The sequence below is a fragment of the Sinohyriopsis cumingii genome, chromosome 15 (assembly GCF_028554795.1).
Source record: "Sinohyriopsis cumingii isolate HCF-2022 chromosome 15, ASM2855479v2, whole genome shotgun sequence".
Taxonomy (NCBI): domain Eukaryota; kingdom Metazoa; phylum Mollusca; class Bivalvia; order Unionida; family Unionidae; genus Sinohyriopsis; species Sinohyriopsis cumingii.
In genome coordinates, this window is record NC_142975.1 from 124,252,302 (window position 1) to 124,324,390 (window position 72,089).

At 35.4% G+C, this 72,089-nt stretch overlaps 1 protein-coding gene across 1 annotated transcript; it reads right to left on the reverse strand.

Annotated features, from left to right (window-relative positions):
- Positions 1-13,602: 13,602 nt before the first annotated feature.
- On the reverse strand, positions 13,603-44,312 carry LOC149782676 (uncharacterized). The gene is made up of 10 exons (XM_089934164.1): positions 44,138-44,312; positions 36,340-36,383; positions 35,663-35,722; positions 31,935-31,994; positions 30,674-30,730; positions 28,469-28,504; positions 26,565-26,603; positions 25,949-26,002; positions 25,460-25,495; positions 13,603-24,200 (listed from the first exon to the last, which is right to left on the reverse strand). The coding sequence occupies exons 2-10, from the start codon at positions 36,362-36,364 to the stop codon at positions 18,328-18,330; spliced, it is 6,240 nt and encodes a 2,079-aa protein (XP_089790290.1). The 5' UTR covers positions 36,365-36,383; positions 44,138-44,312; the 3' UTR covers positions 13,603-18,327.
- Positions 44,313-72,089: the final 27,777 nt, after the last annotated feature.

Genomic DNA, 72,089 nt, shown 5'->3' on the forward strand with positions numbered 1-72,089 from the left:
TGACTTATGTAGTAAAGTTTCTTGCTTTGCTGTTCTACACCATGGATCCAGACCTTTACCAATTAAGTATTGAAGAACGGATATGTTACCACTCTCAGCTGCATACCAGGATGCTGTTCAACCAATTACTTGGTAACTGACTGGCCATGCATGACCCGTGTATCAATGTTTCTTCTGTAGCTTTTCTACACCATGGATCCAAGCCTTGCTTTATGAGGTATTGTAAAACAAAGACGTTACCACTCTACGCTGCATAATGGGCTGGCGATGCTTTACAGTATTCATCTATATTGATCATAATAGGATATGTCTCAACCAAGTACTTCCTTATCTCTAATTGACCATTAAGGCATGACTGGTGCAGTAATATTTGTTGCTGATATGATGTACACCATGGATCCAGGCCTTGATCAATTAGATATTGTAAGGTGGAGACATTACCTCCGTAAGCAGCACACTGAGCTGGCGTTTCTGCAGAACTGTCAATTTCATTGATCATATCAAGGAATCTCTCTGCTAAGTATTTTCTCATGTCTAACTGACCAGCAATGCAAGACTGGTGAAGTAAGGTTTGCTGTTATATTGTTGTACACCATGGATCCAGGTCTTGATCGATTAGATATTGTAAGATGGACACGTATCTGCCATACGCAGCATCATGACATGCTGTTTCCTTACAAATATCAACCTTATTGATCATTTCAGGATATTTTGATACCAAGTACTTGCTCATTTCTAAATGACCGCTAATGGCTGCTACGTGGAGCAATATTTCCTGTGTACATGTCTGCACCATAGATCGAGGACTTGATCAGTTAGGTATTGTAATACAGAGACGTTACTGCCTTGACAAGCATAGTGACCTGGTGTTTCATTATGTTTGTCTACGTCATTAATCATTTCAGGATATTTTTCTACCAAGTAATGGGTCATTTCCAACTGACCACCAATACATGACATGTGTAGTAAAGTTTATTGTGTTAGCTGTTATACACCATTTATCCAGGAGGGGCCCCGAGTGGCCGAGTGATCTAAAGCGCTCTCCGTTACGGATCACTGCCATCTCACCTCTGTCTGCGTGGGTTCGAGTCTCGGATTCGGCCAATGTGGGTATGCAAGAAAGCTTGCCAGTAGCTTCTCAAGGGTCGGTGGTTCTTTCCGGGGATTTCCCGGGTTCTTCCTCCACCATTAATACTGGCCGCCATGTATAGCCTCTCGTGTGCTGAAAAATGGCGTTAAATTCTACAACAACAAGAACTATTTATCCAGGTCTTAATCAGTTAGATATTTTAAGGCAGAATTGTTACTGCTCTGAGCCGCATAATGAACTGGTGTTCTTTTACGATTGTCAACATCTTTGATCATATTAGGATATTTCTCAAGCAGGTACTGAGACATTTATTACTGTAGTAATGTTTCTTGAGTAGCAGTTCTACGCCATGGATCCAGGTCTTGATCAATAAGGTACTGTAAGACGAAGACGTTGCTACTCTGAGCCGCATAATGAGCTGCTGTTTCATCATAGCTATCAACCCAACTTATAATATCCAGATACTTCTTTGCCAAGCATTTAATAATTTATAATTGACTCTTTATTCATGACCTGTGTGGGAATGTTTGTTGCGTATATGTCTCACATAATAGATTCCGACTTTGCGTGCGTTGATTGACAGACGTTTCCGCCGTACGTAGCATAATGAGCTGGTGTCCTATTACAGTTATCAACCTTACTGATCCTATCAGGATATTTCTCTAACAAATACTAGGTTATTTCTTACCGACCGCTAATGCATGATAGATGATGTAAGGTTTGCTGTGTATCTGTTCTGCACCATGGATCCTGGCCTTGATCAATCAGGTATTGTAAGATAGAGATGTTACCGCCTCCAGCAGCAATATAATGAGCTAGAGGTACTTTATGTTTGTTAACCTCACTGATCACATCAGGATATTTATCTACCAAGTAATGTGTCATTTCTAGTTTATTACTCCAACATGCCATGTGTAATACCGTTTCTCCTGTTTCTGTTCGTGACTGCAGGTCAGCCTGTGTTTCACGACGTGGGTCTACTTCTGAATGATTGGTAGAATCTACTCGAGAGAAAACATTGATTAATTTACAAACCCTTTTGAAAATATCAATGTTTCCCCCATATGATACACAATGAGAAACGGTATATCCCCTCTCCTACATTGCATAATATGATTGAATAACTATCCATCAAATGAAATGCCATATCTTTGTTGCCCTCCAAGCATGCATACTGTAGGAGGTTCATTCCATCAACATCTTTACACAAAGGATCGGCATCCTGCTCAACGAGAAAGTTTAGAGCGTCTACACTTCCTCCTGCTGCCGCAGAATGGCAAACACTTCGACCTTTATAGTCAAACTAATGGACTAGTAACGGACAGTTTGCCTGTAACAATTTGACCATTTGAAGCCCTCCATGAAGGCATGCAGTATGAAGCAGACTTTCCCCATTTGTAGATCTACAGTTGATATCTACTTCGTCCATTACTATTGGTTGATTTTCTCTACCTGAAAAGAATATATATATATATATATATATATATATATATATATATATATATATATATATATATATATATATATATATATATATATATATATATATATATACACAACTGATTTATCACACTAATTAGTAGAGCATATGTCCTATCGAAACGCGTACTACTTCACTGTGAAAATTTTCTATATTCGAAACGTATCTTGCAATTTTAATGCTTATCGTCGCAACTTAATAATTATACAAAGAACAGAAACATGGAACAAGAAGATGTGTACTTTCTTACGTCATTGGAATCAATGCATGTTAAAATTTCTATGTGACATATTTTGAAAAGATGGTTAGCGCTTGAGGTAGGGACTGTATCATTACACAGTTTTCTTTACACAGTAATTTCTGATATTGCTGATGTAACGTAATCGAGCTATCATCCTTTGAAACTGAATGGCGTTTAAGAAATAACAAACACGTATGTGACAATGATAAAATGTATTCTCTCGCACTAATAATTGTAAAAAAGAAACAGGACACCGAAATAAATACAAAAGTACATCGTACCCAACTGAAAACAATGACGAACAAATAATTATTTGGAATATTCAGTAAGACTATGACATTGTGTTAGTCAAACACTATTGTGCCTCTTGTTTCTAGTCAACCACTATAGTGACATTACTCTTTATAGTCAAATACTATAAATGACATTCCCAAAATAGACAAACACTATAATGACATTTCTCCCTATAGTCAAACACTATAATGACATTTCTCCCTCTTATCAAATACTATAATGACATTTCTCATATAGTCAAACATAATGGCGTTTCTCGTATATATGACCAATGTTCACTTGATATTTCATATGTTGCTCTTGGCCCGCTTTCCCCGCTCGGTCACTTTAACCACCCAGGCCTTCCATGCACACACACGTTGGCACGTCTTCTGGAGGTCTTTCGTCTCTTCTTACTACAGCGGCCTCTAGATACATCTAGTTAGCCCGCACCCAATTATCTACACCTAGTTATCTGAATACGAGCAAACTTTCCAAATAATCTGTTTTCTGCTTATCGTCAGGTTAATAACATCTGAGCGTTTCAAACGAATCAATATCAACACACCTGAAATATTTCCTTATGGACGACTTTCTGCAATGTACGAATGACATACCATTTATTGTCTAAATAAAAAATATTATATACTAAAACTCTTAATATATATACAAGTATCTTCATTATTAGCGACAAAATGGCCAACGGACAGGAGTACCGCATATATGATCATATCCCTGTCAATAATCTGAACCATACCATCTCTCGCTACCAAATTACATAAGCCATACACTCTTAGTGAATTAAACTAAAAGTATGATAAAACAATGCAAGCCTATAATATAACATTAAACGTGTTTTGCGAAACTGAATATTAATTTGAACTAAAAAGAATATAACTCACCCAACTTGTTGGCTCAAACTAGGAAAAACATAATGGCATTTCCGCCGCGACAGCTAAACGTACAAAGAGCTTCCCTCTAATGACTATCCCAGTCAAGGTCCCTAAGTAATACATATAGTCGCGCACGGTAACATGCATTACGCACGTGACGCGCAAGCAATGTAGACGTCACGCGATGCAAGGAAAAAGTATTTACAAAAATACTATTGTGTGCCAAACACGTCACCTTAATAATACTGGAATATATGGTGGTCTAGCCAGGCCATATTATGTATTTCGTAACAGCCGCTAGCTTATACCAAACCTGCGCAAGAAAATCATTTCTGAAGTTCACGTGCGGAACAAGCAATGTGTCTGCAAGTCAGTGTATATTGCTAGTTCATCGGCTGCTACGGTTTAGTTAGCGCATGCGTCCATGAGCCTGAGAAACATTTCTTCAAGCTCATGTGTTTGTAAAAACCATGCAGAAACTGTGGAAGCGAATCAGCATGGATCTTGTGCGCATGAACAACAAAACCGGAACACGTGATTACAACACCGGAAGATCCAGAAAATCTTTGATGGTGATTTCATTGCCATCCGTAGCATAAAAAATTGAAGCTCACGTAACTAGTCTATGTTGACTCGTCCGTGGTGGAAGCATCTCAACTGCTCAAGTATGAATTTAACTATGACACCTATAACAAAATCAGGCCGAGGTCCCGATACAGCATAAAAATGGTGCACCAGGATACAGACTCATTGTTCATACATAATTGCCACTAATGATGTATACGCAGACTCAGGCGTGTTGTCGATGGTTAATGAGTTTGACACAAGCGAGTACCCGAAGGATCATCCACTGTTCAGTACCTCCAACAAGAAAGTTGTGAGGAAATTAAAAGATTAATGGGCCGGCAACCCATAGAGAAATACGCGTGACTGGGACCTAACATGTACTCGATAGTAGTTGTAACTGGTAAACATATTAAGTAGGCCAAAGAAGTTCCTCGGGTGGTGGTCGAGAAATATTTCAAGCACAACATGTACTTGGAATGTCAATGTGAGCGGCACAAATACGCAAACGCGGCCAATTTTATTCCTTCAATGAAACATCGCCGGGTTACATACCGTTGCACCAAGGTAAATTTGTGCAGCTGATTAGAAAACGACGGATGTACTCCGACAGTACAACTGTTATGTGTACGGTTATGTCTAGATCCTAAATACACTTTTTTCTTCGTGGTAGTTCCGTATTCACTGGAACGACTTGTTACTGCTCTCGCATGAATGTCCTAATTGGAGGTTCGCCTATCCTCCAACGGACGCAAAAAGGCAGCGTTTTCATTACATCGGAATGTCAATTGGGTCCGAGATCGTAAACATATCGACATAACATAATGTGTGAAAAGCACGAGATTGTCCGAATTCTATCTCCGAGGTCCACACAGCTACCGACCGATATTGATATCGAGTAGGTCTAACATGGGTGGTTGTGACAGTTTTGTAGCTCACGACAGTATGCTTCTGAATCGAGTCAACGGGTCTGTACCCAATCAATGCGTGGTTTCATTTTTCAACACTGCTATGGCCGACCGAAGCCTCGGCACTCATCAATACTTCTTGCATATATTGGTTCTGCAAGTTCACGGTTGAATCTCTACACAGTGGCTTAATCACGTCATGTGACGTCCACAATATGCTTTACCAACAACGCAGCACCGACTCCAAGAACTCCTTAGCCTTATCCACTTGCGGCCATGTTAGCAGCGAAGGTGCACATATACGTTAAATTTGTCTGCGTCACGTGTTGAATCTTTAGGCCTAAATGGCTGAGCTTACTTGTATCTGCTGACAAACATCTACAACGGTTAGCAAATACTTGTGTGGGTGACAAACAATGATCAGCCGCATGAACTCAGTATTTTCTTCTCACATCAACCCATCAAATTAAATTTTTACGTATAGCGACAATGTTTAGCAAGCTACTCTCGATTGAATGTGTGTGCGATTCTTTCCGTGCTCGCTAACTTTTCAATGGCTATTTCATCCTTCACATGCCCACGCGGACGGTAGTATATTAATTAGTTTATCATCCGTACTTGTTATATTTCGGTTTTATCTCCAACGAGCGGACTTTATCCACCTCCGAGTGGCTCGCTAGAGAACGCCGAGTACAATCTTGGCCTTCATCTCCCCTTTAATGATTCATCTCACAGTTATTTATCCTACTGGAGGATTGCTCGAATTCACGTCATGAATGAAATATTCATTTGCACGTTCATGTACATTGATATGGCTTGGTGTTTTATATGCGAGATCATGTCGGTAACATGCACAAATGAAGCGCTTTATAGATACCTTTTTGGGAACTTGTTATTTTAGTCTAATCATGTATCCAACCGTATCCCAGTAATTCTATCCAGGGATATGCTTTTCACCGACAAGTTTCTTTGTGCGTTTGCGGCCTGGCCATCACTTGATCGAACCCGAGTTGGATTCGAGGTACATGTTTTGTGGCATCGCACACAATACGAGAGCATTATTGTGTTATACAACAATTGGTATTCAACATCGCGTCACGAAAGAGAAAAGACATCTAATTTCAGTTCGCGCGCTGATCATTAGCCAGACTGGACAAGGAAAGAGTGTAAGAGTTGCTGAATTTGATCATATGATAGGATTCAAGGATTTTTCGCGTAAGCGCTTGCGCCGTTGATAACATCTTCGTTATCGACCACTGAATTCCTTTCCACGATCTATGAAGCCCCCGCTATTGACGATCTCCAATATGATGTTTGACCGACAAGACAACCTAGAAAGAATATTTTGTAGTGGCCGTCACAAACTACAGACGTAATTTATGTGACCCAATAATATGAAAACCATTCCTAAAGTGATCATGCACAGCTACAACATGTAGATAATATTTCGCGGGGGGGGGGGGGGACACGTATAGTTTTGCAAATATTCGCTGGACTTAGGGTGCTGACGCACTTTCCGTGTATGTGTTTTCGAATATGCTTGTGCGAGTCACCCGCAACCCATATTGTTTCCTCAAAAATAACTTTACTTGTAGAAAGGAATCGATTGCCTTGGAATAAGCAATTGAACAATCTTGATACAAAAATGACGAAATCTTCCAGCGATGTTACATTAGAGGCTGCTAATTGTTAATATTGATGCAGCTTGAAAAGTGTACTAGTTAATTTGGCAACAAAAACAAAACACCACAAAGTTAAGTAAATAATGTGCTATAGAATGAATGTGAGCCTGATATAAAAACCCAATGTTCCTAACGATTCAGTATTGTCCTAGTGGCGTTTACAGCAACAAGGAAAGAGGGGTCTTCCTTTGTCCTGTTCTTAAAATCCACAAAAGACAAGGCAGTGCCTTTACCTTCATTTGCTGAAGACTTAGTAACTCTGATTTTGGCTATGAATGATCCACCCTTTCGACAACTTACACTCTACCTATGAAAATAATTATTGATACACTGTCTTGAAAAATTCAAGTTTTTGTTGTACAGAGAAAAACTTGTATACCAGTCAAAGTTACCACAGTAGGAAGAAATTTCGTGCATTTTACAGGTCTTTTTAACCATGAGCAAGCAATGAATACACATTGTTATAAACCCAACAGAAAATTAACGTCAAGGAATATATTTGGCTCAAACATTATGTCATCTTGCAATGATTAAAATTTATAGGTGATTAACGTGGTTATCTCCCCTGCATTGAGACTTCCGTACCACAAAGGGGGCTATCATAATTGTGGTTGTTGTTGTTTGGGATTTAACGCCTTTTTTCAGCACAATGCACCTGAAATCAAAAGTCAATGGACTAATAGCAAAACATGAGCATGTACTCCAACCCCAACTTCATACATAATGTGTTGTTCACAGTGCTATGGCAATACCTTTTCTTGTATCATAAATTTTAGAAACACGTATACTAAACAGCTTCGTACAATTCAGATTAGTTGCCTTCAAGGATACTCAACTTGACTTGAACATACGTGTCTATGTTATCGGTGGCTAGTTCTTCTTCTTAACAGACTGTTCATTTTACACGGTCTAAATACCGTGAAGTAGCTTTATGAGATGCACCTGCCTCATTTTCGTTTGAAGAACAACTCAGGCCCGAAATACCTAATTGTTAAATAGCTATCGCTGGAAAAAGGCACGTGAATTAATAAATAAGGTCCAATTTACGAAACCCTATGCCTTCAACCCGCAAAGAAGTACGTTTGGTCAAAGATGAATTTGATTAGTTCAATAGTTCCATTAATATTATCTCAAATATAAAAGAAAATCGAAACAAATCCAGGAAACAACATTTATTAAAATAGAAAACACTGTCACCAGTACAACACTATGAAAACAATATGAAAACAGTGGCGTAGCAAGTAATTCTGCCTCCCTTCACATTTGCGAGGGTAGCTTGGGCGGTTGCTTGCTGGTGCTTGATAATTATTATTATTAGTAGTAGTAGTGGTAACTAGTAGTAATAGTTATGTAATTACAAATTAATAATTTCAATTCTTTAGGAGAATGACAGAAAATAAGTAGACAATATAGATATACCTGATGCAACAAATGGATATTAGGTATGACCAAGACATAGCAAATAATGGAATAAGTTCATAATGTTCATGTCTAAATATAACCATGAAAAACGGGGGAAAACGGGCTGTCATTATCTGAAGGTGATAGCGAGTCAACACTATGTTGGCCTAAAATGTCGAGTCTCAACTAAGCATCGATGCCGAAGTAATCATGATACGCGAAGTGTCGCCTGATACATCACTGACGATTCTGTAGTAGATCGCAGTGGAAATGGGAGAAGTGTCCTCCCTTTGGTGATTTTATAGAATACAGTAAACAACGATACGAATCCTTGAGATTGTGTTATATTTTTTTTTAATCTTACCTCATATAAAATGGTGTGCCTATGACGTGTACCAGTTTTCAGAAACAAATATCTCATAGCACTGAATTCTACATAGACTATATCAGATATCACTTTCATCTGAGAAATACTTTTTCGATATGAAGTCTTCAAATATTTTCGTAACTAATGTTATAAGGCATCGCCATGTTGGCAGAATCCCATTGACTACAGTGAACAAAATTGTTAAGAATCATATTTAAAACTTGCAGTGGAAATTGCACGTCTAGTAGTTTTAAAATCGAGATATCTAGTAATGAAGCCTAAAGCAGTAAACTTTATCTGTTTTAGTTTGTATTTAAAGTTTAGTAAAGAGAATTAACACCATATTTTAAAGGCAATGTAAACTGGGTACAACGAAGTGATTCTGCAATAAAAACAAATTAAGTTCCTGAAAGAAATAGGGGAAATTTTACTCATTAAGTTGAAAATATTTGTTGCAAACGAGCAATTTTAAATTATTAATTCTCTTTAAAAGTATCAATAGTATTAAGTACTGCTTTCTTGTTGTTGTAGTTTAAGTTTGTTTTTAGGTTTTTTCTCTCGCAAACCTGTTTATTTTGCCCTTACAACGAGCACATAGAGTATCATACCTGTAAAAGTCCATTTAACTAATATGTGTTAAACATCAAAACCGTCTTTTGAATACAACATACCAAGAATATCGTACCTAACTTATCATGTACAGTATGGTGCAGAGTTGACAGTGTAACTATGCTTCAAGAGATTTAATGTCTTGAAATGTCGTTATTGATTTACCTGTTTACAATGCGCTGTTATTGTATAACGTTCATTGTTGGTTAGAGGATAAAAGACAACGACGAGGCCCAGCGGAAGGTCTTGCCATTGTCCTTAATAGCGTTTTGTGGATATCTTTTGTTTCTTTCGAACGTCCATTCGCTGCCTTTTATTAACAAACTGGGAAACAGCAATGAACGGAAACGTTTTATTTTATATATAGATTGCCTCACAATGAATACATCAAAGTATAACAGTGTTTAATAGAGATATGGTACCAGAAGTAGGGAGGATGTATCATGCAAACAATTGAAGATATGACTTCTTTTACTTGACAGTGGCATGTTATTTGGGACCGGCACTTCTTTATCTTCTTTAATATGTTCATTTCAACTATTTGGTTTACAAAATGGCGTGCCATTTCTGGTGGTGGGGTGGGGGTGACGGGTCTAAATGAGCAACACAGAGGGCGAATCCTACAAAATTTAGAAGGTTCCAAATGTCGAAATAAGATTTCCACAAGGAGGGGTTTTCAACCAGAAATAACGTCGACTACGTTTCAAGAGGAACTCTCGGAGAAATGAGCCTCTTTGGAAGGCACTCCTGAGTTAGTACAAATACGGTTTCTGGTTGAAAAACCCATTAATGGCGCTTCGATTACAAAAAATGAACCAATTCGTTGTCGTCGCCCTCCCTGCTGCCATGAATTAAATTTTTTTATCAAGACCAACTCGATACCGTGTTCTAGGATCATGTAAATTTATTGTCATAAATCCGTGTGGGTTTGATTGAGCACGACTAAAGAAATTTTTAAATTTATTCATCTCCATATCACCGCTACACCAGGTCTGATGAATATTTCGTAACGTGTGAGTATCAAAGACAGTAAGAATATTACAGTTATCCCTGATCACTTTAGGAATTTGTATATATCGCTGGGTTACATAAATTACATCTGTGTTTTTGTGTCTACCTCTGGAAAATATCCTGGCAGGATTGGACTTCTTATCCAGCATTACATCATCGTAAACAACTAAATTATTAATAAATCCATCAATATCATCAATACTTGGCGCTTCATTAATGTCAGTTATAAATTCAACAACATCATATCCGCTCTCATTTAACGATTTTGCACTTTTATTAAAATCTTTTAACACTTCGTAGCATCGTTGATCATCAACTGAAGGTGCCACCAAATACAACTTGTCCCACTTCATCCACTTCATTATTAAATTAAGTAACAACTGCGTCTTACCACTCCCAGATGGACCAATAATAATCATACGAACAGAATTTGGTAGCGCTGCGTGATGCTTAACTGGTTCTCGTTTCCTTGTAGCAGAAAAGTCAGTGATTTACAGCAGAATAATATAAAATAAATATGGATTTATACTGTGTGAAATGCTGGGTGCGTACGCCAACAAGTGATCTAACAACCATTACAACAAACAATAACAGATCCGCGGTTACGGGCAAGTGTGAACGATGCGGTACAAAGAAATTTAAATTTATTCCCAAATAAGGTGAAAAACCAAAGCCAAAACCAAAACCAAAGCAAAAGCCAGAGCCAAAGTCAAAGCCAAAGTCAAGTAAAAAAAAAAGCAACACGCGGGTGTTATTGCAGCAAAATTAACAAAATTACCTGGAACTCCGTGGGCTAAATACCCAGGAGAAAAACGCCTCCCAGGATATAATTTATGTGGCCCTGGAACCAGACTGGATATCAGACTTGATGACCAAGATCAACCAAAACCAGGTGAGTATCTGATAAACGCTATTGAAAAGGCGTCTCATGCTCATGATGTAGCTTATAAAAGTAAAAATCTACAAGATAGGCATCTCGCGGATGTGAAATTATTTCACGCGCTAAATTCTATTACGAATAAATCTTTTAAAGAATCATTAGCTAATTGGTTGGTTAGATCCGCAATGAAAGGTAAATTAGCGTTAGGTGCTGGTAATTAATTATAAATGGAGTCGATTTATTATTCCCCAAGAGGTATTCTAAACAACTTTGAGCAGTTGCAATATAGAAGTTGCTTTTATATGTGCCAAATATACGTGATAGTGCGTATACGCCCGTGACCTTACTTGAATCACTTAATTGTTCATGCACATTTGAATTCGAATTAAACCTTTGCATATAAGAAAGTATTTTAGTTGACGCATATTATTTTTCCAACTGAAGCTAGACACGAACATAATCTTCACTAAGTTTCATTTGAAATTACCTTAAATAATTATATTTCTGTTTTTTTTTCTAGAAAAAATATTGTTCAATTGAGAACAATCGAATCAGTTCTGCTAAGAGAACAAGTCAATCATAGCTTACATCTGCCACAGGATTTGTGTACAAAGGAACATTTAAGGCAGCATCGTGTGTGTGTGTGTGTGTGTGTGTGAGAGAGAGAGAGAGAGAGAGAGAGAGGGAGAGATTGTGTCTCTCCAATTGAAGCAATTGGGATTTGATTTAAGCCCTCTGCTAATATACATCAATACATATTTGGTGCGTCGTATTGGAAATACATATTGCTGCATTCGCACAATTTTTGATATATTTATGCTGATATAACCTCTTTTCCTAGAGACAGAGGGAAACATATTCGTCTGTGGAGTTGGAAAAATACAAGTTATAGCACACGACGGTTTAATTAACTTGTTGCAAAAAGGAGTGATTTCATGCTCTATTCATTGCAGGTGTTCGTAGTTCCCATTTCAGTTGTGACGTTTTGATTGCCGAGGATACTTATAATGTGTGCTTAACATTTGTACATCAATGTAGATTGTACTTAAAGACATTTTTCATTTGTTTACATAGCTAACATTTGTCCATGATTGTAGGTTAGAAACAGGTTGTTTATGAGCATAAGAATTTTTGATAATCAATCGTGTTTACACTTTAATTCTAATTGTCCATTGAGAGTAATTACATCTAGGTCGGGTTAGATGTGAATATAAGGGAACTTGGTAAACAAATCATTCACTCATTCCTTTCATCCTTTCATTTATTCATTCATTCGTTCTTATTTTATATCATAATGTGGGAATCCAGGATCAGAGTTCGAAATTGTGTTCAGATAATTCGAGAGAAATTACTTATTTAAATTATACATTGGAATAACTAAGTGCTCATTGGCTTTGGATTAGTATATTATTTTGGAATTATTCAGAATACATTCAAAGACATTCTGGATTACATCATGGTGGTGCATCACGATATTCAAAACTATCGGAATACAATTGGAACATTCTGTACTTTTGGACCATTGACAGGACATTGAGGAATATTCGGGATTTTATTCACAATTCAGTATATGATTCAAACATTTCACTTTGCAGCTTAGAGTAATAAATTGTTAGTGGATTTTCCTACACTTGTTGGTTACGCTTCTTTCTCTTAAATATTGTAAAACCTCGACTCGTAACAGTACATATATTTTGTTACAAGTCTATACCCTTAAAATAATTAACACAAAACAGTGAAAGACAACAAGCTTTGCAAAATTTAACAGATAATATCTTTCCCTAGAATACAAAGTAAAAATGAGAAAAAGGAAATTACGGTACTGCGAATTAAATCCCAAAATAATCCAGGAATTACAAACACAAGTCCTAGTAATTTTAAGTCTTGAATAAAGTCAAGTACAAGTCCCAAAGAAATCCAAATCTGAAGGCGATGACGTGTCTGTTATAGCTTATACAGCGTTAATGTGTCAACAGTCGTTTGTTGAATCAGAGTAATATAATTCCAGGTTTGAATTCAATATAAATCCTAGTGAATGTCTCTTTCCAAGAATTTTATCAGAGCACTTTTGTATTTCTAGAGTAAATAATCAATTGAATTCAATAATTTGAAGAAGAAAAAAAATGATTCATCCCAACTTGACACAACATAATACAGCTTGAAAGGGCTAGATGTTAGAGCAAGAATGACCAAGTCCTTACAATTACCAGATTATATAGTTCTTTACTTGACCTCAGGTCACAATTAGCATTTTCTATAAAAAAAATTACCTAACAGAAAATGACCTTTAAGAATGACCTTTATGTTTACAAAACAAAAACAATAACCTGTAAAATTCAATGTGGAATTTGCAAAACCTTGATCCAAATAAACATATTTACTTCTATTAATAATGATACTGATATTAAGCATATACACTAAGGCAATACTTCAGCCATTTATTAGTTGTTTACACAAAATAAAGTATAAAAAGGTCAATCAGGACAAGCAGAAATGAACTCAACTTTGCACAAGGACATATCCAACATGCAATGTTACATTGCAATAGCATATAATGAAATAAAATAAAACAAAACTAACAAACAAACATATATATAGTACGTACGCGGCAATGTGGGTATGTGAGAAAGTTTTCCAGTAGTTTCTCGTTGGTTCGTGGGTCGGTGGTTCTTCCCGTGGTTTTCCCGGGTTCTTCCTCCACCTTTAATATTGGCCGTCATTCATAGCATATTGTGTGCTGAAACCCCACAACAACAACAACTACTTACGAGTTAGAGAAGAACAAAATATACGGGTGTATGACAAGTGGGATATCTAATTAATATAGACATTTCTATTTTTTATGCATTAGTAATCACTAACTCAAAATAAAATAAGTAAAATTGAAGAGCGTATTTGTTGAGTCACCTTTTGCATGTGTCAACTCAGATCTGATTTCTTCATACATTGTCACGGAACGTCCTGAGCAGATAAACGGCACTCGAATTTCACTTCCATTTTCAATAACTTCATCATAAATAAGGTAGGAATTTAGACATTTTTCAAAAACGCTTAATATAGTTTGCTTTAGGTATGAGTACCATTTTCACTCAGTCACGAAGACTGATTATTTACTGTTGAAATATCTAGTCACGGTTGTTTTTCTGCCCAGATAGTTTCGTTGTTTGTGGCTTTGTGTCGTTTGTGTGCATAACTTATGTGTTGTTGATGTTACTTGAATTTGCTATAACATGTAATGAAATTACTCCATATTCCGAAATGGTGTCGCAAATATATTTGTCATTTCGAGATTCCAAAAGAGCACCAAAGTGTAATCATTAAAACCCATCAACGGGCTGAAGTCATTATAAAATAACAATATCCATTCATCGCTTTTCACCGGAAGTGTGTAATTTTGAAAGAAATAAAAGACGTATTCGGAACAAAACTTTAGCATGTCAGTGTGCGTGTTTGTACATTTGTGTGTGAGTGTGTGTTGTTCAAGTATTTATGTTGATATGCCTTTAAACGACGTTAGGTATAGTGAGGATTCGGGTTAATTTTACAGTTGTAAGTTGCCTTATAAATATGTCTACAAGATACGAGATCGCAAATATTTTTTAATGATGGACAGAAAGATATAACACACTAAAAGATATAACAGTGCATTTCAGTTCTTATTACAAAGGTGTCTAATCTTCAGCATAATTTCATTGACATAAATTGCTTTCTTATTATAAAGAATACATGCAAAAATGGAATATAGAAACGAAAACATATTTAAATTTGGAAAATCTTATATACTAGTATACTAGTATGACAAAATATTTAATTACCAATAGATATGTACCTTAATAACGTTGAGCAGAATATGACATGGCGTATCTAATACACTTATTCCAAGACATGTAATGCATACATACATAGATACATACATACATACATACATACATACATACATACATACATACATACATACATACATACATACACACACATACATACATATTTGAAGAAACATAATTATTTTCTCTGTCTCTGATTCAATTAAATAATTCTTTGATATTGTTAAATTATATATATTTTAAATTTATGAAAAAGTTCCTAGGACGTGTACAAATTCCTAGGACGTGTAATGTGTATTGTGTTATATAAGTGGATATGTTATACTGTTAAAACAACCATCAGAAGATATTCACCTTGATCCAAAACATTAAATTATCTACCCAATTAACTATATATTACTACTGAAATAAATTAGTCAATGAATTCATGATTACAATCTCAACAAACATAATATATTTAAACATCATTTGTAAAATAGTTATGTACATTCACTATCGAGAGGAGATTGTCTTGAACCAGTGTACAACGGGTACATATCATCGAAGTGGGGGGAACCAGTAGGTTTTTCACTAACTTCACTAATCGCCTATATAAGTCAAAGTGTGTTGGCTAGCAAAAGTAAAATATACTAAAGTACCAGATTTCTTACTATATCCAGGCGATAGTCAGCCGTTTTCTGTTTATGTTCTGCTGCACATCGCAAATAAAATATCAGTAATAACATAATTCTTTAATAATTCAAGCAAATCCATATATTAAACAAAATTGAAGAGAAAGGTATATATCTATTATTGGGTTTGAATTAGGTTTGTCTGCATACTTGCCACGCAAGCGTCAAAAACATAACTCAGGTTTCTAGGTTATAATGCTATAGGCTCAGCAGTTAAATTATTGTATTTCACCCAAGTGAGTTATCACAAATATTTCACTTGAAAAATCCAGTAATTAATGGCCTATAATAAAATTAAAGCTATTATTTATATATAAATTGTAAGATAAATATGTACATTCGTGTACATAACAAACCATTCTTGATCATTGGTTTTATATGAACTATATCTGAACAAAACTTTGGATAAGCTAATAATGGTACTAGTAAGTTGTTAGTTACATAATGATCTCGCTAAGCACTATCAGGTAAACGAATTTCTCTCACCAACATATACAAAATACAAAATGATCTTTAAAAGTGCAGACTAAATGGGTATAATTCATTCACGTTCCAAAATAATATGTTTTCTGCCCTCCTTCTAAATATTTAATGTTACAATGTTAATATTAGTGCTAATCTATGCATTGCAAATCTTCGTTATCTTTGGCCTTTAGGCAAATTTCTCAAACACTATTTGCTACAAAGTAATATAACATTGTGTGTGTAGATACTGTGTTCTTAACACACACCACTACGCTGAATGTAGGTCATTATGACTCACGATTTACGCAACAGTAACTTTTGCTATGTTCATGTTAGTTTCAAGTTCAGCGGTGTGGTCACATTGTTTTATGTATGGATAAATCCTGATCATTACAACATGAACAGACCAAAAATTATTTCACGCTTCATTGATTACTGTAAACTTGTAAGCACCTATCGGAAGGACACGCAGAGTTAATCAACTTACGCAAGCATGGGTGGGTACCGAACCTGTGTCACAAGGATTACGAGTGCAACTCTCTACCAAATTAACTTCTTTTGTTGAATTTTGTGAACTGCATTTTTCAAGATTGGAATTTAAATACCAAAAAAAATGATTTTCTTTACGGTGCACTTGGTTGAAATTCATTTATTTTAAAATAAATAAATATATTTTGATAAGACTGTGTCAATAATCCGCATTTTCAAGATGGTGTATGTATAACATGATGACAGAGGACAAAGCAATGCTGGCAAACGAAGTAAGCGCAGCTAATCTAGTCAGAGAATATGTTTCTAAATTTGTCTTCCCTATGAAGATAGCATCAGTCAAAAGGCTTGCAAAGAGTGGATAATACTGAAATGTTCCGCATATATTCTGACTACCAATCCGAAGAGTTAGTTTTCATATAAATTGTATTGAAAAATAACAAATTGTTTATGTCTATTGAACGTGTGAATTCTGAAAATAGTATAATCATGCGCTTGGCTGTTAGTACGTTTAAGCTACTGACTGAGAAATGTTCTATATAAAATCAACTGATGATGACAATGGACAATGATAGTTTCCAGAATCCGGGTATGCGTGAGGAGATAATTCACACGAGCATATGAGTGTGAGCATAAATGTGCTACTTATGTATCATACAATTATAAATTTTACATTCAAATTATGTCTGAACTTTCAATATTAATATCTGTACAATTTGCTTCTTAATTACTTAGGATCATCGTTTGCAAAGGATGACAATGGAAGTTAATTAGCCATTTTAAGCACAAAGTAATGGTCATATGCCTCCTCGTTCGTTGCCAACCCTGCGTGGCAGGACTGCATTGACGCAATGTAAACCAGATCTGTTAATAATTACATGTATCAAAGCCAGTCAAATTTTCAGATATTCTGCCTGATTACAATGATGCTAAGTATACTTTATTATCAACAAGATAAAATAAATTTGAAAATGTGTTCAAGTGTTTGAGTTAGTGAGCTTAATTCGTTACCACCCTTCCCAGTTCCTACATCTTTTGCTCATCCATCGCGACATCGATCTGATATTATTTTATGTAAATCATGAAAGACCTTACAACATAGCCTTGCCTCTTGAGAAATGTATCTTTTAATCACTTGAAAAGTAGGCTGATGTTACCTGGAATGAACAATATTTAAACAAATTATATTAAACCGACAACTAATAATTTCTTGATGTTTCATTAAATATTTTAATTGTTTTCCTTGTTTCTGTTATTGTTTTCTTGCAACATTATATATGTTTTGTTTCCAAAACAGCTTCGAAGTAAAACTAAATTAGTAAAACCCTCTGTTATCATATCAGAATAGTTTTGACATGTATTTGCCGATTTATAACTCAGCAGCTATTCACGACTTTGGAAGCAGTTTCATGTATAGCCGTTCTGTACCATGGATGCAGACCTTGATTAATTAGCGTTTTTAAGACAAAACATTACTGTTCAAAAGTGCATATTGAACTGAACCTTACTGACCATCTCAGGATATTTATCTACCAAATATTTTACCATGTTTATCCGGGCGGCAATGAGTGCTAGGTGTAGTAATGTTTGTTGTGTGTCTGTTCTACACCATGGATCCAGACCTTCATCAATTAGGTATTGTAAGAGAGAGACATTACCACTCTGAGCAGCACAATGACCTGAAGTTCTTCTACAACTGTCGACCTCATTGATCATATCAGGATATTTGTCTGCCAAGTATTTACTTACTTCTAACTGACCAGCGCTACATGCCCTGTGTAGCAATGTTTCTTGTGTATCTGTTCTACACCAAGGATCCAAACCTTTATCAATTAGGTACTGTAAGATAGACACGTTACCCCTTTGAGCTGCATAATGAGCTGGGGTTTCTCTACAGTTATTAACCTCATTGATCATATCAGGGTATTTCATAAGCAGGTACTGAGTCATTTCCAACTGCCCAGAAATGCATGATATATGAAGCAATGTTTCTTGTGTATCTGTTCGACGCCATGGATCCAAACCTTGATCAATTAGGTATTGTAACACAGAGACCTTACCGCTCTGAGCAGCATAAAAAGCACAGGACTTTCCACAATCGCTAACCTTGTTGATCATACCAGGATATTTCTCAACCAAGTATTGGGTCATTTCTAGCTGGCCAGCAATGCATGACATGTGGAGTAATGTTTCTTGTGTAGCAGTTCTGCACCATGGATCCAAGCCGTGATCAATCAGGTATTGTAAAACGGACACGTTATTGCTCTGAGCAGCATAATGAGCTGGTGTTGCTTTACGCATGTCAGTCTTATTGATCATGGCAGGATATTTCTCAACTAAATATCTGCTCATTTCCAACTTACCAGCATTGCAGGATCTATGTAGTAATGTTTCTTGTGTAAATGTTCTACACCAAGGATCGACACCTTTGTCAATCAGGTATTGTAATACAGAGACGTTACCACTCTGAGCAGCATAATGAGCAGGTGATTTTCTACAATTATCAGTCATAATAAAATACATCATAAGAGGGTATTTTGTTACCAGGTAATGTGTCATTTCCAGCTGACCAGCAATGCATGACATGTGTAGTAATGTTTGATGTGTAGCAGTTCTGCACCAAGGATCCAGGCCTTGATCAATCAAGTACTGCAAGACGGAAACTTTATTGCTCTGAGCGGCATAATGAGCGGGTGTTCCTTTAAAACTGTCAACCTTATTGATCATGTCAGGATATTTTTCCACCAGGTATCTGCTCATTTCTAACTTACCAGCATTGCATGACCTATGGAGTAAAGTTTCTTGTGTAGTTGTTCTACACCATGGGTCTAAAGCTTGACGAATTAGGTATTGTAACAGAGAGACGTTACCGTTCTGAGCAGCATAATGACCTGGTGTTCTGTTACAATTGTCAACCTGATTGATCATATCAGGATATGTCTCTGCCAAGTAGATGGACATTTCTAACTCACCAGCAATGCATGATATGTGGAGCAATGTTTCTTGTGTAGCTGTTCTACACCACGGATCCAGGCCTTGATCTATCAAGTATTGTAAGACGGAAATATTTCCGCCCAGAGCAGCATCATGACCAGTTGTTCTTTTATGCATGTCAACCTCATTGATCATATCAGGATATTTTTCAACCAAGTATTGGGTCATTTCTAACTTACCGACAGTGCATGACATGTGCAGCAATGTTTCTTGTATAACTGTTCTACACCTTGGATCCAACCCTTGATCAATTAGGTACTGCAAGACAGAGATGTTACCTCCAATAGCAGCATAATGGCCTGGTGTATTTTTACTATTATTAACCTTATTTATCATGTCAGGGTATTTCTGAATCAAGAACTGGGCCATTTCTAACTGACCGACAATGCATGCCTTGTGGAGCAATGTATCTTGTTTAACTGTTCTACACCAAGGATCCAGACCTTGATCAATCAGGTATTTTAAAACGGAGACATTGCTGCTCTGAGAGGCATAATGACCAGGTGTTCCTTGAAAATTGTCAACCTCACTGATCATACCAGGGTATCTTTCAACCAAGAAGTGGGTCATTTCTAACTGGCCGCAAATGCATGCTTTGTGGAGCAATGTTTCATGTGTAGCTGATCTACTCCAAGGATCGAACCCTTGATCAAGTAGGTACTGTAAAACAGAGATGTTATTGCTTTGAGCAGCATAGTGACCTGGTGTTCTTTTACGCTTGTCAACTTTATTGATCATATCAGGATATTTTTCAATCAAGTATTGGGTCATTTCTAACTGACCGGCAATGCATGCCTTGTGGAGCAATGTTTCTTGTGTAGCTGTTCTACACCATGGATTCATGCCTTTATCAATCAGGTATTGTAGGACAGATACATTCCCGCTCTGAGCAGCATAATGACCTGATGTTGCGTTATAATTATTAACTTCACTTATCATATCAGGGTATGTCTCTACCAAGTAGTAGGTCATTTCTAACTGATATGCAAAGTACAACAAGGGCAGCAATGTTTCATGTGTAACTGTTTTACACCGTGCATCCAAACCTTGATCAATCAGGTTCTGCAAGACAGAGACATCACATCGCGCAACAGGGCCATTCGCAGGTGTTGGTTTACAATCGTACACCTGATTGATCATATCAGGGTATTTCTGAACCACGTATTTGGTAATTACCAAATGCCTGGCAATGCATGCCTTGTGGAGTAATGTTTCTTGTGTATCTGTTCTACACCATGGATCCAGACCTTGGTCTATCAGGTATTTTAAGACAGAAACGTTACTGCTCAGAGCAGCATAATGGCCTGGTGTTTCTTTTCGACTTTCAGTCTCATTGATCATTTCAGGATATTTATCTACCAAGTACTGGGTCATTTCTAACTGACCAGCAATGCATGACATGTGGAGCAATGTTTCGTTTGTAGCTGTTCTACAACGTGGATCCAGGCCTTGATCAATCAGATATTGTAAGACAGTGATATTATTGCTCTGCGCAGCAAAATGACCTGCTGTTCCATTACAATGTTCAACCTCTTTCATCATATCAGGATATTTTTCAACCAAGTATTGGGTCATTTCTAACTGACCTGCAATGCATGACCTGTGTAGTAACGTTTCATGTGTAGATGTTTTACACCATGGATCCAGGCCGTGATCAATTAAGTATTGTAACACTGAAATGTTACCGCTCTGCGCAGCAAAATGACCCGGTGTTTCTTTACCATTCCCAACATCTTTCAACATATCAGGATACTTTTCCACTAAGTACTGGGTCATTTCTGACTGACCAGCAATGCATGACCTGTGTAACAAAGTTTCTAGCGTAGATGTTTTACACCATGGATCCAGGCCGTGATCAATTAAGTATTGTAAGACAGAGATGTTACCGCTCTGAGCGGCATAATGACCTGGTGTTCTTTTATCATCATCAACCTCATTGACCATATCAGGATATTTTTCAATTAGGTAGTCAGCCATTTCTAACTGACCGGCAATGCATGCCTTGTGAAGTAATGTTTCTTGTGTAACCGTTCGAGACCATGGATCCAGGCCTTGATCAATGAGGTATTGTAAGAGGAAAATGTTACTGCTCGTCGCAGCATAATGCGCTGGTGTTTCTTTACAATATTCAACCTCTTTTATCATAGCGGGATATTTCTCTACCAAGTATTTGCTCATCTCTAACTGACCGGCAATGCATGAATGGTGGAGTAATGTTTGCTGCTGTACCGATGTAGACATAGCATCCAGACCTTGATCAATCAGGTATTGTAAGATGGAGATGTTACCGCCGTAAGCAGCACTCTGTGTTGGTGTTTCTTTGGAACTGTCAACCTCATTGATCATATCAGGATAGTTCTCTACCAAGTATTTGCTTATCTCGCACTGACCAGCGATGCATGAATGGTGGAGTAATGTTTGTTGGTGTACTGATTTACGCCATGGATCCAGACCTTGATCAATTAGGTATTGTAAGACGTGTACGTTACCGCCATACGCAGCATAATGACCCGGTGTTTCTTCATATTTGTCAACCATATTGATCATATCAGGATATTTCTCTACCAAGTATTTGCTAATCTCTAAGCTACCGCTAACGGATGACACATGTAGCAATGTCTCTTGTGTACATGTTCTACTCCATGGATCCAGGCCTTGATCAATTAGATATTGTAAGACAGAGACGTTAATACTCTGAGCAGCATAATGACCTGGTGTTTCGTTACGCTTGTTAACCTCATGGATCATTTCAGGATATTTTTTAACCAAGTACTGCGTCGTTTCCAACCGACCGGCAATACATGACATGTGTAGGAATGTCTCTTGTGTAGCTGTTCTACACCATGGATGCAGTCCATGATCAATTATGTATTGTAAGACACAGATGTTACTGCTCTGAGCAGCAAAATGTCCTGCTGTCCTTTTACAATTGTCAACCTCTTTGACCATCTCAGGATATTTTTCCACCAAGTACTGGGTCATTTCCATCTGACCGTCAATACATGACATGTGTAGTAATGTTTCTTGTGTAGCAGTTCTGCACCATGGATCCAGGCCTTGATCAATTAGGTATTGTAAGACGAAGACGTTACTGCTCCGAGTAACATAATGAGCTGGTGATCGATTATAACTGTCAACAGCATGGATCATATCAGGATAAGTTTCCACTAAGTACTTGGTCATTTCTAATACACAGCCAACACATGACTTATGTAGTAAAGTTTCTTGCTTTGCTGTTCTACACCATGGATCCAGACCATTACCAATTAAGTACTGAAGAACGGATATGTTACCATTCTCAGCTGCATAATGAGCTGTTGTTTCGTTACAGCTGTCAACCGCACTAATGATATCTGGATAGTTCTGTACCAAGTATTTCATAATTTCTAAGTGGCTCTTCGTGCATGACCTGTGTGATAATATTTGTTGTGTAGCTCTTCCAGACCACAGATCCAGGTCTTGGGCAATCATGGGTTGTATGACAGATACGTTACCGCCATAAGCAGCATAATGAGCCGGAGTCCTGTTACAGTTATCAGCCTTATTGATCATATCAGGATATTTCTCTAGCAAATATGCGGCTATTTCCAACCAACCGCTAATGCATGACATGTGCAGTAATGTTTGCTGTGTATCGGTTCTATACCATGGATCCAGGCCTTGATCAATTAGATATTGTAAGACAGAGATGTTACCGCCTTCAGCCGCATAATGGGTCAAGGAAGCTTTATATTTGTTAACCACCTTAATCATATCAGGATATGTTTCCGCCAAGTATTTTGTCATTTCTAGTTTACCACCTAGACATGCCATGTGTAGTAATGTTTCTCCTGTTTCTGTGAGTGTATTTAAATCAGCCTGTTTTTCAAGATCTGGTTCTTCTTCTTCAGACTGATTGGCAGAATCTACTCTTGAAGTCACATTGATTAATTTACAAACTCTTTTGAAAATATCAATGTCCCCTCCATATGCCGCACAATGAGAAACGGTATATCCCCCCCTTCCTACACTGCATAACATGATTGAATAACTATCCATCAAATGAAGAGACATCTCTTTGTTGCCCTCCAAGCATGCATACTGTAGGAGGTTCATTCCATCAACATCTTTACACAAAGGATCTGCACCCTTTTGAACAAGAAAGTTTAGCACGTCTACACTTCCTCCTGCTGCCGCAGAATGGCACACGCTTCTACCTTTACTGTCAAACTGATGGACTAGTAATGGACATTTTGACAGTAACAATTGGACCGTATGAAGTCTTCCATGAAGGCATGCAGTATGAAGCAGACTTTCTCCATTTTTAGATCTACAGTTGATATCTTCTCCGTCCATTACTATTGGTTGATTTTCTCTACCTGAAAAGAATATATATATATATATATATATATATATATATATATATATATATATATATATATATATATATATATATATATATATATATATATATAATACATAGTAACAATATGTAATATCGAAATGCGTACTACTTCAATGTCAACATTTGCTATATTCGTGTCGTTTCTTGCAATTTTAATGTTTGTCTAAACAATTTAATAAACATACAATGAACAAAACATGGAAGATGTGTACTTTCTTTCGTCAATTGAATCAATGCATGTTAATATTTCTATATGATGTATATTTGTAAAGATGGCTTAACTCTTCAGGTAGAGAATGTAAGATTATAGAGTTTGCTTTACACAATAATTTCTGATATTGCGGAATGTTATTATGATTTAGGATAATAAAGTTCCATTTATCTGATGGTGTGAAATCATTATACGATGGAATGTGTCAAACATTTTAAGAGAACTTGAATCATTTCGGAGTGTAGAGGCGAAATCTATCATTACACCTGTTCGAATTCAGACAAGTCCAAAGAGAATGTTAAGACGAGTATTTTGGTCTGCGCATTAGCAAAAAGGGACGGAGTTAATTTAAATGTTTAAAAATGTTAGATTTCAATCCAATAACACGCTATATTCGGAGAAATGTATAATTTATGATTTCAGCATAAATTTGTATCAGTTTGTTCAATATTCTTTCAGGCTGATTTAATATAATAACGTGCAGTATCTGGATTCATACCGTACCTATAAAGAACACATCATTTTACTCTGTATAATAGGTTTAGTGACACACTGATATACTGGCTGCAAATGCATCTTTTATGTAGAAATTCTCAAATTTAGATTCAAACCTTATCAACATCCATTCTTTAATACCAGATCTATGATTGCAGTTTTGATGCTATTGAAATAGCATCCTTTGAACTACGGTATTGCATGTTACATGGGATAGATTTGGTTGAAATTTACAGATTGGTTGTTTATTAGTTAAAATCAATCAAACATGAGGATATTTGTCTTCCTTTCCAAACAATGAAGTAGCTAGAATGGTGCATATGTTGTCTGCCAATATCTCAGACACATAGGTGATGCTACATTATGGAAGACAGCTCTTTCATAGATGGTTTAAGTAACATATTTACTTTTGCTGCAAAGCTTCGTGCCTGTTTAAAACAAATGGGAGAAATTCGCAAGAGAATCGATAATATGTTTTCGATTCAGTTATACTACAATCACACTCGCAGCTTTTAAGTTGCACTTACTCTGAGAGTCCCACTTCCTGTAATTTTCTAACTGTCCTGAAATGAAAATAAATCATTCTGTGTTTAAGAGACTATCAACGTATCAGTCAGATAAACATTTAGTGAACATGCAGTTGTTATTGACCTTCGTGAATATTTTATATGGCACTCCTGCTTAAAATGGCAACCATTATAAGTCCATTTTCCTGCCTTCATGATCATTTGAGAGTTTTATAGAAGACACCCGCCCACATTGTCTATTTTAGGTTTCAGGTTGTAATGGACCGTACTCCAATCACGAGTCTCTTAAAATCACTCTAGTTGTTACAGCATATTCTGTGACAAGAATATTAATATAGAACTATCTGATGGAGAAAATAAAGAAAACTAAACAAACATAATCTGAACATAATACTTTAGCTACAAAGTTTTAATACCTTTATTTTAGAATCAAGTGATTCTACAATCGATTGATGTCAAAATACAACGAAGACAACCAAAACCACTTACGCTCTTGAAGGTACTTCATGTCTCTTTTAGTGTCTTCCTGTTTCTCAGACAATTCTAGAAAACGTTAATTCAAAACGATTTGGTTTTTTTTAAATCTTCTCAATTAATCAAACTATTTACATGTATTCTGTTAAATTAAACTCCCTCATGCCCAAATATAATGTATTTCGTTTTCTTTTTCTTAAACAAATACGAATCACATAGTACAAGTGAAGAAATGAAGTAGACATTTTGAGACCTTGATGAGACAACAATTAGAAACCTAACAGTGCAACAGGAGAGTAATACAAATTTATACAGTTAATTGGTTAAATATTATAGACAGATATTGTATGACCCTTTCAAAATATATAACAATTAGTGATGTGAAAAACATTATTGCCATTAATGTCTATCTATCTATCTTTATTGATGGATTTAATGTTTTAAAAGAACATTAAATAAAACCTTGATTACTAGTATAAAAACCAGATAAACGACTTGCCATCTTTACATACTTTACCTTTTTTCAAGACCTTAAACTTCTAATACTATATTTTCAGTGATAAATATAAAGATATATCTAACAGTCAAAATAGCATAAAAATTCTGAAGAATTATCATCAATTATTCTTACCTTTGAGACGTTTCCGACTTTCTCTCAGAATGGCCTTACCTACAGAAATGAGAATGAAGTATTATCAGAACAATGGATCTAACTTATGCTGAAACGCTCCACAAGAAATAATAACATCAGTTTTATATGGTAGTATAATATCCACCCATTGAATGGAGTAGATATGATCTTATATCCATTTTCATATGTTTACTATTGTTTTATTATTTCTGAGCAGTTTATTAAATTTATTTGTTTGTCACGTTTTATGACAAACGACTATGACCTGGGTTCACAGCATTACATTTCCTGTTTATGCACGTTCCTTATACAAGTTTGTTATAGATTACGTCAGTATCTGACGACTGTATCTTGTACACCTGTTACGATCTGACTCCCATAGTTTATCTTTTAACTGTAGATTTCCCTCTGCCATTCAAAATTATCAAAGTCTAGAATTTTTCTTTATTTTTGTGGTTGATGTTTGTGGATGTAAATATTCTCTTCCCCAGACAAAGAGTTTTTAAGCTTGAAACCTTAAGAAAAGATTCTATATTTGCGCCGTTATTTATGTATGTTTGAATATATACTATTTTTAATATTGGTTTGCATCCCCTTGTCGTCTTACAAGAAAACCACGGGAGACAGTCAAGTGTTAGGTGGTTGGTTGTATTTTGTTCTATTAATAAATCTATATTTAACATTACAACCTGCATTGTCTGGAAGGCTTTTCCTCTCCAGATGCTCCGGACTCACTTGTTCTGTTTTATTTCTTCTGCCTGTTTACTCGTTCTTGTTGTGGCTTTTGTTTATAATATTTTCCTATTTCCCTGTGTCCTATTCTCTTCAAAATTGTTATGTATTCTTCATCTATACTGTGTTCTTAACTTGTCAAGGATTGTAAGTTGTACTTCAGATTATAGTCACTCGTAAACAGAACGTTTACATAGTATTTGAGTTCAAGCCCTGTCATTTTTACAATTAGACTGTGTTTGTCCGTTAGATTGCTTCGCATTCTGTTATGATATACGTCAAGTGAAAATGTATATAAACAGGGTCATACAAATTTATTCTGCAGCGACATGATATGCTTCCTAATGGAACAGTGATGAAGAAAAGTAATTCAAATTACTACTCTGTAAAAGTTCCATGCCGAATCTGCAAGTAGTAAATCATTAAATTCTATTTTTAAAGTACTTACTATGTTTCCTAATGGAACAATATTGGCAAAATGTGTGTCAAACAGTTGACGCCAGATATAAACATTTAACTTAGTCTTGCTAAAAAATATATTTCCAAGGGAATAGCTGTATACAACATCATATCAGTTTCGTTCATCCAACGAGAAATGTGTCACATTACATTCCTTTCACCACTATATTCCGCATTCCATTCCCATATATATATATATATATATATATATATATATATATATATATATATATATAACATTTCATAATATTCAAACCGTCATTATGTACTGATTACAAGTGCCGTGTATGTTTTATTAGTTCAGTCTAATTGTCTAATTCATCCATCTTTATTCAGGAAGAAACATGTGGGACATACATTATACAGATTGTATATATTTGATATTGATATAATGCACGCACTATTTCACTGCATTTGTGGCACAATGTGATAGGCACAAGTTGATCGCATGACGGTCATGCAAATGGACGAATATGGAAGAAGGGATAGAGATATAATACATCTCAGAAACCAACAATACATTCAATAGGTATGAGATTTCGTTGAGCTAGAGTATGCTTTCATTCAAGAAAATCAATCTGGTTCTATGAATTATATGTTCAATTACTGTTATATTAATTGGTGTACATTCTGAGATAAGAATTTTGCTCCCATCCCCTTTCAAATATATGTCTCCTTTGGTTTACATACAATAAGTACAGTTGTGCACTTACCTTGCCTGTTCTGGTTCGTATCATAAATGACATGTCCTTGAAAAAAGAAAATAAGCCACTGATTTAGTGGTCAGATTAAAGATCAAAGTTATAAATGCCAACAAGAAGGAACATGGGTTACGTCTGATATGTTTGATACTTTATGAAACTTATTAAACATGTAAAGCTGCCGATTCTATAAAACTACCTATACAATATCAAAAAATGATATTAAATATAAAACTGTTGATATTATATAGAACTGTTGGTACTATATTAAACTGAAGCTACTTCACAAAAACGTTGATACTATATTAACTGATGGTACTATATAAAACTGTTGGTACTAGATAAACCTGATGATACGATATAATACGGTTTAAACCAAGAAGACCAGAAAAAGACAACCATGCACAAATAAAATTATCTTCTTTCAAATAATTCTCTGAATTGCTTAATAGCCTATAATTCCTATTATAACAAGGAAATATCCTGGATATAATTTGCGCTTACATAAACTTACATAAAACAACAGATGTCGTTATGGCTCATCGATTTCTAGGTCAATAAAACTATTTTCCTGCATCCACAACAAGATGAAATAAACTAGTTGAAACATAATACATTGAAAGGTTTAATTCCTGTAGAAACAGCCATGTTAAGTTTTCCAAACACAGCAGATGTTGTGTTTTATTTGTTTGTCTTGTCGATGTTTTGTATTTGCCTTTGAACAAGACTCATTAAGAGTCGAAAGCGCTTAGGCTAGTTAGATACTAGTTTCGCACTGTTCGTTGTCAGTTTATTGTATTTATTTTAATCAATCCCTGACACACGTGATCCCTTGCTGGATTCGGTGCACTTGAAAGAACTGTTATTCGTCATAGGATTTGTATTCGTTATATATATATATATATATATATATATATATATATATATATATATATATATATATATAAGCTATGCTGCATTGGTGTTGGCCGTACTATCCAGTACGTAAATCGTGACCAAAGTTGGTGGACCATCAAATTTTAAGTCACAATCACATATATTTTTGCTGATAATTGTGATCCTCGACAAACATCTACCTACAAAGTCATATCTACCTACAAAGTCATATCTATCTCGATTTTGAAATACATAAGAAACTCGGATAAACGCGAAATGTCACTTCAAGCACCAGAGCGGTCAGTTAGGACCCAGTGATCTATTTTTGGTTTTACGTATGGTACTCAGATACTCTCAGCTAAATACAACGATGCGTGGTTAAAATGCTTGAAATACTGACCTAAACGCACAACTTCATTATAGTCGGACTAATTATTGTAAACAAATAACCTAAACAAAACTAAACCATAGTCCCTGATGCCAGAATATTATTTCACATTGACCTACATTTAGCTGATATATGTGGTTGTCTCCAATTAAATCTATAATGTTGCATGGCTCCGGAACTTGTAATGCCTGTGAAAGCAAGGTAATCGTAAACCTAACCAAGGCGCAAGGAATGGTCACAGAAGTGGACAAGGGCAACACTATATGGCATTTAAACATTCTGATAAAATTGGGAAGTTAAAATGAATTAAACAAGAGAAAATAATAACACAAAACAAAAACATATTGCCAGTGTTCCAAGATCTAGTTATCGTTTACACGTAATTAATTAGATCATCGCTCGAAATCAAGACAAATCCAATGACATGCTGATAGAGTGTGACATACAAAAACAATAGCTCCGTAAATCGAAGTACTGAATGTCCTGCAGAATAGAAAAATGTAAAATATGAGCAGATTGCGACAATGGTTTTGCATAGCATGACAAAGTTTCTTTCGGGCAAAATACTTTCACCTTAAGTAGAGAGGCAAGTCAACAGGCTTGCTCTTTCGGTGGAATTCACGAGCACCTAGTCCAGTAGCAAAACAGGAATTGGTCTGCATGCACTGTTTCCACATTGTCATAATAATGTTTTTATTTTAACGTTCCATTATCTAACTCTTTCTCTGTAGATTTCCTGTCTTTCAAACGTATATGATTAATACCCAAAGCAGTTCCCAACGAAACTATTTAAAAAATTTTGTATTTTCGACATTACATGCTTGTGTTGAATACTAATATATTGCTTAGTCATTAGCAGGTGTTGGTATCTTCTTATATTTGTAAATGCTTGACGATGGATGTGAGACTCACTTTGGCAGAAAAACACTGTAAGTATCTTAAGTTGTTCGTACCTTTGGCATTCTGAGTTTTCTTGTTGGATTCTGCAGCCTTTTTAAAATCTTCATCTGCTGTAAGATGAATGAAAAATTATAAGTATAATGGATTTCATTTATGCTGAGAATGAGAACTTCTATCACAGGAATCACCATAATGTTGACGGATGTTGATTACAGTCTGATGAAATGACTCACATACACCTACACTATTTTCAAATATGTAAGAAATTGAGAGATTAAAGTTCTGACTTCTCAGATGTAAAGGTTTCAAGTAGATTTACCAGTATAAATATCAAAAGAAAAACAATTCTGGGCATGTGACTACTTACCTCCGCAAAGAACGTAAACATAAAAAATAATGTAATGTGTCTTAGACGTCCAGCTAAATTACTCTGACCCACTTAGAGGGAGGACCAGCGTCTATTCGTATGTTTAAATAATAATGTTTATAATTAAAACCTAGCAATAAAAAAAATAGTTTTCTCAAAGATAAACGAATGAGGCTAATTTTTGCTAAATACGAGGAATATATTTTCTAAGGTCCAGAAACCAAACGACAATCGCTAGTATGTATTTTTCCCGACAGCGATGACTTTGTTTTATCAAGATTCAACATGTCGTTCAGAAACGAATGAAGAGCTCTAGTGCGCATGGGTCTATGACGTGGAGTCACAATAGGTCTATGATATACACGCATGAGCTTTATATTATGAGAAGATGGTACATATGGCATAAACGGAGGCCCTCCATATTGAGAAAACGTAGGCTACACGATCGTGACAGCTTATCTGTGATGTGGCTGGATCTTAGAAGGCTTTGTTTTCAATTAAGTATAGTATTTTGCCTTTGTCTTTAGCCTTAAATTCCAGTCGAATTAATTTAGTTTTCGGTATGCAAAAAGCAAATTCACACCCATTGCTGGGATTTGGATTATTTATAATAAACGTTTTTCAATTCTGATCACTGTACATAACAGACACCACGCTTTCAAGTTTTCAAACCATTCTTCGTCTGATCATTTTCTTAATCCAATGTTCTCTGTACATTTCTTATCTCATTTAAATATGTAAGGTATATTGATTATTGCGCAAAAGTAGTCTCCAAAAGATGTAGTCTAAGTGTGTTTGTTTATTTTCGATATTATATGCTGATCTTGTAAACAAATGTATTGCATATTTATTATTGTGTCGGTATCTACTTATATTTCTATGCTATATGATTTAAATGAGAGTCACATTGACTAAAAATAACTTGGAATATTCGTAGTTGTTCTTACCTCTGGCATGCTGCTGAGTTTCTTCCTGTCTGGACTCTACTGTCGTCTTCAGATCTTCATCTAAAAATGCAATACACATTTTCTGGGAACAATGAATTTTACTTCTGCTGAGAATTGGGACTTACAAGGAATAATTGTAAGATAGAAATTTACGTCTATTTTAATATTTTTAATCCTGATGGATTCGGCACTATGTGCTCAATCTCTGTCATGACGTACATACGCTGTATGTACCTAGAAATACAACATAATTTACATATATTTACATTACTTATGGACAAGTCACTTCTTTTTTCCTAGATTTTGAAATGTTACACCCAAAGCATTGGCATATCTGGAACTGAGAATAAGTACTACGCAAACTATGAAATTTACGATTCACTTGGCTTCCAATTTTTTTAAGGGATTAGAAATTTAATATAGTTTGCAGGTCTATTTCAAGACTTGATGAAATCAGTCGTAAACACATACACTATGTCAAACCATGTCTAAAATGAGGATATCTATATATGTATGACTATTTGCAGTAATTATTCTTTTGTATAAATAACTTCAAACATCTCTACAATATTAAACACTTGTACACAGAAAAGATCAATGTGTGTAAAGGCAGAAACTAGCAAGAAAAGAAAAATTAGAAATATATTCCTAATACACGCCCGCCAGCACTCCCTTTTCACTGATTGGTGCAAGTTATATATAGAAAAGACTAAAAAAACAAAGAGAAAATTAAAATAAATTCGATTGATTGGTGGAATGCACATTTAGTATAAAAAAGGTCACAACTCCGGAGAAATATGCAACGTTGGATACTGCCACTGCAAACGGTTGATGAAAATTCCACTTAAGCATGAAAGAAAACCAAAATTACCTCAACATAGATGTTCGTTCAAAGAGTCCAATTATTGGTTCAGCTGTATGGCACTCACCAAAACACATCTTTTCTGGAACTTACCATTACTGATATAAATGGCTTTAACCGAACACATAACTAAAATGTGAAAGATGGATATACGGATGGACAAAAGAAAGTTATATACCCATTCCATACTCTCAACGGGGCATAAAGGAAGCAGTTAAATTGAAACAAAGTAAACAACAGGAGGACTGTCCTCAAAAATCACTAGGAACATGTTGGTTTCCTTTGTTGTTGTCATTACTGTAATGACAACAACAAAGCAAAAAAACATGTTCCCAGTGATTTTTGTCATTTAGAATGTAGAACTCAGAACTAAGGAACCACAAATGACAAGCTACCAGAGGTTCTGACATGCAAAACAGCAGCTCAGTTAGTAGACTGAACAAAAGGAAATCATCCAATGCTGAAATTAGTAGGAAATCAAAAATAATGCAGGATGGAGAAGGCTAACACTCTGAGATGCAGATATGTATAATTTATTTAATGATTAAATTCAGTTTTGTACAAACCATGGCTCCACTGTTCAGAAATATTAGTAAAACTTACTAGTTTGTTTACGAGCCTCTAATCTATTTATAGCTATTGGTATGTTTTAATAGCACTATACTTTTTCTCAGGTGGATTGCATCGTAGTAATATATTTTAATGAAAGTCAGATTGACAGGCATTTCTTGTCAACCTATACCATTATCTGCCCACATTATCATAACCACAACTGAGGCTCAGCTTACACTTTGTCTGCAACAATGTTGGCACTCTAACCTAGTCAAGGTCGCCAAATTGTTCAGCTAATGTTATGCCAAACAACAGCCCACTGGTAAGAATGTTTTAATATTAACAGAGATATTGCAGTAACCTCTGTCTCATTGTATTGATCCTTACATTCATTACTATTTGTACTAGCCTAAGCGACCCTCGGAAATGGGTTTCTCATGAATTTGATTAAATTCTTTTCAGCGGCTATTTTAGAATATGGTTTTTAAAGCGTTGTAGTAACAGCGGCGATTTCTGATGGCGGATAAGTATCGTCGGTATGTAGGGTGATTTCAGTCAAATTTGGTAATTTAGCTTGTTTAAGTTATTTTTCCCATTGTTACCGAGGCCATAGTTCAAGACAGTTCAGCCGTTGTTGATGTTTGAAAGTCATTTTTATCGACATTTCATCAACTTATTTATAACGGTCGCATTTTTTGATTACAGATAAACATCTTTTGTACCAACCATAAAGCCTTATATATAAGGGTGGCTTCTGCCATCTTATGTTGTTGTGTTAAGGGGAGATTTAGAAAAGAAAATGTACGTCTTTGCCCTTTTCATTATTATAAACGATAGCCTTTTTGACCATCGGCATTGGTTTTTTTACGGATAATTAACTGTAACAATATAGTTGCCTTTTGAACAAAAGTCGACCAACTGTAGGTACCGTTGCCAGGCAAAGCACGAATCTTTGGACAAAAATAACTGCAGACATAAGAACTATGAAATATCCCAATTTCCCAGTTCAGACATTGTAATGACGTTAATATTTCCATTTATATTTTTGCCCAGTTTTTCAATAGTGTATTAACTCCGTAGACAACGTATCATCCTCTTAGTTTTACTTCTCAACATCATCGTCGTCGTCGTTTCTTCTTCACTGTCATCATTACCAATCATGTTAGAACTAAATGCTTATCCTAAAATCACTTCGTGAATCTATATAAAACGCAGAATCAGAAAGAGCAATGTACTTTACATTTGATAGGTCAAGTGTCATCAATAATAACGCTCGGAATGAAGTGGCAGGTTTCCAGCTGATTGAATTGTAACCTGTGGGGTGATTAAAACTGAAACTTCATTATATAGATGAGTCGGGAGATAGATAGATAGATAGATCGACAGATAGATAGATAGATCCATGATATTGAAAACCAGGAAAATAGTCCGAGCATATAGTACCTAGTTTAGTAGAATGTTTCACATATGAATAAGTTTGAAATGTTACATGCTGTCTTGATAATAACAGAATATACATCAAAGTTTACAACAATGCATGGAGTGTTGAAATTCCTTGCTCTGCAATGAATACAGTCATATGCCAAGTAACAATTAATTGCGTGTCATTTAGGCTGTTTTGTGTTACTTCCCTTGACGTACTTTGTATCAATTTGCTAAGCCTGGTTGATTCTTACATGATTTCATAACCTTAGGCGTGATAGTGTGTGCATAAGGTTATAAATTTTCATCAGTTATTATAACAACTATACAATAATGAAGGTTTTTAATTAACATCAGAAATAAACAATTTGTGACCTTCGGCTGGATCGTTCAAGGCCTTGTTGCTAATTAGGTACAGTAATCCGCGTTTTTATTTAGCCTGCAATTGGGTCCAATCAGCTTTGTTCTTGGTACGCAGAACAATCATTTGCACACATCATTGTCCTTTCGATTATTTCTGACACACTTTTCCAGTCATGATCTCAGCGCCAAACATACACATATTTTCCAAATTGTGATGCTATTTTCCATCTGATCACTTTATTGTTTAAATGTTCTATGTACATTTCTATCTCATTTAATTATCACATTTTAAGTTTTCAACGGAACTAATCTAAGTGTTTTTGATGTATTTGATATACTGTAAACAATTTCTTCCCAACAGGGATATTTTAAGTGTGTTTTTGTCTTTTTGACATTTTTTGCCTATCTTGCATCTATTTCATATTCATTAATGTGTGTTGGTATCTACTTATATTTCCAAGTGCAAATTGATCAAAGTGAAAGTACAGTTTGCCAAAAAAAAACACTAAAATATCTAAGTTGTTCTTACCTTTCGCTTCCTTATGTGTTTCTTCCTGGTTGGAATCTAAAGTCTTTTTCAAATCTTCATCTAAAAATGAAATGAAAGTATTAAGAGAACAATTGATCTTACTTCTGCTTAGAATTAGGACTTCTTTCAAAGGAATTATCATAATATTGAAGACTGCATATATTTGAAGATTTTGTTTCATATCTTGATGAAGTGAGCAATATGCAAACACAACATGTCAAAACGTGTACATGTTGTATATTTCTAAATATGCATCATTCCTTTCACCATATTACTTTACTTAGGGACAATTTGCTTCCTGTTTCTTAGATGTTACAAAAAATTTACACACGTGCAATCGCTATGTGTAGAAATGAAAATAAATGTTATAAAAACTATGGAATTTAAGATTTACTGGAATTAAAATTTCTTACTCAGTACTTAGACATTTGGTATTTACTTCTATTCGCATACACATGAAAAATGGACGGGTTTCTCGGTTCGAGGGAGTAATTACATAGCTCAAATAGTGATGAAACATCGATATCATCTGGTTTTAATGGAACCCGAAGATTACAAGACCAAACTCTTTCAAGACTGAGTATTATTTAGATGATTCGCAAATACAACCTTTTTACACGTAACGACGCCATTGGGACTTTGATGAATTAATTGCAACGAAATGTAATGAGTCATACCAGCTTGCCTCCTCATTTTGTCCATGGCTACACTGTGATGTTATCTACCTGGAAAGATATGCAGATATAAAATCATGTCAATAAACCACCAATGCACTGCTATGTTGCAAGAATTGACAAAATACTACTTGTATCTAAAATTAGATCAGTTGAAGTTTTAATATTTTTCATCTTGAATTCATTGCCATCCGACGCTCATTGAGTGAAGTTTGCATTTAGCGGTTTAGGGTACTGTGATGGATAATTTCTACAGAAAGCATGGGCAGTATGCATACAAATTGTTTATATATATATATATATATATATATATATATATATATATATATATATATATATATATATATATATATATATATATATAGTGAAACTCCTGAAAACAGAAACCTCAGTATATCGGAATTCCCACCAGACCAAATATTTTAGTCCCTAGTTATTCCATCTTAAATATGATCATTTTTCCCAGTAAAACGAAACCAACGCAGCTACGAATACCGAAAGAAATTCGTTCCCAAATTTTAAGTTCAAGCTTAAAATTCACATTAAACCGAAACTCGTTTCAATTCTTGGAAACTATTTAGTTGCTAAATTCCCGACGTACGCTGGATCAGGTTAGTAACGGTTATCAAGCACTGTTGTGCCGTGATTTCTGAGACAAAGATCCGGAAATGTCTCAAGGGCAAACGAGGTATAAACAATAATTGAAACGCGCGCTTATTAAAGACTACTCAGAAGTCTTTGCACCGTGTAAATGAATGAGCCTTTAAGTAAAATTAATAATATCTAAATTCTAGTAGGTAAGCAATTTAAGAAATAGTAAGTTTGTCTGCTTATTTTCTAATTGTGATTGAAGCTATTCATTTTTGCACATGATCAATATAACATTATATGCTTGTGTGGTTTTTTTAAATTAAATATCGGGGTTTTATTAACCAGGCACGTGACCTTGTGTTTGATGCGTTAAAGGCGGACACCGAGAAAACCATATTCTAAAGTCTGGTTTACATAATGACATACCCTAAAGTTTAGATCTTCTACATCGATTCAAAAATTCGCGTTTGCTAAAGAAGGGCATTATCTTGTTACAAGAAATGGGGTCATTGAGATAATCCACAATGGTGAAAGAAAGAGACAAGGAAAAATAGACTGAGCTCAACACCTTCTTCAAGTTAGGCTCTTGAACTGTGAACATTACGAATGATATGGAATTTTTAAACATGATGGAGTATCAATCATAATTCCAGTGGATTTTTAAGTTATAAACGTATCACATTCCTTCAATGCTTCGTGTGACGAGGACTGTATTTCTATGTGAAAGAACTGTATTTATTTTACGTGTAAGAGTGTGATTTCCGAAGGTACCTATATTTCTTATCTTTTTCTTTATTAAATACAAGTTTAAAAAAAACAACAACATATTTCTTAATTTTGTGAAATCTTACGCATACATCTACGTATGCTCTCATCACATCACATCTCTCTCTCTCTCTCTCTCTCTCTCTCTCTCTCTCTCTCTCTCTCTCTCTCTCTCTCTCTCGTCACATATAACATATGCGCTACAAAGAAGACGTTTTCCCATCTGCAAAAGCGTCAGTAAAAGAAAACTTCTCAAAGTCCTCAAAATATCCATGCAAAAACCTCAATATATCCATACAAAAACCTCAATATATCCATACAAAGTCATGAGCCAGCCATGGGTGAGATGAGGAGCTGAATTTACACTTGTTGTTACATCCTGTTCGTAACTCATAAATTGCTTAATGAACCATGCTTTGAAAAGAGGTACATCGCATACATCGCACCATTTCTGTCAACAGGTTGAGAACATTAGCTTAACCAGGATCGTATAGCCCACTGAGGAGCTATGTAGATGAGCTGAGCATTGGCGATCAAGACTTGTGTGGGAGGCGCCATCTCAGCCTGTTCTATGATGAACTTGCTAGTGTCGAACAGGATGAAGAATACATCCCAGTCCTGCTCCCGTCCTTGTTAGACAATAATTTTGGACCCAGTACCTCTCTGCTGAGGAGGGGACCTTGGCGACTAATATCTCGGAATATCTCAATCAGAATTTTGGGACGAACCCTAGCAGCAGACTTGGCAGGAAAACGTAAACACTTCTGGCCTTCCCTTTCCTTTTAGAAGCAGCCGATGTGGGTAAGTGACCCACAACATTGGTACTGCTCTGAGGTCAAATCTCTGCCATCCAATGCACAATAAAAGAAAAAGACAATTATCTTCCCTGGAATGGAAGTACCCACATCCCGTATGAATTAAGATGGACATTGGCAAAGAGAGTGATACAGATTCCAAGTTTGTTTTGAACACATTGTCTCATTATAAACAGATATGATTCACATATCATGGATGATAAATGTTTAATATTTAAACACACATATGCAAAATGTAACATTCTATCATTAAGGGCATAGGGTTTATATACAACTATGAAAAGGGTATGAGCCTGTCCCCAAGTGTGATTAAAGTATAGAATTTGTACGAAAATGTCAATGTGTCATACACAAGCAAGATATATGTATTATTGATTTTGGGGAATTTTACTCGCATAGTGATACTGAAGTATTGATTCAACTTTGGAACATATGTAACTCGTGTCGTGAAGCTGACGATGATGAAGTATTTCCGGTTCTTTAGTTCTTATCGAATGGTCAAGGAGCAACCACTCAACGCCAGCCTCTGTATCCAGTAAACGAAAGATTCACATTAGGCACACAAAATTCATCGTAAACTCTGATCTGATGCAGGAACCCTTCGCAGAACTCCACGTTCGGTGTGATTTAGTCTAATAATGGGGATTTCAGACAATACGCCCATTTTTTCGGACCAATGTACCGAAACCCATTATGAATTCCCCATGATTTTTCCCCACTCAGAAATTTGTCACAGATGATGCTCTGTGAAAGCTTGTCATGGATTGTGAGCTGCGGTGCTGAGAGCTCGCAGACAGATCGATATGAAAAGGCAACCAATACGTGATTAGAGAATATCAGTGGGATATTATATAATATCATTTGAAACCAAAGATTGTGTTCTAAGGTCAAAAATGATTCAATACATATTTAACTTGAATGTGTCATGTCTTTAGCCATAAAGACCCAAAGGAGATTATATCATTTTTCAAAGGCAATCGGGAGCATCTTGATAAATTAACCCGGTTAGGGATTGAGTTGTAAGACGCAAGACGGCTTAATAAGCATACCAAGAAAGGCAGATATACTTACACTTAGTATATGAATGACTGGGTAAGGTTTTCCGAAACTCAGCTGGTGTCAATTGATGAATCCCATTTATCATTGTCCTGCAAGGATATTTCCACCAACGACTGCGAACGCGCGAACAAATGTCTCGTACGCGTTTGGTTGTCGAATCCAGTGAGATTATAATGATCTGTATCTGCGTACAGTGTTGATGCTTGCGGATGTCAATCAGAGGTTCAGTCCCTCGCATTACTTATCACCACCTGGAATGGACTGAGATGCATTTTTATCGAAAAGCAAGATCGAGTTGGAACTATTCACTGGTATTGATTAACATGTGTTTATTAAATGCGGCGTCCTTGGCGAGATTTCTATAGCGAGTCACCGTTACAATCGCGAACTATCCACTCATGGACAGATACGAACATGCTTTCTCAAGCAGTTGCATTATATATCCTGACAGATATATATGGTTGGGCGATGATGTAGTAGTATATACCTGTATGTGCCTTCACATGGATTGATCACGCTGATGCAGACTGCACGGGTATGAGAGCGATTGCCACTATGGATACTTTTTAAGTTGACATAGAGTACGCGAACGAATTGTTCAACATCCACTATGATTATCCATTGCCCCAAAAGTGCTATGGGTGACTCGCAAGTGGTTGTCCCCGTATCAGTGTGGAATCGTATAGGTTTCCAGACGCAAATTTAAAGAATGCTCCGAGCTTGTACCAAATCTGCGCACGAGCCTTAATTATTTAGCATAATTAGCAGTTGTATGTTCAGCTCGAACAAGCTCGTGTATTCGAGAAAACCATGCAGGAAGCGAATCCGCATGGAGCTTTGTGCGCGACAGTGAACATCAAAATCTCAACAGGCTGAATGCGGACCGTGAATACCCGGAAGATCATCGATGGTGGATTCATTGCTGTCCGCAAAAAGAAAAAAAACACCTGAAGCTGGCCTAACCAGTCTATGTTGGAGCGTCCGCGGTGAATGTGTACAAAGATATGGACTCATTATTGATGCATACTACCCATAATTATTTATATGCGGACTCACGCGAGGCGTCACTGTTAATGAATTTGACATCAGCGAGTACAAGTGGGACCAGAAAGTTGTGGGGAAATTAAGGGATAAATGAGTTGATAAACCATCGAGACATACACTGGACTGAGGCATAAAATGCACTCGATAGTGATTGGAACTGCTAGAAATATTACGTAACCAAAGGAGTTCCCCGGTTTGTGGTCGCGAAAGATCTCAGGCACATCATGTACTTAAAATGTCCACGCGAGCGGTACTAGTTCGCACAAGCGGCTAATTTGATTCTTTCAAAGAAACATCTCCTGCGTACATACTGCTGCACCAAGGTATGTTTGTACAGATGAATCGAAAACTATCGATTTTCTTTGATGGTGGAACCAATTACGCATACGGGCATGTGCAAATCATAAAATAAATATTGGTTGTAATTGCTCTCGCATGAATGTCCTACTTGGAGGGTTTCGCTTCTTATTCTCGAAAGGTAGCATGGTTGTTTCCTCGGAATGTCAATTGGGTTCCGAAATCGTACACATATCAATTGACCATAATAGGTTAAAAGCACGACATTGCCCAGCTTATATCGTCCCCTGTCCACACAACTACATGCCGAAATTGTTTCCGAGTGGGACTAACGCGGTGGTTAAGAAATAGCTTTGTAGGACACGTCAGTATTCTGCCGAGTCGTGTAAACGGACTTCAACCCAATCATAAATGTGGTTTCATTTTTCAACGCTGCTACGACCGACCGAATCATCGTCACCCATTCACGATTCATCAACACTTCTTACACGTATCTGTATACGAATAAGAGTTCTGCATGTGTACGGTTTAATCAATCCACGATGGCCTGATCACGATGTATGCTAACATATCCCCATGATGTTTCACCAATAGCGCAAGAACGGCTCAGAGAAATTCTTCACCTGTCACCGCCTGCAGAAACCGCGGTTTTTTCAGCGATAAATTTGACAGATACGTTTGAGTGTGTTTTCGACACTTGTTGAATCTTTAGAAGACAACGGCTCCGCTTCATATTATCTCATGGTGACATCTACTACGGTTAGTACATATTTGTTGTTACATGCTTGTACAACATCACATGGGAGAAACAATAGATCAGCCTCGTTAACTCAGTCATATATTTTCAAACTACAACAGGCAATTTGACTTGGCGCGACAATGTAGATCTGACACGGAACTTGTGTGTTCCTGTTTTTAATCCTTTAAAGACTGCTTTGGAAGAACCAGTTAGGCTATGTTGCATACGTAAAGTGGAACACCCCATTTTGTTTGAAGTTATAGGTAAGTCAAATAGATTAGTGTCGAAGGACAAGTTAGTACGTGTAATTAGCTTGAATGGGAATGTTTGAGTCATTTCTATTAAAAAGTATTGCCAGTTTGTATTAAGCGTTTCTCTCTTATTTTAATCTATATAGAAAACACAAAACACGGTTATTACGGTAGTCGCAATAGCATACAAGTGTGATTCATTTTTAATGCAAAAAGTCGAAATACATTTGTGATTCAGGAAATGGTGCACCATTCGCAAAGTGAGCAGCAGTATCCGGCAAAACTAGATTTCAGAACTCCTGAACGGTGTTTGTCATTGTAAGGGGCAACACACTGCAAACACCATACTGATGTAATTCGTTCTGGTCCCTACTACATTCGTTGTCACAGCTACACCATCGAACATGTTAGCACTCCCTTACATCAATGGAGATGCAGAAACATGTTTTTCTATGTTAAGAAAACGGTTCAACAAGGTCTTCGACGAAATTTGATGATGAATACAAAATGACACTTGCAATACCATCAGCCAACATCCTCAGCACCCCATCCCACCTCCTTCCCCGAACTATTGAGAACAGAAAAGACAAAACCTAATTAAGAAAATACTTCATTGTCAAATGGCTTTTTAACGACAAGGCACTGGTATAATTTGTATTTATGTAACTTACATCTGGTTGTGATTATGCGAGTGTTGACACACGTATGTGGTGATGGTATTTGACAATGCTAAATCTCCCAGCTATATTTTTTCTGTGGGAGGTATTAAATGCTTCAAAGAAAATATGTTTTCTTTTCTTATTTTTGTCAGTAAATTTGAATTTCCAGTAATTCTGTATAAGCTTATACGAAAAGAGAATTATATTCTCAATTAGACAATGTCGCTGTGTGATCAATATTATTTTACATTCCAGAATCCACTGAGGGTTAGACTAATTGTGAATATTAATGTAGCTTTAAAAGTGCACTAGATAATTTGCCAAAAATAAAACACTACAGCGTTAAGCAAAAACTGTGCTTTAGAATGAATTTGAGTCTGATATAAAAACCAGATGTTCGTAACTATTTAGTATTGTCCTAGTGGCGCTAACATCAACAATATGGAAAGAGGGGTCTTCATTTTTCCTGTTGTCAAAATCCATAAAAGACAAGGAATGTGTCTTTACTTTCATTTGCCAATAGCAGAGTAACTCAAATTTTTGCTAGGGCAATCGGTATATCGATAGGAAAAATGATCGCCAACTTACATATCAAACGAGTTATTGATACGCTGTCTTGAGAAAATCAGTCTTGTAGTAAAAAGAAAAACTGGTATACCAGTAAAAATTACCAGGGTATGAGGAAATTATAAGCAAGTTCATTTTACGGGTTTAATAAAGTATGAGCCGATTTAAGCCTTCAACCCACATGGATTTTTTGGGCAACAGATCAATCGGATTTTTTTAATATTGTCTCATAACTGACAGAAAATCATGAATTGCAATTTAAAAAAAAAAAACAATATCTCCAGTACAACGCTATAAAAGCAATCGCGCAAGAAATTATGCCTCCTCCCTATCCCTTTGCGAGGGTTGCTTGGGTGGTTGCTACGCCAGTGTCCACGAATGATTATTATTATTATTATTAGTAGAAGTAGTAGTAGTAGTATTTATATTTTTATTAATAGTATTATTATAAGAATGATATGTAAATGAAAAATAAATAATTTCAGTTCTTTAAGAGACTGACAGATAATTAGTAGACAACGTGGACATACCTGTTTCAACCAACCGGATATTCGATATGAGCAATAAATAGCAAATCATGGGATAACCAAATAATGTTCATGCCTAAATATAACTTTTAGATATCAGGGACTAGTCTTGTAAATCAGATTATCAATGGACGAAGTGCATTATTTTGTATTAACCAATGATAAAGCATTATTCTACTTAGCACGTTGCATTTGAAGATTAGGCGACTACGATATTGACCCTGTCCAACGGAAACGTTGGATAACGTACTGGCAGTCCATAAAGGTGCGATAGCGATTCAGATTTACATGGGCTTTAAGGGTCGAGTCTCCCAGCTAAACATTGGTGTCAAAGCTATTATGCTACGCGACGTGTAGCCTGATATATAAGAGACGATTCCTAAATAGGTTGCAGGAGAAATAGGAGAAGTGTCCTCCCTTTGCTTATTGTATAGAGTATACGAAGCATGATTACAAGTCGCTGTTCTGAGGTGCTTTTCAAAAGAACTTACCTCAAACCTGTGTACTCATGACGTTATACCACTTTCGAGAAACACACATCATCTCTCATAACACTGAATTCCACATTGACTATTTCAGATATCACTTCCTTCTCCAAATTCAGTTTCTCGATGTCATGTCTTGAAATCTGTTTATGGCCTAATGTTATAAGGTATCGCAATATTGGCAGGAAGCCATTGGCTACAGTGAACAAAATTGCTAAGAACCGTTTTTAAACCTGCAGAAAAAATCGCACGTGTACTATCTAGTTATCTAGTAATGAAGTCAAAAGCAGTATAATTTTTCTTGGGTTTGTTTTGTATTTTAAGTTTAGTAATGAAGATTAACACTATATTTTACAGGCAATGTACAACTGGCAAAACAGCGTTTTTGCAAACATTTTAAGCCACTGAAAGAAATAGACTGGAAAATGTATCTATTCTGATATAAATATATGAAAATGATACATTTTAAATTAGTAATTCTCTTTACAAGTAAGAATCACTGTCGTTTTTTTCTTCTTCATCATCTTGTTTCGTTTTATTTTGGTTTATGTGGGTTTTTATTTTCATACCTATTTATGTTGCGCTAGCAAAGAACACACCAAACATCGTACATATAAAACTCCATGAAACTAATATTTGCTAAGCATGGACATAAGAAAAATATCGGTACCTGCTTCGAATAAGACATACCAAGTATATAGCTCCTAACTTATTCTGTACATTATAGTTCAGATTATATGTTTACATTGGTGACTGTTTCTACGGAGTTAGCGATTAAACGTAGTTATTCAATCCTCTCTACAATGCGCTGTTATTGTTTTAATGTTTAATGACAATAGCATGAGATACAAGACGATGAGGCACGGTAGAAGGTATTGTCAATGTCTTTAATGGTGCATTTTGTGGACATATTTTGTTCTTTCGATTCATTCACTTCCTTTATTATCAAACTCGGAAAATAACAATGAACATAAACGTTTTGTTTTATATATGCATTGTCTCTCATAGAATACATCAAAGTAAAAAAAGGTTTGTTAAAAATGATTTGCCAGAATATAAGGAAAATTCAGATTGAAATTTATTCAAGATACGACTTCTTATCATTGTCAGTGGCATGTTACTTGGGAACGGCGCTTCTTAACCGTATAGATTATGCATATTCCATCAATGTAACTTGCAAAGTGGCGGCTTATTGTGGGGTAGGGGGGTACAAATTGGATGGCAAGATCTTTTTTCTCCGACGAAACTGTCCATATAAATATATTTAATCCTTCGCACATACATACATACATACATATATATATATATATATATATATATATATATATATATATATATATATATATATATATATACACACATAGTCTCGGGACTTTAAACCTTTCGGAGCCCCTTCCTCTGCCTGAAAATAGTCCAGATTGCCTTCCAAGAACATACCAACTTTCAGTTTAAATTCCAGCTGGGAATACAGTCTAAATGTAAATACTTTGTCCGCCATACCTTGACACTCGCAAAGCAGGGCCTATGAACGGGGACAGTGTTTTGGGACTGTGACACCTATAATAATCAAGGTGCCATTTAGAGATTGCTTCAGCCGCAATGCGAAATCCATTCACTAAAAGAATACTCAATAATATCATCATGCTAATGTTATAATATAATATATTAGTATTTACTGATTTGTTCACAATTAAGCAATTGTGAAGAAAGTTAATCAACATCTGATAGAATTAAAATATCAGCTACTACAAAGTTATAAAGCGAAACTGAGACTGTGACGATAAATATTAAAATGTTGAACTATGACCTTTACCTCGAAGATGAGACAACGAACGCAAAAAGCGACACACGCGAAATTATAGTGAGGGTATAGTTATTTGAGGTTTCATCCATTGATCTCAAAAGAAAATGTGATAGATGGATAGAAACGACATGTGACTCTGTCCCACCGCTTTTGTAACAAAGAATAAATAAGGTGAAAGTGAACGATTAAAGCGAAAATGGCCACAGATGTCTACAATTCTTAAAGAACAACTGCTGCCCAATCGTATGTCGAATACTATCGATATCTATTGATTTTGTGACACTTGTTTTACAATATATTCGAAAGGATTTGGAAAAGTAAAGTACGAGTGCTATATAAAAATACACTATTTGTATAAATAATACATGACTTCGACAGTGAAAGCCGTTACTCTAATAATCAAAGCATTGGCGGAGTAGAAAGAGTCGGTCATCTTGGACGTAACATAAAATTTCAATAAATTGTTTATTTGCACAAAAGTATTAAAACGACTTGTCTGAAACGATTCTTGTACTCTCTGGTGACGTCTGCTAGTTCGAGTCTTGGTTTGATCAACTTGAGTATGTGAGAAAACTTACCAGTAGCTTCCTGTTTGCTAGAGGTTCTTCTTGGGTCTTCCCAGGTTTGTCTAATACCAGATATACTTTCCGCCATGTATAGCCTATCACGGAGTACACTTTTTATTTTTCAACTGACTATATATGGACGTTTTTACATCTTATTTCTGCCCATAATATAATACTTTTTAATATTAATTATGTATCACGGCTACCAAGACGATATACTTGTTATGTGTGACTTTATGTTTTTTTCTCCTGAATATAATAGTATAACATTCGTCGTATTGATATTGAAGTCTATATGAAACGATCTGACGATGTTTTAAATAAATACTTTCCATTTTTAAAATTTAGGTCTTGGCATAAAGTAGTACTTTTTTGTTGACCATTTTATGACGCAGACGAAAATTATACAGCCAACTTCCCCTAATGATAGGTCATACCATATTGTATTTACGATAATATTTGCATATATGCACATTACTAAGTTATCCCAGTCAAACTATGTTGATACATCCTGGTCAATTAATTATCAAAAACAATTTCTTCAACTACATAAGTATTACAGCTTTTAGCTACAAATAAAAGTTCTTATCGTATAAATGACTGCATGTACTTGCAATTTCAAAACAGAACATTGACTTCTTTGAAACAAAGTTTTTGTGAAATTAAATACAGTTGTGGACCAGAGTTCATGAAGATTTGCTCTTAATTTCAGTGAGATTTATTCCAAAAAAGGAGTTATCAGACACTTTGTTATTAGCTTCAATGAGACTTATAGAAAATATTATATAAATTTACAACAAATACTAGTCATTTTGTTATTAGCTTTAGTGAGATCTATAGAAAATATTATATAAATTTATAGAAAATACTAGTCATTTTGTTATTAGCTTTAATGAGATCTATATAAAATATTATATAAATTTATAGAAAATATCAGGCATTTTGTTATTAGCTTTAATGAGATCTATAGAAAATATTATATAAATTTATAGAAAATATCAGGCATTTTGTTATTAGCTTTAATGAGATCTGTAGAAAATACTATAAATTTATAGAAAATATCAGGCATTTTGTTATTAGCTTTAATGAGATCTATAGAAAATATTATATAAAGTTATTGAAAATGTCATAAATTTATAGAAAATATCAGGCATTTTGTTATTAGCTTTAATGAGATCTGTAGAAAATATCATATAAATTTATAGATAATATTAGGCATTTTGTTATTAGGTTCAGTGGGATCTATAGAAAATATTATATAAAGTTATAGAAAATATATAAATTTATAGAAAATATTAGGCATTTTGTTATTAGGTTTAGTGGGATCTATAGAAAATATCATAAATTTATAGAAAATATTAGGCATTTTGTTATTAGCTTTAATGAGATCTATAGAAAATATTATATAAAGTTATAGAAAATATATAAATTTATAGAAAATATTAGGCATTTTGTTACTTGCTTTAGTGAGATTTTGAGTATTTTGTACATTTGTTTCCATTCCTTGACGATAGACTCCCATATGATCAGGGAGATATGAGATGTATTAAACTATAAGTCACTATCTTATTAAATGCTCCCCAGTAACGAGATCAGCCATGTTTGTTTGACATGATACTGGGGGAAAAATTACCGGAAAGAGCCTATTTTCGTGCAAGATTTTGCCTTGACCAGGCTTTGCATGATTTCAGAATAAACTATAAAAAAGACCACAGAAATATTGACAACAATTGGTTGCGAATCAATAAGGCTTTATTAATCTTTGTGTGTACCGTCGTTCATTCGGGAAAAACGATTATTGTTAGTAGGATCGATCAGACTTAATAATCTGACGTACTGTAAAATCCTGACGTACTCCAAGATAAATATATCAACGTTCATTTGCATGTCTTATCATGTAACTATCAACTTCTGTCAACAGAGAAAGAGCTATATTTCTTAGTGGAAAGATTGGCAAAGACAAGCAATATACAAAGGTTGCGTGCATTAAAGGATAAGAAAACATGAACGGTAAAAGCACAGGGTTCAGTGTCTGCAGCGGACAAAACTACCACGGCACCAATGTTTGAAACACTTTCCGGGTCTACAAGAGATGTCATTACGCCAGAAGTTGTAGGACTGCCTTTAGTTTGTGAGCAATCAATTTGTGGACGCAAGTCTTGCAAAACCATGTTACTTTCTTTTAGTTGTTTTTTTTCCTGTTCAGATCTAGCATGTACGCTTGAAGCGAATACTTAATTATAAAACAGAGTGAATAACTAACAACATACGTCATGGAACTTAAGTGACACCATACAGCAGAGTTTATCCTGGGGGATTCATTATATCTAATAAGAGCGTTACTCCTATTTATAGATCCTTTTTCTAATTATTCCACTAGACTATTATTCTAAATTGAACGTGCCTTTTAAATGCGGACCATTGTTTTCTATATAGCTTAACAATGCTAAACGGAATCCTTTGATATTGCATAATAGTGTGGCAAACCTAGGGAAATTTAACTCATACAGATATAGTTTCAAATATGATTTCAAATTCTTCCCTACGAAGAGTAATTTTGGAACAATGCCCATATGGCTTAGTCTTTTAAAATGTATGGAGTGAAATTGTTCTTTATTTATCAAAACATTTTAAGTAATTTCGTTTAACGTTCAGCTAGCACGACACCTTAAAGGATCTATATTCGTGTACGCGGTATTCTTCACCCCTGAATACGTACATATATTTAGGATAGTGTGACAATTATTGCCCTCTCTGTTGTGACCTTTTCATGTGAGGAGTACTTAGTCCTGGCTATGATTCATGAAAACTTCAATGAAAGTCGTATTTCGAGATTTGGCCATATCATATTCCAAAGATCTACATAGTCAAATTGGCATGTAATGTTGAATGAGCTGTCCACTCGAAATAGAATGTAAGTCGGCTGTATCCTTTCAAAATAATGGAGAAAAGTACAGTATCATCAAAGGGCATCGTGCATGCAACCGACTTTTAATAATAATGTGACACATGACAGAACTACAAAGATAAAGACGTGCCGTGTCCACTGGTGCAGTCATCTTTAATAGTAAGCAGGTGAAGTAAACCGAATCCGGCGATGATATAGATGTTGATATTCCCAATCATTTAAAGAACAATCGTCGATTCCATCTTGAATGTGATACGGTTTAATCTATATGGACATGAATTTTCCTCTCTAAATCAACTGCCTTTATTTTTTGTTGAGTTTACCGTCCCACAAACTAGTCTGCTACTTTGATTGACGTTTATAATGCTGAAATGGAGCGTGCAATTATATCCGCGCAGAATATGGATGTATTATAATGGGCGATTTTAACATAGATATTTAGTATGATATTCATAAAAAGTGTGAGGGCATGATTCTCTCTCACAACCTTACCCACCTTGATAACAAGACAACAAAGTTAAGTAAGTCAAGATCTACTTTGATTGATCACATTTGCACTACTCACCCACAGCACATATCTGAAACCGGTACAGGTCATTTCAATCCCAAAGCAATTAAACCCAAGACAATTCGGCCGGGATGTTTTGGACCAGTGCGTGAACCAGGACGGTTCGGCCCACATATGTTGAACGTTTTTGCCTGCTATATACTAATATACACAGTATATTTTATTTCGTATATTTTCAGTAATGTTGCTAACGAACAGTTATACATGTAAATCCAAAGCATTTGTAGCGCTTACAGTTATGTTGCATGCTAATTTATTCTAATTTTGATAAACGTTTTTTGTGCTATTACGACGCTATGGTTTTAAATTAAGCAACAGAAAAAAGCGAAAGCCAACACGTTTTATAACATTTAACAATTTTTTTATTTCTCTAGAATACATAATAACAGTTTAAAAGGAACTTACATTGTTGTTAATTAAATCCCAAATAGTCCTAAAAGTTGTACCACAAGTCCAAACGTATCGAATGTTCCGAATGAATTCCAGTCTTAAAAGCGTTGATGTGCTAGTACCCTTTGATATGAGATTGTATCAACAGTGGTGACCTATCACAATGATACAATCCAGAGTGTCCTTGAATGAATTCACACAATAATCCTAAAATAATGATTTTGTCCACAAATCAATGAGCATTTTGTAATTCCAATGAATAATTTAAATAAATAAATCCTTCAAATTACAAATGAACACAACTAAAAGACTGATTCCACTACAAAGATGTTAAGATCTGATTGACTAATTATGATACAAGCAACAGTGTATACCTCCCCACTTAACCTGAATTGCGATTTTTTAAAAAAATGCAAATACTCAATCGTAATGGAAAATTACTCCAAACTGTAAACAAGGTCAGGTCTCTAAATTTTAACTTTAGTAAATCAGCCTGCAAAATACCAGGTAGACCATGAATTTCAAAGGTAAAAAGCAATGTTTTGCACAAAATGATGATGTATTTCTTTTAAATATTCCATCTTATTATTTTACATCATAACTATGTACTTCAAGCAAAATCAAGTAGATGTCAACCGTCCAGATCACTATAGTGTTATGCAAATGGTATCTAATGCAGCAAATGTATGTTAATATAATAACTATCGATAAACTTATTCCAAAATTGCCTGTGTACAATGATATAACATTGTCTAAGTCATACTGAGTTTCCTGAATGAATTCCGGTATTGAATGTGTTGCTGTTTCAGCAGCCTTGATTGTGATATGTGTACACAGTCTTGACGTATCACAGTGATATTAAAAAAATCAGAATGTCCCTGAACAAATTCAAATAACCACATAATGATTTAGTCCAAAAGTCAAATTAACACTTTATAAATCAAAACGAATAAATTAAATAAGTGCATCCTCTCAAAGTATAACTGAACCCAAGTAAAATGCTGATTCAAATAGACAGATGTTAAAATAGAAAAATTAACAATTCTCTTATAAAAACAACTTCTAAATAAAAATCTAAGACTCCATAAGAGAGCACGTATCTGGGTCATTTGCTCATGAAACATGTTCGCTTCCAAAACGTGTGTGTGTGTGTGTGTGTGTGTGATTTATATTTATGTCCTTAAACTCTTTATTGCTGCTAGTTATTTTTTATCCTTATACTACAGAGTAAAGATAAAGCATTGTAGAATGTTTTCCATTTATTGTCTCTGTGTTAAGGTCACGTATAGATCTATTTCTGTTAAGGTGTTGGTTAAATGTCTTATTTCCCTTATAATATTCACATTCTGTGGTTGATTCTTGTCATATTTGGTTATTTTGGTTAAAAGCAGGGGCAATATTTTCGCCATCTTTTTTATCACGGTTTTTATACTGCATTAACGTTCAGAGACACAAAGAAAACGTTTGAATAAACTAAGGTATATGACAAATATCCAAGGATAGAATTGATTTATGGCCTTGTCTTCTTGTATAAATATATTAAAGAGTAGAATTTAGATATGGTACTCGTGTAACAAGCTAATGTCAAGGAACAAATCTACACCAGTTCAAACTACCTTCTCTCCAGTCGACCTTCCGGACATGTTTGCAAATTTCTTGCGTGACAAATTACAAACCATTAAAGATGCGCTTGACACCACAATTTCAATTGACTCGTCGTCACCATACAGTTGGGATACAGAATTTGAGCGGCAACTATTAGCAGCATTTGAACCTGTCTCTATGGATTTCGTACGTACAATCCTGATGAAGAGTACACCAAAGTCATGTGAATTTGATCCAATTCCATCATCACTGCTGCTTGAGTGCTTGGATCCAGTATTGCCTTCACTAACTGATGTTATTAATACCTCTCTCTCATCCGGGGAATTCCCATCATTTTTCAAAACGGCCATTGTAAAGCCTGTGCTGAAGAAACCAACACTAGACCATAACGATTTAAAGAACTACCGCCCAGTTTTTAACCTCCGATTCATATCAAAAATCTTAGAAAAGGTTGTTCTATCCCAGCCTGCATCTCATCTGAATTTAAACAGTCTCTTTAGCAAAGTACAATCTGCATATTGCCCTTGCCACAGTACTGAAACTACTCTTCTGAAAGTAGTTAATGACATTCTCTCTGTGTTGGATAGCAGAAAGATTACAGTCCTCACCATCCTTGATTTGTCTGCAGCATTTGACACAATAGACCATGATATATTAATTAACCGTCTCCAGCATGTATTTGGCATTCATGATACAGCCTTACTGTGGTTCAAGTTCTACTTGGTCAACAGGTCACAAATTGTATCTGCAAATGGAATACAATCCAGCCCAGTTGATCTATTTTGTGGTGTTCCACAGGGGTCTGTTCTTGGACCTGTTCTCTTCATTCTATACACTCAGTCGCTCTCAAGCGTCATAGATCATCATCCAGTGTCGCACCAATTGCTCTCAAGCGTCATAGATCATCATCCAATGTCGCACCAACTGTACGCTGATGACACCCAAATATACAAATCTAGCCCCCAACTGAAGTTGATGCTACCATCCAAGGTGTAGAGAGGTGCATTTCTGATGTGAAATCATGGATGACATGTAACAAGCTGCAGATGAATGATGATACAACTGAGACCATTCTGATCACAACACAAAGACTTTCTCATTCACATCCTTTACCTCAAACAATAAATATCAGCAACACCAACATTAAATTCAATAATCAGTACGAAACCTATGTGTTACTCTGGACAGTACTCTCACATTGCACCAACATGTCATGAACATATGCAAGGCTGCATATCTTGAGCTGAGATGCGTCACCTCCATTCGCAAATATCTTTAAGTTGATGCCACTAAAACACTCGTGTGTTCATTAGTACTTTCAACACTGGACTATTGTAATTCAGTTCTGTCTGGTTCATCTCAATATCTGCTGCAGAAACTTCAAAAAGTTCAAAACACAGCTATTCGGATCATACTTAGAGTATCACGATCAGAGCACACCTCCCCGCTGATCTGTACCCTACACTGGCTATCCATTCGATCCAGAATCAAACACAAAGTTTGTTCTCTGTGCTACGTTTCACTGTCGGACTCTAGTCCAACATACCTATCCGACCTCACCCATGTGTACACACCAGCAAGATACTTACGCTCCTCTTCTGACAATCTTATACTCATTATTCCCACTATGAAAACAAAGTCGTATGGACAGCGTTCTTTTGCATACCAGGGCCCAACAACGTGGAATGAATTACCCACTGAACTTAGACACAAAGACACAGTGATCTCATTCAAGAGTGCTCTCAAAACTCACTTATTTCGACTGCAAGAAAAAACGTAAAGACCTAATAATGTTTCCTATCTTAAATATCCTCAGCATATTTGTGTATGTTTTCTAATGTCATGGTGTTTGTTTCTGTAATCATATCATTATATGTTTTTTTTATCTATAGGTGTTGTCTAATGTTGTAAAGCGCTTAGAGCTTCTAAAAATTAGGTGCAATACTGTTGCAATACTGACTTGTTGCATACATTTTATATTAATAATCACATTGAACAGCTACAAACAAAAACTGCATGACGCAAACGATTATTTATTATAATGCAGTCATTCAGTCAGTTGACAATATTTAGTATTATCAATTATTATTATTATTATTATTATTATTATTATTATTATTATTATCTGTTGAACTTCAGCGTTATTACACAGGTAAATGTGCAAGTTTATATTTTCAATGGACTGCTAAACCTTTGGAGAAGCACAGATTGCCAAATCATCTTGCTAATATACTGAAATGGTGACTCTAATAACAATTTCCCTATGATATCGATATCACAGTCTTAAATAGTAAAATTCATCAAATATTGATTGTGATAAAATTTCCCTATGATATCGATATCACAGTCTTAAATAGTAAAATTCATCAAAAATTGATTGTGATAAAACTTCCCTAAGATATCGATATCACAGTCTTAAATAGTAAAATTCATCAAAAATTGATTGTGATAAAACTTCCCTAAGATATCGATATCACAGTCTTAAATAGTAAAATTCATCAAATGTTGATTGTGATAACAATTTCCCTAAGATATCGATATCACAGTCTTAAATAGTAAATTTCATCAAATACTGATTGTGATAAAACTTCCCTAAGATATCGATATCACAGTCTTAAATAGTAAAATTCATAAAATATTGATTGTGATAAAACTTCCCTAAGATATCGATATCACAGTCTTAAATAGTAAAATTCATCAAATGTTGATTGTGATAAAACTTCCCTAAGATATCGATATCACAGTCTTAAATAGTAAAATTCATCAAATACTGATTGTGATAAAACTTCCCTAAGATATCGATATCACAGTCTTAAATAGTAAAATTCATCAAATGTTGATTGTGATAAAACTTCCCTAAGATATCGATATCACAGTCTTAAATAGTAAATTTCATCAAATATTGATTGTGATAAAACTTCCCTAAGATATCGATATCACAGTCTTAAATAGTAAAATTCATCAAATGTTGATTGTGATAAAACTTCCCTAAGATATCGATATCACAGTCTTAAATAGTAAAATTCATCAAAAATTGATTGTGATAAAACTTCCCAAAGATATCGATATCACAGTCTTAAATAGTAAATTTCATCAAATATTGATTGTGATAAAACTTCCCTAAGATATCGATATCGCAGTCTTAAATAGTAAGTTTCATCAAATATTGATTGTGATAACAATTTCCCTAAGATATCGATATCACAGTCTTAAATAGTAAAATTCATCAAAAATTGATTGTGATAAAACTTCCCAAAGATATCGATATCACAGTCTTAAATAGTAAATTTCATCAAATATTGATTGTGATAAAACTTCCCTAAGATATCGATATCACAGTCTTAAATAGTAAGTTTCATCAAATATTGATTGTGATAACAATTTCCCTAAGATATTAATATGTCTTAAATACTAACTTTCATCAAATGTACATCTCTAATGGTAAACTGTCAAAACATATGCAGATTTTCTGACCATGGGTTAATCTTACCTTTATACATTAACCCTGGATATAAAGGATTATTAATAGAACACAAAGATGTGTCCCTTATAGATAGGTGAAAAGACAAGTGAAAAGATAAATGGGTACCAATCTTTTTCACTAACGTTATAAATATGCATTACTGAAAACCCATAATATCTTCACTGTGTAAAGGTAAAGTGCAATTGCAGTTGCTATGATTTACTGTGATTTTGTTTCACTGACTTAACAAAGGGGATAACTGAACAACATATCCCTGAATACATCGTCCACATGGACAGGCATCATGATATTATTAAGTCAAAGACTGTTTGACATTATGACATAATTCCGCTCACATGTACGTCTGGAATGAAATTACGAATGAAGTACAGAAATGAATTGCCAGAACACATCTATTTCAATATTTGTAATTCCTTTTCTTGGGTAAATTTGACAGATCTAGTAACTTCTACTATGAATTAGAATATGAAGTGCACTGTCCTATCTATGATGGGCTTCATGATTTGGTTACCTGATTGGCAAGCTCGTCAGCCACTCAGCAGAATGAATCTGTGAGCCCAAGATATGATATAATACCCTAATAGTAACTTATACATATTTCATTTGAATGATCAAGCACAAACAAAATGGTAAATATTGAGCATTGTACTATTTATCACATAATTGTGGAAACCAGAATCTCATTTATATTTATATATATGATATGTATTGAATTATACTGCCAATATGTTACTGCGCAAACCTTGACATAAAATCTGGGGGTTGTGGATAAGGCCGACACTTTCAACGCCAGAAATGAGGACACTGTATATCCGAGTGCTTTTGCCAGAGAGACATGCATTAAATAATGCGATATCTTCTACATTAGAATCCGAAAGTAATTATTGATAAATACATTATAACTGCTTAATTCATATATGATATTATCTGACTTGTTGCATACATTTTATATTAATAATCACATTGAACAGCTACAAACAAAAACTGCATGACGCAAACGATTATTTATTATGATGCAGTCATTCAGTCAGTTGAAAATATTTAGTATTATCAATTATTGCAAATCACATAAGGTCATCCAAGATATAATTTCTGCCACAGATCAATTAATAATTGTTCTTGATAACAGGTGGATTTACCTACTGTAGTAACAATGGTTTGCTGACTACGAGTATTGTTGACATGTTGTGAACAATAGTAATAACTTCAAAATCGTATAATTACGATCAATTATAAAAGTAGATTGCAACAAAATATAGTTCGCTTACCACTAGTATTACTTGCTTACTGTGTTACATAATTACACTAATGTCACGGCAATGCAACCAAATATGAATTGCTGACTACTGAAATTGCTGATTAGTTATGATTGTTACACAATTATGGTCAGGTCAGCACACTGTAACTAACAATGGACTGCCGACCGCTGGTATTGCTGGATAATTGCGAGCTCCACATAATTACGGTCACTTCGGCCCATTACAACTGGCATTGGAATGCTGGCTACTGATAATCTTGAATGGTTGTACATATTACGTAATTATAGTCAGGCTCAAATCTTGACTTATAGCTTGTCTAAACAAGTCTGACAGAGTCATGTTCACCAATAAACAACATATACAAATTTAATTAGTAATAACTTCAAAATGTTACCTTACTACCCAATGTTATGTTTCGTTTTTATTTGAATAGTTATCAGATTTCTTCTTGTATTACTTCTTTGACGATGTTTACTCCAAAAGAATGACGTAAATAAAGTAGGAATGCAACTTAAGGAATCTCTTGTTCCAAAGAGTGCATTGCGAAGTAATTTTGAGTTTGTGGCACTGTGCGGCCATGCACTGACTAACACTCTTACAGTTAATGGATATGGAGGATTATTTAATATGCGTGGTCAGGCATTGACTAAATCTATTAATATCCATGGATGTGAAGGATTATTTTATAGGATCTTAATTTGATTCCACATTGATTTCATTTTGACATATTAAGGAAAAGTGGTTCAACTTCCCAGACCACAATCAATGTCAGCATAAATGCAAACAATTAGTACATGATTTGATAAATTAGTGTGTTCTGATTGGCTAACTAGAGGGACCTGTTTTAGGACAGTATAAAATTTTACTTGGCACATAACTACGTTGTCACTTATTTGTAATTGTAATATACGTAAAACGTGTAATTACACCTCATAATGTCACAGATTGCATCATTATGTCATGCAAAGGAAAGGCATAACGATCAAGGTATATAAATGAATTTTAAATAATTTTTCAAAAGACTCCTCAGTTTGGTCAAATAAAATCAGTATTTTCGTTATGCTACAAGTAGAATCTTGCATCAGTGCAAATTTCAATTGAATTGGTTTAATTTTGTCAAATATTTATAATATGTTGTATAATTTACTAATGATAACAATTGGAATTAATTGTGCATAATAAAATTCCTTAACTTCTTAAACGAATTTTACAATTTGAATGCAAACATTCTTTAAGAACAAATAACAATTCAGTTGCAAATCAGATAAGAAATTTATACCACCAAAGTCCATTTTTGAACCGATATTGACAGAAGTAGTGTTATATGACTCATTAACATAGGTGTGCCTTTATAGTCTTTTGATTATTATTTAAAAAGACAGTGAAAGTGATGTTACACATAAGAATGTACACAAAAAGAAAACAAGAGGAACGGTGAGCTATTTTCTCATATAACTATTCACATCCGCCCCTTCACAGGCTCAAGGATGCAGATTCAGCCAAACGTGCCCTTTTTGTTATTGTTAATAATGGTTAATGAAGGCATAATGTCGTTGCTGAGATGCTTCCCATGATGAAGCTCCAGCCCTAAGATGTTGGCGTTTTAAAAGCGTGCAATTTATATACAAAACGTTGACAATGTATTTGAGGATTTTACTTTTTTGTCTTTGTCTTTGTTTTTTATCTTCTTTTGGGATACATACACTTCTCTGTCGCCATAAAGCCAGGATTCTGTTTATGTGCCATTAAGGCTACATATAAATATATACATACGTGACTATAATGCAAAAGAAACCAGTGGTGTAACATTTCCAAAATTAGTGCGAATAGAGTGACTGGTCAACATCCATATTTATATGATAACCATAATACGTACCATGTTTCACAGCAATCCACTTAAAACTGCAAGAGTTGCATTAACCAAATATGTCATATGTTGGTTTTTTTTCGCATGTAAGTCAAAAAAATTAATAACTCTTATAGCATAAATCCTGTTAAGGGACCAATGTTCTGCTGAGGGAAAAAATTTCCAGGAATCCAAGATAAGACCATTCCTTCTTTATCAATGTTTAGTATTGATACCATCACTGAGCAATAACATGATTTTCAAAATGGTGACCATATTTTAAATGCATGATCAGCACCACGTTCTCCCGCCAGCCGCGTAACTCATTTGGAAAGACCAATTTATTTATAATTTACGTGATGATATTTGTACTGCTGCGAAATATACTCAGTTTTGCAACTACTTTAATTTCATATTTCCAAGTCACTGTTGCTAAAACTTGTCCGATGCTACACTTTTCTGCCTCCAGTAAAAATAGAAACTTTTGAATTTATATTGGGATTTTTAATCTCATGGGTGAATAACTCTAATATTCTCCCCCAAACGATAAACGTTTTCGTTATTCACTCAGACCAAAAGCTCAAATGTTCAAAGAAGTTGAAAATAGCAGATAAACTGGGTAATGTTTACTGATTATATTGTATGATCTACAGTGTTTTGCGTACATTCTATTACGATTATATGGTCTTAAACTAGATAACATAAAAGAGTGAAAACCACCAATTTGTAATATAACTTACAATAAGGCGAATGAAATCCTAAATAGTCCCAAAAGTTCTATCACAAGTCCAAAAGTATCGAGTATTCTAAATGAGTTCCAGTGGTATTCCGAATGGAGACCAATCTATTTTGCTGATGTGCATGCAAATAGACTTTGTGGTGTTTGGTAGGGTTGGGGTGGGGTGCTCCCAATATATTATTTAAATTACTATGGAAGTCCCACCCAGGATCGATGTTGTAGGAAGTGAAATTAATGATAGAGAGAGGTAAAGCTCCGAGTCCCCAATCAGCAATGCCGACAGTTAAATTATTGAGAACACAAAGGTGAAATTCAAAGGAATAACAATTTAATACAATTCAATATTCAAATGATAATAATTTCCTAATCACTTTTCTTCCTCTCGACCAAGTGATAGCGTATTGCATCCTGTGATTTATAGCGTGAGATCGCCTTTCCACCTGTCCTTGTTTTCTACTCATCTGTATCTCTCCTATGCCGCCAATTTCTTTTCTCCTTCTGACTTCCCTCCTAACTCCTTCTCTTTTACTGCTCCTTCTCCAATTTCTCCTCTTCGACCCCTTTTCCTCCTCCTCCTTGACGCTGCTTTCTGACTAGTCTTCGATTCACAATCGACTTCTCCACTAGTCTCTATTCCGTCTCTCTCCTAGAGACTCGGGACTAAACCACACCGCAAGTCTGTCCCCATAAAGCTTCCTTTACGAAGCTTTGTCTTCCTTAGAATTTCCTAAGTTTTCCCGTCAATTCAAGAGTGGCTTCCCGGAGTTATTGCTACAACTTCTCAGCACGATGTTTCACAATGACTGGGGTTTCTAGTCTAAAGTACTCAGTTAAATTCGGGTTGAAATGGTGACCACACCCTCTCAATTCCTATTGGATATCGCCTCTCAATTCCTAAGGGATATCGATTCTACCCTGTTCTATTCAACTTAGCAGACAATGCTCCGGCTGTCTGTCAACGTGGTGTGATTTACGACGCCAATAAGGGTCATTTGCTCTTGAACAAAGCTTTCAACGTCCACATGTGATTTTTATGACACCCAACAAAGTGGGGCTGTCGTAACAATTACGAACAGGACAACTAGAGCCGCGTAGTCTAGCATATATACATGGTTTCTAACCAATTCCTTTGTTCTTGACTTACGTAATCGCAGACTGGCAGCGTGACAGACTTGATGTATCACAATTATATAATCCAAACGTCTTTAAATGAATTCACAGCATTGCCAAAATATTTACTTAATCCACAGTTTATAAGCAGCTTCTAATTCAAGTGAATATTTCAAATAAATAAAGTAAATGTGTCTGATGTTTATGCTAGGCACAACAAATTCTCATGTAATCGTTACTTATAAGGAAAACTAAGACGCAATTCCAGAATCAGAACAAGGATCGAATAATGATTTCGAAATCACTAACTTGTCAACAAGGTCAAGTACTTTAAGTGCCAGCCAATCAGGAAGTATGTTCCTGGGGAAAACACATGACCTAGACTCTAATTTGTGAAAAAGATTTCTTAAACCTTGCAAGGCCACAATAAAATGTTCACTTCTATATAGAAATTATGTAATGTGATTACCGAAATGACCTGATCCTAAAGTACAAACCTACAACTATACAAAGTTATTATTTAAGATGTTATTTACTAAATGACCCTTACATTCTATAATTTTAAAAATGTGCACACATGTTACAGATATACATAACAATTCACACAGTAAATCTAAGCAACGAAATTGCTTCTTATTTGAAGATAACAAAGCATACACTTAAAAGGTACATTAGCACAGTAATCTGATTAACATGATTTTGTCTTAGTTAAGATCACAATGCAAACACTTAAAACGTACATTCGTACAGTAAATATTAGTAATCTTATTATTTCTTAATTCAAGGTTGAGGCAATAGATTATACACTTAAAATGTACATTTGCAGTGTATCTGAGCAACACATTTCTTTCATAAATCAAGATAAAAACGCAAACGCATACACTTAAATATGACATTCACACAGCATATCTGAAAAACATGCTTCTTTCTTAATTCAAGCAATCAAACATATGCTTTTAAAAAGTCATATAGATGGACTCGATCCAGGATCTTTCGTGTGATAGATCGAGATAAAAAAAATTTTATTCTTTTTAATAATTCGACATATTCCACCTAGACTGCAATTGACTGATGAGATGGAAGAAGATGTGTCTTCGCTTACGTTATCTGTCTATTGAAAACATTCTGGATTCTTAAAGTAAGAATGAACGATCAAAAATAAAATCTCATGGGAAATCCAAAACATTCACGGACAAACCTTTTTATTGTCTGCACACAATATCATAGCTAATATGATCCAAGCTGTGACAGGGATACTGGTCGCAGTGAGATATTGCGTACACGACGGTCGTGCTGAATAGTCTTTATAAAATATAATAGAGGGCCGCCGTATGAAATATATACTATTGAACAGTTTCGTTCTATTATGGTATTTCGCAGTTCGATAAATCGACCCCCAAACCTGTATTGATATAGACGGATATAAATTAAATTTAGCCAAGTTTGCATCATTCGGAATGTTTTGGACTCGTTCCTAATGCGTTGACCAATTGATATGCGAATAGTTTGGGGTGTTTTTCCTTCTGTGGGCACGGGGCAGTTCTTAGAATTGTCTTTCCAAAAGTTCGTACAATAAGGCCGTGCAAATAGGCACTTCTTTGTAAACAATGGTTTCGACATAGTGGACTATGTTGTAGGCTCTACAGAATTGTTTCCCTTTATACCAAATTGATGACAGAAATGAATCCTGCCATTTCCGATATATTGTAGAATAGGATTGCTAATGAACAAATTAATTGTAGTAAAGTAGATCAGAATACATGGGATTATATTTATGATGAATATGTCATTTTTTAAAATTGAAAGAAACAAATGGGAAATCATTTCTCCAACATTGTGAACATTAATTCATTGAACATGTTCCAAACATAAGCGATTTACTACATTTAAATATCAACGACTGTGTTACACGTTTGAATCTTTATATAAGGAAATCTGTATTGAAATGCAGCCACAAAAGTTCCCAGCTTTACTGCAGATGCTACAACTCCCATGTTAGTATCAAAATTATGATAATACTAAACAAGAGAAACAATGTTAGGACCAGCTCAGATCTCAAATCGGTAAAGTTCAATTTTCCAGCTTTCCAAACAAGAATATATATTCTTTCTAACCTGTAACTTATTTCCATAAAAGGGGAAGCCATAACATATTTTCTTGTACATGAGCGAAATCTTTTACAAATAAACAATAAATCCAAAAGCAAATTTACAAAAGAACTGCATGCAAACTGAACATGTAATCATAAGTACTGTAGTGTTTTTAAAAACCAGCACGAAACTCACCTAACAAATGATTGCTAAGTTAAAGCCCAAATGATTTCATAGGATGTCCACTTGGTCCTAAGTGAAAATGGTTATATATGCATCTTAGGATGTTTGGGCTTTAACTTGACAATACTAAGAAACCCACTGGTGAAAACCAATGTTGATATGGCCATCTATCTAGGAGGAGTGGGAATGATAATATTTGCAAAACGTCCTCCATAGTGGCATACTGGATATTCTATTGGCACCAGTGTAATAAAGGACAAACTAGACATCATAAGAAATGTTCTGATGAAAGCCCGTGACTTTCTGTTTCTTAGGAGTTGTAAAATTTTCAAGACAGTCGCCGTGGTGGCCATCTTGGACGTCAGATCAACGCCATTTTCATTTAGGACAAACTAGACATCAGCCTTTAGTTAATATTCCATGTTGATATAACCATTAATTTTCAATGAGTAACTATAAGTGACGACTTACATCATTAAATGTCTTGTCGTGAAAACTGAACGTTAATATGTCTTTCCTTCCAGGGTTAGTAGAGATAATGAACCAATAGACCATATGGGTTAGACGTGTACGTGCGTGTGTAAAGTTTCAAAGCAATCCTTAAGTAATTAGGGAGTAGTAGTGGTAACAAACTTGTGGTAACGGATGAACGGACGCCATATGATGAAAAAAAAACATCCCATAATTTCTTCTGGTCTGTGACCATTAGATCTAATAAGGTTACTATTTATAAAAACAGCACGCATGCCGAATTAGAATGGAAACTTGACCCAATTTACTAAGTTCAATATGGACAATCAAAATGGCGCAGGATATCAGGCGGAAGAGTTTATATTGATATACACAACAACAAAATGCAGAAATGTACAGAATAACATGTTTTATTTTTGAATCCTTGTTAATAAACATTCGTTGCATTGTGCAGTGACAATTGGAAAGATGTGGATGTTTTTGAAAGATGTGAATATGCTACCGAAATGTCAGAAATTGTGTGATAACAAGATAGAGTATGATGGTAAACATGATGAATAAAATGTAAAAGAAAAATACTAGAAATATTGGGAAAACAATATGAACGGCAAAATACGACACAGAAAAGGAGTTTGCACATTATCTTTTGATTGTTCTAAAAAATATGAAGCTGATTTGATCATGGAAATTTTGGCAGTATCAGTAAAAATATTATTAGTGAGTTCCTGTGGAGCAAAGGGGGGGGGGATCCTAATTTCAAGCTATGTAATAGCAATTGAATTTACAATGATTTTCGCGAAATTAAAGGTAATACAATTACACTTAAATATAATCCTTGTTTTCATTTTTCCGTGACTGAATCGTATATCCTTTAATTCAAAAAGTAGAAACGACATCTTCAAGCTTGAAGTTTCATAATTACGTAATATCGTAGTCCCGTGAGTCACTAGATAATTACTAGTACAGAAGGAAAAAATCATTATGTGTATCACTAGACCAAAGACCTACTTACTCTTTAAACCAGATTGATTATTATACATTGTAATTACAGCTGGTTTTTATGGTGGAAAAAAAATAACGTTGTTCTGGATCCTTTCATAAGTTACTAGCAGTCCTAGAAATGGACATTTTTCGCTACTAGCACAATTTTGATAATTGTAATATTTTCTACTGAAAATGTCCTGCAATTTACTAGCAATTTGGAATTGTAATAACGAATATGTCAGCTTGCTATACTAAATTTTGATCCCTGGCTAATCTCCTAGCGTGGACTAATTTTAAAACAATGCAATTGTAAGGCTGGAGATATGAAACCAGTGAGACATTACAATATATATGAAGTATGTAACCACTGATGCATTACAAGATACACGTGAAGTACGTAATCAGTGATGCATTACAAGATACACGTGAGATATGTAACCAGTGGTCACACGATGGACATGAGATATGTAAAAAGTGATGCATTACAAGATACACATGAGATATGTAACCAGTGGTGCATTACACGATACACGAGATATATAATCAGTGATGCATTACATGATACACGTGAGATATGTAACCAGTGGTGCATTACACGATACACGAGATATGTAACCAGTGATACATTACACGATAGACATGAGATATGTAAAGAGTTATGCATTACTCGATACACAAGAGATTTCTAATCAGTGATGTTTTACAAGATACACGTGAGTTATATAACCAGTGGTGCATTACACGATACACATGAGATATGTAACCAGTGATGCATTACACTATACAGATGAGATATGTAACTAGACATGCATTACACGATACACATGAGATATGTAACCGGTGATGCATTACACGATACACATGATCAGGTCAGGCTCATTATTTCATGTATGATAAATGAACTGTACTCATGGGTAGCCAACGAAATACGGAGAAATATATATTCAACGATACATGTGAGCAAATTATCTTCATTAATAGAGACCGATCAATAAATGGAGTCCTAGCAGGTGGCTGAATATTAATATTTATCAGTATATTTCAAGAACTTGAAAATGAAAATGCGGCATTTCATGTGCCAGATCAACGTTTTCTCAGGGAAATAACAAAACGTAGTTTGGACAAAACCAGTAAAGCAACTAATGTAGGATATGGAGTGTATCTGATCTAATGTATAGAAGTTAGTGGTTGCCAGGCAATAATCGATTTGAAGAATTGGTTTGTTTTTGTTAAATTTACTATTATTATGCAAATTCCAAAATGGTTTTGTACCGATTTTTCCATAAAATTTCATGATATGACCATTTTCCTGGCAAAAATGTAAACTTCCACGGAACCCTGCCCTGTTCTCAAGCTGTCAAAAATAATCCTGCTTTTGAAACAAACTTGTAAACAATCCGACAGTACAGTACATGTTGAGGAATGGCCAGTGCATTACATGTTGAGGAATGGCCAGTACAGTACATGTTGAGGAATGGCCAGTACAGTACATGTTGAGGAATGGCCAGTACATTACATGTTGAGGAATGGCCAGTACATTACATGTTGAGGAATGGCTAGTACATTACATGTTGAGGAATGGCCAGTACATTACATGTTGAGGAATGGTCAGTACAGTACATATTGAGGAATGGCCAGTACATTACATGTTGAGGAATGGCCAGTACATTACATGTTGAGGAATGGCTAAGTATATTATCTGCTGTAAGATAATGGTCCACACAAATATCTTAATTCCAAAAGTGTCCACACCTGGCCAAAATAAATCAACATTGACAAAAGACGCCTTTTTCACCCCACCTACCTCTCTCTCTCTCTCTCTCTCTCTCTCTCTCCTATGTAGCTAGGAATAGTCTCATCTGACTCACTTCCCCTGCACTTTGAGGATGTACATCACAATAACGCCCAATACTCAGAAGTTTATGTACATGGAAACCTAGACAAGAAAATCAAGACAAGAGAAAAACTATTCCTTATTGCGACCCTCACTTCTTCTTCTATGTGTATTTTTCCCTTACGATTTCAACATGAGGTTAGATAATCCTTTTCGGACTTGTTTTTAAACGCTGAGCGAATGACTGTCATGCGAAAAGATATATGATCTTCAGAAGGAATAAAATATTGAAAGTTCCTTTCTTGTCAAGAAGTCCTGTTAACCGAATTCATTTTTATCACCCTGTATGTGTTATTGTGTCTCTTATCGAAAACCAGAGTGCATGAGATTTGGACCTCTCAATAGTCCTTTAATATCAGAAGTCTCGGAAGAGGGACTCGCTGGTCATGGATCTTTTGGGAGAATCCCTGTTAGATGCTGTAACAATGGGAAGAGATTCCAAGTAAATGCCAATAAATTCAAATTTATTTTTGATTGTGTAATAAATTCATTTTATCTCAATAATTATTGGTTACAATAATTTACCTTTAAAAAATATCGAATACTGTTAATTTGATCGTCTCTTCTACTCCGTCAGGAAAACTTACGTTTGTTCTGAGTTGACGATAAATATAATCTAAGAGACAAGTCATTAAGACTGTACCTTTTGCTTTTAATTAACCAAGTATAGTTCAATATAAACGTTAATTAATTTTGAAAAACTAAGAAGCATTTTTGTTTAAATGTCACCTCAATAGTCATTTGGGGAAAGCAGAACCTTAATACATAAACCAATGTTTGCATGACAGTATGTAATAAACATATATATCCTACATCATAAATTGAAATAGATGTTATTGGTTATAATGTAACAGTAGTACTTGCATCAATCAGTCAGCAAGGTCATGTACAGCATGACGGCAAACATTAAGATAAAATGTTAGCAACCCTAATTATACTGTCTCCGTAACACCTATCTAGTGACAATGAACTGTCACCAGCTTCCTAGGTTGTTTTTTTTCTTCAAAACAGATCATTTTGTTTCTTTCAAACATACAAACCTTCGAAACTGAAATGTGACAACTTATGTCGTTAAAAGCAACATCATTAGTAGGACTTGGTCGTAGAAAAGGACTAAGCCAGTTAAATCGGACACATGCCACATTCATAAGTGTTTTTGTTATTCAAAAAAAAACCGCCAACTCTCCCTTTCACGCCCACCTGAATCTCTTAGAAAAATGATACTTCTCAATGATTGGCAAATAAAGTAAAACGTAATTTCCTCCATGACAAACGGTGTGTTATGTGTTGGTATATCGTATCTATACAATTTCGTTTTTAAAAATCAAGGTCAGGATACGCTTTCCTTTTCTCTTTTGGTGTATTCTCGTAAAATCTGTCTCATATTCTAAATTTCTTTACGGACATAGGTTCTTCCTCTTTCACATCTTTTAGCTGTATCGCTTTCTTCAATTTATTGACATGTATGGGTTCTTCTTCCGTTTCCGTTTCTCAGTTCTTATCATCCTTCTCCGTGTTCTCTTTTTTTCATGAGACAAACCTAAGACCAATGTCTTTTTTCTTGACATTGATAACAGGTATCTTTTTCTTTATCTCTCTTTTTTCCTGTCTTTCCTTTTCTAGAGGTGGTGGCATTCTGGAGCCAAATGACAGATATAGAAAGTATCTGTACTTTTATCTCGAGTGAAGTTGTCCGTGGTCCGAAGCAGACTTTCGAATGATTGTCTGTTAATCTCTGACGAGAAGAGGAATCTGTTTTGACTCTCTTCGACTGAAAGCTGATTGAATATATTGTCTTAGAGTGAGAAGCTCTCAATATAAGGAAAGAGTGTGTACACCTTAGTCAAAATAAAGTTTTGAATCAAGATGAAATGATCACACTTTGCTGAGAAGAAAAAAACAGAACGAGCCAAATGACAATGAATATCGGTGTCGTCTCATACGCTACGTGAAGTGCTAGCAAAAGTACATGCCAGTGATTTTGAAGATTGCGCAAGTGTTACTGGACCAATACCATCTACCTCGACCACAAAACCAAGAGAATCAAAATCAGCTGAGAATGGAAATCGTTCAATCGAATGACGAGTTTGGCATGACTGATAGTGGAGCTACTCCTCATATGACGTATATTTCACCTCGCAGGGAACGCAGAAAAGGTTTTTGGTAGATGAAATTCGCAGTACCAAACGTAGTATCATCCAAACTGTCAAACACCATGATCAAATGGATTTAGCCTCTGCTATAGTAGTCGCTCAAACTTATACCGAGAAGAATGTTACCTAAAAATGGAAACGAACATGGGAGAGCATTGGAATTTCAGACAGAGCCAAGACATGTAGAACTCATTTTTGCGACCAGGCATTTGCCATTTCCAAAGAGACCCTATGTGGCTTTCGTGGAATGCAGAAACTTCAATAAGCGTTGGGTTCCCGTTATGCTTTGAAAGTATACTCTCGCGTTGTTCGTGGAGCTATCGAGCTTAGATCATATTTCCCAGACTGAAAATACACATGCATCATCATCAAGAGGATTTCAATAGCATTACCAGTATCAAAGAAACTAATGAGAGAAATGTGACCAAGAATTTTGTAGTCGTTACCAACATATTCATTTTGGGGCGAGATATCGTGGATGTTTAGCTTCCAGTCCTTATATTGCTGAAGGAAATGGACGAATTCTTTGCTTTGCTTGGAACATCGCCTGAAGCAAGTTCAACGGCAGAAAAGCCCTAGCGAATATCTTAGACTGTACACCACTCCTGGATATCTTATTCGAACGAATAAACCAAAGTCACATGCATTATGTATATGTAATCTAATGTTTGTTTGTTAGATTTTTTTTATTATTCCATTACAAGCTACTGAAATGTAATTTTGTTTACTGGATTTGATATTGTCCGGAATAGAGTTCCGAATGATTTTCGTATGATTGTCGACGTAAACAACTAATAAATGATACATTATATCTTTTCGCTGATCTTGTTTCACAGTCAGTGACAGTTTTGATAAACAATTTTACTTTTTTCTCAGAGTAAGAATAATTAAGTTGAGTCAAGGTCACAGCTGGTCAACGTGATATTAATCATGTAACAAGTTTCCATTTCTTCTGGAAGGTTGAACATTTGACCCCCATCCTGGAATATGTTTTGCGTTGTAGATAGTTTTATAGCCGATGTTATGATACGAATTTTAGCAGCTGTGCCTTAACATTTGAGACGTCAAGTTGTTTTATGTTGTGTCCAGTTTGGGTTGAGTTTTTTTATTTTCTTCAAATTATTGAAATTGAAGTGATTGTTTTCTTGGCAACACATCAGTGCTCTGATAATTCTTGGACAAAGACATTACTTGGAAATTATACAGAATTTTAAAAAACTGGAATAATATTTTCTGTGATTCAACAAGAGAGTGTTGATACATCAGTACAACACTGACTATTATGGACGTCATCGCCTTCCATCTTGGATTCCATCAGGGTTTAAACTCTGATTCACTTAAAACTTTTCATTGATATGCTTTGTTTTTCTTTTATTCTTGGATTATTTTTGGACTTAATTCGCAATACCGTAAGTACCTTTTTATTTTTCACTTAGTATTTAGGCAATTAAATTATTTCTTGAATTTTACAAAGTTCTTTGTCTGCACTCTTTTCTGTTACTTATTTCAAGAGCATAGACTCGTAACACATGTTTCTCCTGGAAAGAAAATATGCCGTTTTTGTGACCAAATTAATGATTTTTCCAGCTACATCAACGAATTTCTAAAATTGAAACAAGAAGCTAGCAGCAATCTTTCTCAGACTATACACTTTAATTTTCATATTTGCCACAGGTTTGTCACCCCTGTATGATATTTGCATGCACTTTTACGAAACAATATAGTCAGTGAATTTTACTGTGATTCAGCGAAGGCAATTTTCTGATATTTGTAAAGGTCCTAATGAACAGTTTCATGATAGAATTATCAATCATTTCATTCTCCCATTGCAACTAATTATCGACTATTTCAGCCATATCGCGTCCTTCTGCTCACCCTACCATTACTCCAGCTCGCTCTACAATTTCTCTCGTTCCACATATGATCTCTCTAGTTCACCCAACAATTACATCAGCTCATCCTATGATCTCTACAGCCAGCCCTACGATCTCTTCAGCTCGCCTTCTCCAGCTCATCCTACGATTATTCCAATTGACCCTATGATCTCTCCAGCTCACCTAACGATAATACTAGCTCATCCTACGATCCCTCCAGCTAACATTACTCTAGTTCACCCTACGAACTCGTCATCTCGCCTTCTCCAGCTCATCCTACGATCACTCCATTTCACCATAATATGGCTCCAGCTCATCCATTCTGAACGATTTGATGTGCCATACTCATCTATGCCCTGTCAGTGTCCACTTTTGCCATGATTTACCGACATAGGGTAGCGTAGAGCTAAACGTATTTATTTTTTTATTTCAGCTGCTGCTCAAAAGGATGAACTTAGGTGTTCGGACTCCAAACCTCGGTGACTCACTTTCCGCAACGCCATTGACGGACATAACCCATGACATTATAGTGATGTGTCGGAATGTGTGCCGCACGGGAGCGTTCTTGGCAATTGTAAAAGAAACTGTACGAAACTACACTACTTTGCACAGTATGTCTTTTTTCTTCTTCTTCTTCTTCTTCTTCTTCTTCTTCTTTTTCCATTTTCTACGGATACAAATTTGTTCTCGTTTTTTTTCCAAACTATTCGGCTTTTTAGAAACTAATTTCACAGTCCTTCTCTTCTAAAGACAACAGATTTCAATCAATCTGATTGATCGGAGATCTTCGGCTTTCTTCCAAAGACTGGGAGACTTTCAGCTTTTTTTCAGTGAGCAATTCTATTCTGATTTCTCGACAAATGCTATAATCATGCAAGCTATGTAAAATCTACATATTGATACATGCTTTAGTCATAAGAGCCTCTCATCCCCGCTTTCCCTTCGCTCCATATTGACTTTTACTCTCGGCCTCGCTCTCATTTTCCTCCATATTGACCATCTAGATGTAAATTAAGGTGTGATTTTTTGTTTTGTCCTTTGTCAATCAAATTCACCTTTGTCAATGCTCACAACGCTCATAACTTCGGAGCGCCTCATTTTCGTTCATTTTCAATTCGTCGATTTTTTGTGTGTGGAATTTGTTGTTGCTGCTGTTGTTGTTTATTTTATTGTTGTATTTATTGTCTGCTTGTTTGTTTGTTTGTTGTTGCTGTTGCTTTTTGCCCGCTCTGTAATCATCCGGCATGGTTCTGTTTTCTTTATTAATTTAAATACGTAGATACTTAAGCACTAAACTGAACACTTCTTGTCCCGAATAGAGTGTAAGCTCGGATAATCTGAAAATAATGTTTGCATCCTACGCGGATTTGTTAGTAATGAATGAAATTCTGATCTTCATTGGTAATGTTACCGATAGATCCCACTCCATTTCATCCACTGGCATATTGTTACGACGTATGTAAGAGTTCTGAATTGCGCAACCTTACAAATAAGACGAATTGCATTTGGTTGGCTACTTGGGTCTTAACGGCACTTCCAACACATTATTGCCTGCCCTTTACAATAACGAAGCAATGGGACCTAAGTGGATTTCCCGAGGACACACCAAAATAGTCAACGGTCGAAATTTGCGAGTATCGAGCCAGCGACCCCTAGATAACGATTTGGGAAATAATGATAGTTCATCTATTAAAGTGTCGGACGCGTAATCCAAGCGATGCTGGTTCGCTACCCACCAAGGCCAGGCCGAATCGCACATAGCTCTAATTTACTACAATGATATTGCTGATAATGTGTTGAAAGTGCCGCTTAAGCCAACAAAAATAAAACCCACTATTTGCCAATTGAGCTACCGTGTATATATGTCAGTGGAGAAACATACATGTGTATTGGGTAAGACTGGTGATGTCAGGATGAACGTCGTTAATTTCCTATCTTGCGGACTCTAAATTACCCAACAACATTTATATAAAACTTTTTTAAATATCGGCTATTCATAATGAGTTGAACACCTTTGTTTAGAAAG

Bases quoted from the DNA above. Each gene is read 5' to 3' on its own strand.
- LOC149782676 (XM_089934164.1), bottom strand. From the start codon at position 36,364: ATGGACAAAATGAGGAGGCAAGCTG. The intron at 35,723-36,339 runs GTATGACTCATT...TTTCATTTTTAG, and splicing joins CAAAATGAGGAGGCAAGCTG to ATGAAGATTTGAAAAAGACT. The intron at 26,604-28,468 runs GTAAGTGCACAA...TCATTTCTGTAG, and splicing joins TACGAACCAGAACAGGCAAG to GTAAGGCCATTCTGAGAGAA.